Genomic DNA, 72,089 nt, shown 5'->3' with positions numbered 1-72,089 from the left:
TCCTGAGATGAGGGTAACAGAACCAAGACTCAGGCGGTGCTTGTGTTAAATACCAGAGCTGTGCAATAGAATAACTCTTACTGCTAGAATCTATCCTGAGATGAGGGTGACAGAACCAGGACTCAGGCGGTGCTTGTGTTATATACCAGAGCTGTGCAATAGAATAACTCTTACTGCTACAATGTGTCCTGAGATGGGGGTAACAGAACCAGGACTCAGGCGGTGCTTGTGTTATATACCAGAGCTGTGCAATAGAATAACTCTTACTGCTACAATCTATCCTGAGATGAGGGTAACAGAACCAGGACTCAGGCGGTGCTTGTGTTATACACCAGAGCTGTGCAATAGAATAACTCTTACTGCTACAATCTATCCTGAGATGGGGGTAACAGAACCAGGACTCAGGCGGTGCTTGTGTTATATACCAGATCTGTGCAATAGAATAACTCTTACTGCTACAATGTGTCCTGAGTTGAGGGTAACAGAATCCGGACTCAGGCGGTGCTTGTGTTATATACCAGAGCTGTGCAATAGAATAACTCTAACTGCTACAATCTATCCTGAGATGGGGGTAACAGAACCAGTACTCAGGCGGTGCTTGTGTTATATACCAGAGCTGTGCAATAGAATAACTCTTACTGCTACAATGTATCCTGAGGTGGTGGTAACAGAACCAGGACTGAGGTGGAGCTTGTGTTATATACCAGAGCTGTGCAATAGAATAACTCTTACTGCTACAATCTATCCTGAGATGGGGGTAACAGAACCAGGACTCAGGCGGTGCTTGTGTTATACACCAGAGCTGTGCAATAGAATAACTCTTACTGCTACAATCTATCCTGAGATGGGGGTAACAGAACCAGGAATCAGACGGTGCTTGTGTTATATACCAGAGCTGTGCAATAGAATAACTCTTATTGCTACAATCTATCCTGAGATGAGGGTAACAGAACCAGGACTCAGGCGGTGCTTGTGTTATATACCAGATCTGTGCAATAGAATAACTCTTACTGCTACAAAGTGTCCTGAGATGAGGGTAACAGAACCAGGACTCAGGCGGTGCTTGTGTTATATACCAGAGCTGTGCAATAGAATAACTCTTACTGCTACAATGTGTCCTGAGATGAGGGTAACAGTAGCAGGACTCAGGCGGTGCTTGTGTTATATACCAGATCTGTGCAATAGAATAACTCTTACTGCTACAATGTGTCCTGAGTTGAGGGTAACAGAATCCGGACTCAGGCGGTGCTTGTGTTATATACCAGAGCTGTGCAATAGAATAACTCTAACTGCTACAATCTATCCTGAGATGGGGGTAACAGAACCAGGACTCAGGCGGTGCTTGTGTTATATACCAGAGCTGTGCAATAGAATAACTCTTACTGCTACAATGTATCCTGAGGTGGTGGTAACAGAACCAGGACTGAGGTGGAGCTTGTGTTATATACCAGAGCTGTGCAATAGAATAACTCTTACTGCTACAATCTATCCTGAGATGGGGGTAACAGAACCAGGACTTAGGCGGTGCTTGTGTTATATACCAGAGATGTGCAATAGAATAACTTTTACTGCTACATTGTATCCTGAGATGAGGGTAACAGAACCAGGACTCAGGCGGTGCTTGTGTTATACACCAGAGCTGTGCAATAGAATAACTCTTACTGCTACAATGTGTCCTGAGATGAGGGTAACAGAACTAGGACTCAGGCGGTGCTTGTGTTATATACCAGAGCTGTGCAATAGAATAACTCTTACTGCTACAATGTGTCCTGAGATGAGGGTAACAGAACCAGGACTCAGGCGGTGCTTGTGTTATATACCAGAGCTGTGCAATAGAATAACTCTTACTGCTACAATGTGTCCTGAGTTGAGGGTAATAGAATCCGGACTCAGGCGGTGCTTGTGTTATATACCAGAGCTGTGCAATAGAATAACTCTAACTGCTACAATCTATCCTGAGATGGGGGTAACAGAACCAGGACTCAGGCGGTGCTTGTGTTATATACCAGAGCTGTGCAATAGAATAACTCTTACTGCTACAATGTATCCTGAGGTGGTGGTAACAGAACCAGGACTGAGGTGGAGCTTGTGTTATATACCAGAGCTGTGCAATAGAATAACTCTTACTGCTACAATCTATCCTGAGATGGGGGTAACAGAACCAGGACTCAGGCGGTGCTTGTGTTATACACCAGAGCTGTGCAATAGAATAACTCTTACTGCTACAATCTATCCTGAGATGGGGGTAACAGAACCAGGAATCAGACGGTGCTTGTGTTATATACCAGAGCTGTGCAATAGAATAACTCTTATTGCTACAATCTATCCTGAGATGAGGGTAACAGAACCAGGACTCAGGCGGTGCTTGTGTTATATACCAGATCTGTGCAATAGAATAACTCTTACTGCTACAAAGTGTCCTGAGATGAGGGTAACAGAACCAGGACTCAGGCGGTGCTTGTGTTATATACCAGAGCTGTGCAATAGAATAACTCTTACTGCTACAATGTGTCCTGAGATGAGGGTAACAGTAGCAGGACTCAGGCGGTGCTTGTGTTATATACCAGATCTGTGCAATAGAATAACTCTTACTGCTACAATGTGTCCTGAGTTGAGGGTAACAGAATCCGGACTCAGGCGGTGCTTGTGTTATATACCAGAGCTGTGCAATAGAATAACTCTAACTGCTACAATCTATCCTGAGATGGGGGTAACAGAACCAGGACTCAGGCGGTGCTTGTGTTATATACCAGAGCTGTGCAATAGAATAACTCTTACTGCTACAATGTATCCTGAGGTGGTGGTAACAGAACCAGGACTGAGGTGGAGCTTGTGTTATATACCAGAGCTGTGCAATAGAATAACTCTTACTGCTACAATCTATCCTGAGATGGGGGTAACAGAACCAGGACTTAGGCGGTGCTTGTGTTATATACCAGAGATGTGCAATAGAATAACTTTTACTGCTACATTGTATCCTGAGATGAGGGTAACAGAACCAGGACTCAGGCGGTGCTTGTGTTATACACCAGAGCTGTGCAATAGAATAACTCTTACTGCTACAATGTGTCCTGAGATGAGGGTAACAGAACTAGGACTCAGGCGGTGCTTGTGTTATATACCAGAGCTGTGCAATAGAATAACTCTTACTGCTACAATGTGTCCTGAGATGAGGGTAACAGAACCAGGACTCAGGCGGTGCTTGTGTTATATACCAGAGCTGTGCAATAGAATAACTCATACTGCTCCATAGTGTCCTGAGATGGTGGTAACAGAACCAGGACTCAGGCGGTGCTTGTGTTATATACCAGATCTGTGCAATAGAATAACTCTTACTGCTACAATGTGTCCTGAGATGAGGGTAACAGAACCAAGACTCAGGCGGTGCTTGTGTTAAATACCAGAGCTGTGCAATAGAATAGCTCTTACTGCTACAATGTATCCTGAGATGAGGGTAACAGAACCAAGACTCAGGCGGTGCTTGTGTTATATACCAGAGCTGTGCAATAGAATAACTCTTACTGCTACAATGTGTCCTGAGATGAGGGTAACAGAACCAGGACTCAGGCGGTGCTTGTGTTATATACCAGAGCTGTGCAATAGAATAACTCTTACTGCTACAATGTATCCTGAGGTGGGGGTAACAGAACCAGGACTCATGCGATGCTTGTGTTATATACCAGAGCTGTGCAATAGAATAACTCTTACTGCTACAATGTATCCTGAGGTGGGGGTAACAGAACCAGGACTCATGCGGTGCTTGTGTTATATACCAGACCTGTGCAAAGGAATAACTCTTACTGCTACAATGTATCCTAAGGTGGGGGTAACAGAACCAGGACTCATGCAATGCTTGTGTTATATACCAGAGCTGTGCAATAGAATAACTCTTACTGCTACAATGTGTCCTGAGATGAGGGTAACAGAACCAAGACTCAGGCGGTGCATGTGTTATATACCAGAGCTGTGCAATAGAATAACTCTTACTGCTACAATCTATCCTGAGATGGGGGTAACAGAACCAGAACTGAGGCGGAGCTTGTGTTATATACCAGATCTGTGCAATAGAATAACTCTTACTGCTACAATCTATCCTGAAATGGGGGTAACAGAACCAGGACTCAGGCGGTGCTTGTGTTATATACCAGAGCTGTGCAATAGAATAACTCTTACTGCTACAATCTATCCTGAGATGAGGGTAACAGAACCAGGACTCAGGCGGTGCTTGTGTTATATACCAGAGCTGTGCAATAGAATAACTCTTACTGCTACAATGTATCCTGAGGTGGTGGTAACAGAAACAGGACTGAGGCGGAGCTTGTGTTATATACCAGAGCTGTGCAATAGAATAACTCTTACTGCTACAATGTGTCCTGAGATGGGGGTAACAGAACCAGGACTCAGGCGGTGCTTGTGTTATATACCAGAGCTGTGCAATAGAATAACTCTTACTGCTACAATCTATCCTGAGATGAGGGTAACAGAACCAGGACTCAGGCGGTGCTTGTGTTATACACCAGAGCTGTGCAATAGAATAACTCTTACTGCTACAATCTATCCTGAGATGGGGGTAACAGAACCAGGAATCAGACGGTGCTTGTGTTATATACCAGAGCTGTGCAATAGAATAACTCTTATTGCTACAATCTATCCTGAGATGAGGGTAACAGAACCAGGACTCAGGCGGTGCTTGTGTTATATACCAGATCTGTGCAATAGAATAACTCTTACTGCTACAATGTGTCCTGAGATGAGGGTAAAAGAACCAGGACTCAGGCGGTGCTTGTGTTATAAACCAGAGCTGTGCAATAGAATAACTCTTACTGCTACAATGTTTCCTGAAATGGGGTTAACAGAACCAGGACTCAGGCGATGCTTGTGTTATATACCAGACCTGTGCAATAGAATAACTCTTACTGCTACAATGTGTCCTGAGATGAGGGTAACAGTACCAGGACTCAGGCGGTGCTTGTGTTATATACCAGATCTGTGCAATAGAATAACTTTTACTGCTACAATGTGTCCTGAGTTGAGGGTAACAGAATCCGGACTCAGGCGGTGCTTGTGTTATATACCAGAGCTGTGCAATAGAATACCTCTTACTGCTACAATCTATCCTGAGATGGGGGTAACAGAACCAGGACTCAGGCGGTGCTTGTATTATATACCAGAGCTGTGCAATAGAATAACTCTTACTGCTACAATGTATCCTGAGGTGGTGTTAACAGAACCAGGACTGAGGTGGAGCTTGTGTTATATACCAGAGCTGTGCAATAGAATAACTCTTACTGCTACAATCTATCCTGAGATGGGGGTAACAGAACCATAACTCAGGCGGTGCTTGTGTTATATACCAGTGATGTGCAATAGAATAACTCTTACTGCTACATTGTGTCCTGAGATGAGGGTAACATAACCAGGACCCGGGCGGTGCTTGTGTTATACACCAGAGCTGTGCAATAGAATAACTCTCACTGCTACAATGTGTCCTTAGATTAGGGTAACAGAACCAGGACTCAGGCGGTGCTTGTGTTATATACCAGATTTGTGCAATAGAATAACTCTTACTGCTACAATGTGTCCTGAGATGAGGGTAACAGAACCAAGACTCAGGCGGTGCTTGTGTTAAATACCAGAGCTGTGCAATAGAATAACTCTTACTGCTACAATGTATCCTGAGATGAGGGTAACAGAACCAAGACTCAGGCGGTGCTTGTGTTATATACCAGAGCTGTGCAATAGAATAACTCTTACTGCTACAATGTGTCCTGAGATGAGGGTAACAGAACCAGGACTCAGGCGGTGCTTGTGTTATGTACCAGAGCTGTGCAATAGAATAACTCTTACTGCTACAATGTATCCTGAGGTGGGGGTAACAGAACCAGGACTCATGCGATGCTTGTGTTATATACCAGAGCTGTGCAATAGAATAACTCTAACTGCTACAATGTGTCCTGCGATGAGGGTAACAGAACCAAGACTCAGGCGGTGCTTGTGTTATTCTATTGCACAGCTCTGGTATATAACTCTTACTGCTACAATGTGTCCTGAGATGGGGGTAACAGAACCAGGACTGAGGTGGTGCTTGTGTTATACACCAGAGCTGTGCAATAGAATAACTCAAATTGCTACAATCTATCCTGAGATGGGGGTAACAGAACCAGGACTCAGGCGGTGCTTGTGTTATATACCAGAGCTGTGCAATAGAATAACTCTTACTGCTACAATGTGTCCTGAGATGGGGGTAACAGAACCAGGACTGAGGCGGAGCTTGTGTTATATACCAGAGCTGTGCAATAGAATAACTCTTACTGCTACAATGTGTACTGAGATGAGGGTAACAGAACCAGGACTCAGGCGGTGCTTGTGTTATATACCAGAGCTGTGCAATAGAATAACTCTTACTGCTACAATGTGTCCTGAGATGAGGGTAACAGAACCAGGACTCAGGCGGTGCTTGTGTTATATACCAGAGCTGTGCAATAGAATAACTCTTACTGCTACAATGTGTCCTGAGATGAGGGTAAAAGAACCAGGACTCAGGCGGTGCTTTAGTTATACACCAGATCTGTGCAATAGAATAACTCTTATTGTTACAATCTGTCCTGAGATGAGGGTAACAGAACCAGGACTCAGGCGGTGCTTGTGTTATATACCAGATCTGTGCAATAGAAAAACTCTTACTGCTACAATCTATCCTGAGATGGGGGTAACAGAACCAGGACTCAGGCGGTGCTTGTGTTATATACCAGAGCTGTGCAATAGAATAACTCTTATTGTTACAATATATCCTGAGATGGGGGTAACAGAACCAGGACTCAGGCGGTGCTTTTGTTATACACCAGAGCTGTGCAATAGAATAACTCTTATTGTTACAATCTATCCTGAGATGGGGGTAACAGAACCAGGACTCAGGCGGTGCTTGTGTTATATACCAGAGCTGTGCAATAGAATAACTCTTACTGCTACAATGTGTCCTGAGATGGGGGTAACAGAACCAGGACTCAGGCGGTGCTTGTGTTATATACCAGAGCTGTGCAATAGAATAACTCTTATTGTTACAATCTATCCTGAGATGGGGGTAAGAGAACCAGGACTCAGGCGGTGCTTTTGTTATACACCAGAGCTGTGCAATAGAATAACTCTTATTGTTACAATCTATCCTGAGATGAGGGTAACAGAACCAGGACTCAGGCGGTGCTTTAGTTATACACCAGATCTGTGCAATAGAATAACTCTTATTGTTACAATCTCTCCTGAGATGAGGGTAACAGAACCAGGACTCAGGCGGTGCTTGTGTTATATACCAGAGCTGTGCAATAGAATAACTCTTATTGTTACAATCTATCCTGAGATGGGGGTAACAGAACCAGGACTCAGGCGGTGCTTTTGTTATACACCAGAGCTGTGCAATAGAATAACTCTAACTGCTACAATCTATCCTGAGATGGGGGTAACAGAACCAGGACTCAGGCGGTGCTTGTGTTATATACCAGAGCTGTGCAATAGAATAACTCTTACTGCTACAATGTATCCTGAGGTGGTGGTAACAGAACCAGGACTGAGGTGGAGCTTGTGTTATATACCAGAGCTGTGCAATAGAATAACTCTTACTGCTACAATCTATCCTGAGATGGGGGTAACAGAACCAGGACTTAGGCGGTGCTTGTGTTATATACCAGAGATGTGCAATAGAATAACTTTTACTGCTACATTGTATCCTGAGATGAGGGTAACAGAACCAGGACTCAGGCGGTGCTTGTGTTATACACCAGAGCTGTGCAATAGAATAACTCTTACTGCTACAATGTATCCTGAGATGGGGGTAACAGAACTAGGACTCAGGCGGTGCTTGTGTTATATACCAGAGCTGTGCAACAGAATAACTCTTACTGCTACAATGTGTCCTGAGATGAGGGTAACAGAACCAGGACTCAGGCGGTGCTTGTGTTATATACCAGAGCTGTGCAATAGAATAACTCTTACTGCTACAATGTGTCCTGAGATGGGGGTAACAGAACCAGGACTCAGGCGGTGCTTGTGTTATATACCAGAGCTGTGCAATAGAATAACTCTTACTGCTACAATCTATCCTGAGATGAGGGTAACAGAACCAGGACTCAGGCGGTGCTTGTGTTATACACCAGAGCTGTGCAATAGAATAACTCTTACTGCTACAATCTATCCTGAGATGGGGGTAACAGAACCAGGAATCAGACGGTGCTTGTGTTATATACCAGAGCTGTGCAATAGAATAACTCTTATTGCTACAATCTATCCTGAGATGAGGGTAACAGAACCAGGACTCAGGCGGTGCTTGTGTTATATACCAGATCTGTGCAATAGAATAACTCTTACTGCTACAATGTGTCCTGAGATGAGGGTAAAAGAACCAGGACTCAGGCGGTGCTTGTGTTATAAACCAGAGCTGTGCAATAGAATAACTCTTACTGCTACAATGTTTCCTGAAATGGGGTTAACAGAACCAGGACTCAGGCGATGCTTGTGTTATATACCAGACCTGTGCAATAGAATAACTCTTACTGCTACAATGTGTCCTGAGATGAGGGTAACAGTACCAGGACTCAGGCGGTGCTTGTGTTATATACCAGATCTGTGCAATAGAATAACTTTTACTGCTACAATGTGTCCTGAGTTGAGGGTAACAGAATCCGGACTCAGGCGGTGCTTGTGTTATATACCAGAGCTGTGCAATAGAATACCTCTTACTGCTACAATCTATCCTGAGATGGGGGTAACAGAACCAGGACTCAGGCGGTGCTTGTATTATATACCAGAGCTGTGCAATAGAATAACTCTTACTGCTACAATGTATCCTGAGGTGGTGTTAACAGAACCAGGACTGAGGTGGAGCTTGTGTTATATACCAGAGCTGTGCAATAGAATAACTCTTACTGCTACAATCTATCCTGAGATGGGGGTAACAGAACCATAACTCAGGCGGTGCTTGTGTTATATACCAGTGATGTGCAATAGAATAACTCTTACTGCTACATTGTGTCCTGAGATGAGGGTAACATAACCAGGACCCGGGCGGTGCTTGTGTTATACACCAGAGCTGTGCAATAGAATAACTCTCACTGCTACAATGTGTCCTTAGATTAGGGTAACAGAACCAGGACTCAGGCGGTGCTTGTGTTATATACCAGATTTGTGCAATAGAATAACTCTTACTGCTACAATGTGTCCTGAGATGAGGGTAACAGAACCAAGACTCAGGCGGTGCTTGTGTTAAATACCAGAGCTGTGCAATAGAATAACTCTTACTGCTACAATGTATCCTGAGATGAGGGTAACAGAACCAAGACTCAGGCGGTGCTTGTGTTATATACCAGAGCTGTGCAATAGAATAACTCTTACTGCTACAATGTGTCCTGAGATGAGGGTAACAGAACCAGGACTCAGGCGGTGCTTGTGTTATGTACCAGAGCTGTGCAATAGAATAACTCTTACTGCTACAATGTATCCTGAGGTGGGGGTAACAGAACCAGGACTCATGCGATGCTTGTGTTATATACCAGAGCTGTGCAATAGAATAACTCTAACTGCTACAATGTGTCCTGCGATGAGGGTAACAGAACCAAGACTCAGGCGGTGCTTGTGTTATTCTATTGCACAGCTCTGGTATATAACTCTTACTGCTACAATGTGTCCTGAGATGGGGGTAACAGAACCAGGACTGAGGTGGTGCTTGTGTTATACACCAGAGCTGTGCAATAGAATAACTCAAATTGCTACAATCTATCCTGAGATGGGGGTAACAGAACCAGGACTCAGGCGGTGCTTGTGTTATATACCAGAGCTGTGCAATAGAATAACTCTTACTGCTACAATGTGTCCTGAGATGGGGGTAACAGAACCAGGACTGAGGCGGAGCTTGTGTTATATACCAGAGCTGTGCAATAGAATAACTCTTACTGCTACAATGTGTACTGAGATGAGGGTAACAGAACCAGGACTCAGGCGGTGCTTGTGTTATATACCAGAGCTGTGCAATAGAATAACTCTTACTGCTACAATGTGTCCTGAGATGAGGGTAACAGAACCAGGACTCAGGCGGTGCTTGTGTTATATACCAGAGCTGTGCAATAGAATAACTCTTACTGCTACAATGTGTCCTGAGATGAGGGTAAAAGAACCAGGACTCAGGCGGTGCTTTAGTTATACACCAGATCTGTGCAATAGAATAACTCTTATTGTTACAATCTGTCCTGAGATGAGGGTAACAGAACCAGGACTCAGGCGGTGCTTGTGTTATATACCAGATCTGTGCAATAGAAAAACTCTTACTGCTACAATCTATCCTGAGATGGGGGTAACAGAACCAGGACTCAGGCGGTGCTTGTGTTATATACCAGAGCTGTGCAATAGAATAACTCTTATTGTTACAATCTATCCTGAGATGGGGGTAACAGAACCAGGACTCAGGCGGTGCTTTTGTTATACACCAGAGCTGTGCAATAGAATAACTCTTATTGTTACAATCTATCCTGAGATGGGGGTAACAGAACCAGGACTCAGGCGGTGCTTGTGTTATATACCAGAGCTGTGCAATAGAATAACTCTTACTGCTACAATGTGTCCTGAGATGGGGGTAACAGAACCAGGACTCAGGCGGTGCTTGTGTTATATACCAGAGCTGTGCAATAGAATAACTCTTATTGTTACAATCTATCCTGAGATGGGGGTAAGAGAACCAGGACTCAGGCGGTGCTTTTGTTATACACCAGAGCTGTGCAATAGAATAACTCTTATTGTTACAATCTATCCTGAGATGAGGGTAACAGAACCAGGACTCAGGCGGTGCTTTAGTTATACACCAGATCTGTGCAATAGAATAACTCTTATTGTTACAATCTCTCCTGAGATGAGGGTAACAGAACCAGGACTCAGGCGGTGCTTGTGTTATATACCAGAGCTGTGCAATAGAATAACTCTTATTGTTACAATCTATCCTGAGATGGGGGTAACAGAACCAGGACTCAGGCGGTGCTTTTGTTATACACCAGAGCTGTGCAATAGAATAACTCTAACTGCTACAATCTATCCTGAGATGGGGGTAACAGAACCAGGACTCAGGCGGTGCTTGTGTTATATACCAGAGCTGTGCAATAGAATAACTCTTACTGCTACAATGTATCCTGAGGTGGTGGTAACAGAACCAGGACTGAGGTGGAGCTTGTGTTATATACCAGAGCTGTGCAATAGAATAACTCTTACTGCTACAATCTATCCTGAGATGGGGGTAACAGAACCAGGACTTAGGCGGTGCTTGTGTTATATACCAGAGATGTGCAATAGAATAACTTTTACTGCTACATTGTATCCTGAGATGAGGGTAACAGAACCAGGACTCAGGCGGTGCTTGTGTTATACACCAGAGCTGTGCAATAGAATAACTCTTACTGCTACAATGTATCCTGAGATGGGGGTAACAGAACTAGGACTCAGGCGGTGCTTGTGTTATATACCAGAGCTGTGCAACAGAATAACTCTTACTGCTACAATGTGTCCTGAGATGAGGGTAACAGAACCAGGACTCAGGCGGTGCTTGTGTTATATACCAGAGCTGTGCAATAGAATAACTCATACTGCTCCATAGTGTCCTGAGATGGTGGTAACAGAACCAGGACTCAGGCGGTGCTTGTGTTATATACCAGATCTGTGCAATAGAATAACTCTTACTGCTACAATGTGTCCTGAGATGAGGGTAACAGAACCAAGACTCAGGCGGTGCTTGTGTTAAATACCAGAGCTGTGCAATAGAATAGCTCTTACTGCTACAATGTATCCTGAGATGAGGGTAACAGAACCAAGACTCAGGCGGTGCTTGTGTTATATACCAGAGCTGTGCAATAGAATAACTCTTACTGCTACAATGTGTCCTGAGATGAGGGTAACAGAACCAGGACTCAGGCGGTGCTTGTGTTATATACCAGAGCTGTGCAATAGAATAACTCTTACTGCTACAATGTATCCTGAGGTGGGGGTAACAGAACCAGGACTCATGCGATGCTTGTGTTATATACCAGAGCTGTGCAATAGAATAACTCTTACTGCTACAATGTATCCTGAGGTGGGGGTAACAGAACCAGGACTCATGCGGTGCTTGTGTTATATACCAGAGCTGTGCAAAGGAATAACTCTTACTGCTACAATGTATCCTAAGGTGGGGGTAACAGAACCAGGACTCATGCAATGCTTGTGTTATATACCAGAGCTGTGCAATAGAATAACTCTTACTGCTACAATGTGTCCTGAGATGAGGGTAACAGAACCAAGACTCAGGCGGTGCTTGTGTTATATACCAGAGCTGTGCAATAGAATAACTCTTACTGCTACAATGTATCCTGAGGTGGTGGTAACAGAAACAGGACTGAGGCGGAGCTTGTGTTATATACCAGAGCTGTGCAATAGAATAACTCTTACTGCTACAATGTGTCCTGAGATGGGGGTAACAGAACCAGGACTCAGGCGGTGCTTGTGTTATATACCAGAGCTGTGCAATAGAATAACTCTTACTGCTACAATCTATCCTGAGATGAGGGTAACAGAACCAGGACTCAGGCGGTGCTTGTGTTATACACCAGAGCTGTGCAATAGAATAACTCTTACTGCTACAATCTATCCTGAGATGGGGGTAACAGAACCAGGAATCAGACGGTGCTTGTGTTATATACCAGAGCTGTGCAATAGAATAACTCTTATTGCTACAATCTATCCTGAGATGAGGGTAACAGAACCAGGACTCAGGCGGTGCTTGTGTTATATACCAGATCTGTGCAATAGAATAACTCTTACTGCTACAATGTGTCCTGAGATGAGGGTAAAAGAACCAGGACTCAGGCGGTGCTTGTGTTATAAACCAGAGCTGTGCAATAGAATAACTCTTACTGCTACAATGTTTCCTGAAATGGGGTTAACAGAACCAGGACTCAGGCGATGCTTGTGTTATATACCAGACCTGTGCAATAGAATAACTCTTACTGCTACAATGTGTCCTGAGATGAGGGTAACAGTACCAGGACTCAGGCGGTGCTTGTGTTATATACCAGATCTGTGCAATAGAATAACTTTTACTGCTACAATGTGTCCTGAGTTGAGGGTAACAGAATCCGGACTCAGGCGGTGCTTGTGTTATATACCAGAGCTGTGCAATAGAATACCTCTTACTGCTACAATCTATCCTGAGATGGGGGTAACAGAACCAGGACTCAGGCGGTGCTTGTATTATATACCAGAGCTGTGCAATAGAATAACTCTTACTGCTACAATGTATCCTGAGGTGGTGTTAACAGAACCAGGACTGAGGTGGAGCTTGTGTTATATACCAGAGCTGTGCAATAGAATAACTCTTACTGCTACAATCTATCCTGAGATGGGGGTAACAGAACCATAACTCAGGCGGTGCTTGTGTTATATACCAGTGATGTGCAATAGAATAACTCTTACTGCTACATTGTGTCCTGAGATGAGGGTAACATAACCAGGACCCGGGCGGTGCTTGTGTTATACACCAGAGCTGTGCAATAGAATAACTCTCACTGCTACAATGTGTCCTTAGTTTAGGGTAACAGAACCAGGACTCAGGCGGTGCTTGTGTTATATACCAGATTTGTGCAATAGAATAACTCTTACTGCTACAATGTGTCCTGAGATGAGGGTAACAGAACCAAGACTCAGGCGGTGCTTGTGTTAAATACCAGAGCTGTGCAATAGAATAACTCTTACTGCTACAATGTATCCTGAGATGAGGGTAACAGAACCAAGACTCAGGCGGTGCTTGTGTTATATACCAGAGCTGTGCAATAGAATAACTCTTACTGCTACAATGTGTCCTGAGATGAGGGTAACAGAACCAGGACTCAGGCGGTGCTTGTGTTATGTACCAGAGCTGTGCAATAGAATAACTCTTACTGCTACAATGTATCCTGAGGTGGGGGTAACAGACCCAGGACTCATGCGATGCTTGTGTTATATACCAGAGCTGTGCAATAGAATAACTCTAACTGCTACAATGTGTCCTGCGATGAGGGTAACAGAACCAAGACTCAGGCGGTGCTTGTGTTATTCTATTGCACAGCTCTGGTATATAACTCTTACTGCTACAATGTGTCCTGAGATGGGGGTAACAGAACCAGGACTGAGGTGGTGCTTGTGTTATACACCAGAGCTGTGCAATAGAATAACTCAAATTGCTACAATCTATCCTGAGATGGGGGTAACAGAACCAGGACTCAGGCGGTGCTTGTGTTATATACCAGAGCTGTGCAATAGAATAACTCTTACTGCTACAATGTGTCCTGAGATGGGGGTAACAGAACCAGGACTGAGGCGGAGCTTGTGTTATATACCAGAGCTGTGCAATAGAATAACTCTTACTGCTACAATGTGTACTGAGATGAGGGTAACAGAACCAGGACTCAGGCGGTGCTTGTGTTATATACCAGAGCTGTGCAATAGAATAACTCTTATTGTTACAATCTATCCTGAGATGGGGGTAAGAGAACCAGGACTCAGGCGGTGCTTTTGTTATACACCAGAGCTGTGCAATAGAATAACTCTTATTGTTACAATCTATCCTGAGATGAGGGTAACAGAACCAGGACTCAGGCGGTGCTTTAGTTATACACCAGATCTGTGCAATAGAATAACTCTTATTGTTACAATCTCTCCTGAGATGAGGGTAACAGAACTAGGACTCAGGCGGTGCTTGTGTTATATACCAGATCTGTGCAATAGAATAACTCTTACTGCTACAATGTGTCCTGAGATGGGGGTAACAGAACCAGGACTCAGGCGGTGCTTGTGTTATATACTAGATCTGTGCAATAGAATAACTCTTACTGCTACAATGTGTCCTGAGATGGGGGTAACAGAACCAGGACTCAGGCGGTGCTTGTGTTATATACCAGAGCTGTGCAATAGAATAACTCTTACTGCTACAATGTGTCCTGAGATGGGGGTAACAGAACCAGGACTCAGGCGGTGCTTGTGTTATATACCAGAGCTGTGCAATAGAATAACTCTTATTGTTACAATCTATCCTGAGATGGGGGTAACAGAACCAGGACTCAGGCGGTGCTTTTGTTATACACCAGAGCTGTGCAATAGAATAACTCTTATTGTTACAATCTATCCTGAGATGAGGGTAACAGAACCAGGACTCAGGCGGTGCTTTAGTTATACACCAGATCTGTGCAATAGAATAACTCTTATTGTTACAATCTATCCTGAGATGAGGGTAACAGAACCAGGACTCAGGCGGTGCTTGTGTTATATACCAGATCTGTGCAATAGAAAAACTCTTACTGCTACAATCTATCCTGAGATGGGGGTAACAGAACCAGGACTCAGGCGGTGCTTGTGTTAAATACCAGAGCTGTGCAATAGAATAACTCTTACTGCTACAATGTATCCTGAGATGAGGGTAACAGAACCAAGACTCAGGCGGTGCTTGTGTTATATACCAGAGCTGTGCAATAGAATAACTCTTACTGCTACAATGTGTCCTGAGATGAGGGTAACAGAACCAGGACTCAGGCGGTGCTTGTGTTATGTACCAGAGCTGTGCAATAGAATAACTCTTACTGCTACAATGTATCCTGAGGTGGGGGTAACAGACCCAGGACTCATGCGATGCTTGTGTTATATACCAGAGCTGTGCAATAGAATAACTCTAACTGCTACAATGTGTCCTGCGATGAGGGTAACAGAACCAAGACTCAGGCGGTGCTTGTGTTATTCTATTGCACAGCTCTGGTATATAACTCTTACTGCTACAATGTGTCCTGAGATGGGGGTAACAGAACCAGGACTGAGGTGGTGCTTGTGTTATACACCAGAGCTGTGCAATAGAATAACTCAAATTGCTACAATCTATCCTGAGATGGGGGTAACAGAACCAGGACTCAGGCGGTGCTTGTGTTATATACCAGAGCTGTGCAATAGAATAACTCTTACTGCTACAATGTGTCCTGAGATGGGGGTAACAGAACCAGGACTGAGGCGGAGCTTGTGTTATATACCAGAGCTGTGCAATAGAATAACTCTTACTGCTACAATGTGTACTGAGATGAGGGTAACAGAACCAGGACTCAGGCGGTGCTTGTGTTATATACCAGAGCTGTGCAATAGAATAACTCTTACTGCTACAATGTGTCCTGAGATGAGGGTAACAGAACCAGGACTCAGGCGGTGCTTGTGTTATATACCAGAGCTGTGCAATAGAATAACTCTTACTGCTACAATGTGTCCTGAGATGGGGGTAACAGAACCAGGACTCAGGCGGTGCTTGTGTTATGTACCAGAGCTGTGCAATAGAATAACTCTTACTGCTACAATGTGTCCTGAGATGGGGGTAACAGAACCAGGACTCAGGCGGTGCTTGTGTTATATACCAGAGCTGTGCAATAGAATAACTCTTATTGTTACAATCTATCCTGAGATGGGGGTAACAGAACCAGGACTCAGGCGGTGCTTTTGTTATACACCAGAGCTGTGCAATAGAATAACTCTTATTGTTACAATCTATCCTGAGATGGGGGTAACAGAACCAGGACTCAGGCGGTGCTTGTGTTATATACCAGAGCTGTGCAATAGAATAACTCTTACTGCTACAATGTGTCCTGAGATGGGGGTAACAGAACCAGGACTCAGGCGGTGCTTGTGTTATATACCAGAGCTGTGCAATAGAATAACTCTTATTGTTACAATCTATCCTGAGATGGGGGTAAGAGAACCAGGACTCAGGCGGTGCTTTTGTTATACACCAGAGCTGTGCAATAGAATAACTCTTATTGTTACAATCTATCCTGAGATGAGGGTAACAGAACCAGGACTCAGGCGGTGCTTTAGTTATACACCAGATCTGTGCAATAGAATAACTCTTATTGTTACAATCTCTCCTGAGATGAGGGTAACAGAACTAGGACTCAGGCGGTGCTTGTGTTATATACCAGATCTGTGCAATAGAATAACTCTTACTGCTACAATGTGTCCTGAGATGGGGGTAACAGAACCAGGACTCAGGCGGTGCTTGTGTTATATACTAGATCTGTGCAATAGAATAACTCTTACTGCTACAATGTGTCCTGAGATGGGGGTAACAGAACCAGGACTCAGGCGGTGCTTGTGTTATATACCAGAGCTGTGCAATAGAATAACTCTTACTGCTACAATGTGTCCTGAGATGGGGGTAACAGAACCAGGACTCAGGCGGTGCTTGTGTTATATACCAGAGCTGTGCAATAGAATAACTCTTATTGTTACAATCTATCCTGAGATGGGGGTAACAGAACCAGGACTCAGGCGGTGCTTTTGTTATACACCAGTGCTGTGCAATAGAATAACTCTTATTGTTACAATCTATCCTGAGATGAGGGTAACAGAACCAGGACTCAGGCGGTGCTTTAGTTATACACCAGATCTGTGCAATAGAATAACTCTTATTGTTACAATCTATCCTGAGATGAGGGTAACAGAACCAGGACTCAGGCGGTGCTTGTGTTATATACCAGATCTGTGCAATAGAAAAACTCTTACTGCTACAATCTATCCTGAGATGGGGGTAACAGAACCAGGACTCAGGCGGTGCTTGAGTTATATACCAGAGCTGTGCAATAGAATAACTCTTACTGCTACAATGTGTCCTGAGATGGGGGTAACAGAACCAGGACTCAGGCGGTGCTTGTGTTATATACCAGAGCTGTGCAATAGAATAACTCTTACTGCTACAATCTATCCTGAGATGGGGGTAACAGAACAAGGACTCAGGCGGTGCTTGTGTTATATACCAGAGCTGTGCAATAGAATAACTCTTATTGTTACAATGTATCCTGAGATGGGGGTAACAGAACCAGGATTCAGGCGGTGCTTGTGTTATATACCAGAGCTGTGCAATAGAATAACTCTTACTGCTACAATGTGTCCTGAGATGGGGGTAACAGAACCAGGACTCAGGCGGTGCTTTTGTTATACACCAGAGCTGTGCAATAGAATAACTCTTATTGTTACAATCTATCCTGAGATGAGGGTAACAGAACCAGGACTCAGGCGGTGCTTTAGTTATACACCAGATCTGTGCAATAGAATAACTCTTATTGTTACAATCTATCCTGAGATGAGGGTAACAGAACCAGGACTCAGGCGGTGCTTGTGTTATATACCAGATCTGTGCAATAGAAAAACTCTTACTGCTACAATCTATCCTGAGATGGGGGTAACAGAACCAGGACTCAGGCGGTGCTTGTGTTATATACCAGAGCTGTGCAATAGAATAACTCTTACTGCTACAATGTGTCCTGAGATGGGGGTAACAGAACCAGGACTCAGGCGGTGCTTGTGTTATATACCAGAGCTGTGCAATAGAATAACTCTTACTGCTACAATCTATCCTGAGATGGGGGTAACAGAACAAGGACTCAGGCGGTGCTTGTGTTATATACCAGAGCTGTGCAATAGAATAACTCTTATTGTTACAATGTATCCTGAGATGGGGGTAACAGAACCAGGATTCAGGCGGTGCTTGTGTTATATACCAGAGCTGTGCAATAGAATAACTCTTACTGCTACAATGTGTCCTGAGATGGGGGTAACAGAACCAGGACTCAGGCGGTGCTTGTGTTATATACCAGAGCTGTGCAATAGAATAACTCTTACTGCTACAATGTGTCCTGAGATGGGGGTAACAGAACCAGGACTCAGTCGGTGCTTGTGTTATATACCAGAGCTGTGCAATAGAATAACTCTTATTTTTACAATGTATCCTGAGATGGGGGTAACAGAACCAGGACTGAGGCGGTGCTTGTGTTATATACCAGAGCTGTGCAATAGAATAACTCTTACTGCTACAATGTGTCCTGAGATGGGGGTAACAGAACCAGGACTCAGGCGGTGCTTGTGTTATACACCAGAGCTGTGCAATAGAATAACTCTTACTGCTACAATGTATCCTGAGATGGGGGTAACAGAACCAGGACTCAGGCGGTGCTTGTGTTATACACCAGAGCTGTGCAATAGAATAACTCTTACTGCTACAATGTGTCCTGAGATGGGGGTAACAGAACCAGGACTCAGGCGGTGCTTGTGTTATACACCAGAGCTGTGCAATAGAATAACTCTTACTGCTACAATGTGTCCTGAGATGAGGGTAACAGAACCAGGACTCAGGCGGTGCTTGTGTTATATACCAGAGCTGTGCAATAGAATAACTCTTACTGCTACAATGTGTCCTGAGATGAGGGTAACAGAACCAGGACTCAGGCGGTGCTTGTGTTATATACCAGAGCTGTGCAATAGAATAACTCTTACTGCTACAATGTGTCCTGAGATGGGGGTAACAGAACCAGGACTCAGGCGGTGCTTTTGTTATACACCAGAGCTGTGCAATAGAATAACTCTTATTGTTACAATCTATCCTGAGATGAGGGTAACAGAACCAGGACTCAGGCGGTGCTTTAGTTATACACCAGATCTGTGCAATAGAATAACTCTTATTGTTACAATCTATCCTGAGATGAGGGTAACAGAACCAGGACTCAGGCGGTGCTTGTGTTATATACCAGATCTGTGCAATAGAATAACTCTTACTGCTACAATGTGTCCTGAGATGAGGGTAACAGAACCAGGACTCAGGCGATGCTTGTGTTATACACCAGAGCTGTGCAATAGAATAACTCTTACTGCTACAATGTGTCCTGAGATGAGGGTAACAGAACCAGGACTCAGGCGGTGCTTGTGTTATACACCAGAGCTGTACAATAGAATAACACTTACTGCTACAATGTGTACTGAGATGAGGGTAACAGAACCAGGACTCAGGCGGTGCTTGTGTTATATACCAGAGCTGTGCAATAGAATAACTCTTACTGCTACAATGTGTCCAGAGATGAGGGTAACAGAACCAGGACTCAGGCGGTGCTTGTGTTATATACCAGAGCTGTGCAATAGAATAACTCTTACTGCTACAATGTGTCCTGAGATGGGGGTAACAGAACCAGGACTCAGGCGGTGCTTGTGTTATATACCAGAGGTGTGCAATAGAATAACTCTTACTGCTACAATCTATCCTGAGATGGGGGTAACAGAACCAGAACTGAGGCGGAGCTTGTGTTATATACCAGATCTGTGCAATAGAATAACTCTTACTGCTACAATGTGTACTGAGATGAGGGTAACAGAACCAGGACTCAGGCGATGCTTGTGTTATACACCAGAGCTGTGCAATAGAATAACTCTTACTGCTACAATGTGTCCTGAGATGAGGGTAACAGAACCAGGACTCAGGCGGTGCTTGTGTTATACACCAGAGCTGTACAATAGAATAACTCTTACTGCTACAATGTGTACTGAGATGAGGGTAACAGAACCAGGACTCAGGCGGTGCTTGTGTTATATACCAGAGCTGTGCAATAGAATAACTCTTACTGCTACAATGTGTCCTGAGATGAGGGTAACAGAACCAGGACTCAGGCGGTGCTTGTGTTATATACCAGAGCTGTGCAATAGAATAACTCTTACTGCTACAATGTGTCCTGAGATGGGGGTAACAGAACCAGGACTCAGGCGGTGCTTGTGTTATATATCAGAGCTGTGCAATAGAATAACTCTTACTGCTACAATGTGTCCTGAGATGAGGGTAACAGAACCAGGACTCAGGCGGTGCTTGTGTTATATACCAGAGCTGTGCAATAGAATAACTCTTACTGCTACAGTCTATCCTGAGATGGGGGTAACAGAACCAGGACTCAGGCGGTGCTTGTGTTATATACCAGATCTGTGCAATAGAATAACTCTTACTGCTACAATCTATCCTGAGATGGGGGTAACAGAACCAGGACTCAGGCGGTGCTTGTGTTATATACCAGAGCTGTGCAATAGAATAACTATTACTGCTACAATGTGTCCTGAGATGAGGGTAACAGTACCAGGACTCAGGCGGTGCTTGTGTTATATACCAGAGCTGTGCAATAGAATAACTCTTACTGCTACAATGTGTCCTGAGATGGGGGTAACAGTACCAGGACTCAGGCGGTGCTTGTGTTATACACCAGAGCTGTGCAATAGAATAACTCTTATTGTTACAATCTATCCTGAGATGAGGGTAACAGAACCAGGACTCAGGCGGTGCTTGTGTTATACACCAGAGCTGTGCAATAGAATAACTCTTACTGCTACAATGTGTCCTGAGATGAGGGTAACAGAACCAGGACTCAGGCGATGCTTGTGTTATACACCAGAGCTGTACAATAGAATAACTCTTATTGTTACAATGTATCCTGAGATGGGGGTAACAGAACCAGGATTCAGGCGGTGCTTGTGTTATATACCAGAGCTGTGCAATAGAATAACTCTTACTGCTACAATGTGTCCTGAGATGGGGGTAACAGAACCAGGACTCAGGCGGTGCTTGTGTTATATACCAGAGCTGTGCAATAGAATAACTCTTACTGCTACAATGTGTCCTGAGATGGGGGTAACAGAACCAGGACTCAGTCGGTGCTTGTGTTATATACCAGAGCTGTGCAATAGAATAACTCTTATTGTTACAATGTATCCTGAGATGGGGGTAACAGAACCAGGACTGAGGCGGAGCTTGTGTTATATACCAGAGCTGTACAATAGAATAACTCTTACTGCTACAATGTGTACTGAGATGAGGGTAACAGAACCAGGACTCAGGCGGTGCTTGTGTTATACACCAGAGCTGTGCAATAGAATAACTCTTACTGCTACAATGTATCCTGAGATGGGGGTAACAGAACCAGGACTCAGGCGGTGCTTGTGTTATACACCAGAGCTGTGCAATAGAATAACTCTTACTGCTACAATGTGTCCTGAGATGGGGGTAACAGAACCAGGACTCAGGCGGTGCTTGTGTTATACACCAGAGCTGTGCAATAGAATAACTCTTACTGCTACAATGTGTCCTGAGATGAGGGTAACAGAACCAGGACTCAGGCGGTGCTTGTGTTATATACCAGAGCTGTGCAATAGAATAACTCTTACTGCTACAATGTGTCCTGAGATGGGGGTAACAGAACCAGGACTCAGGCGGTGCTTGTGTTATATACCAGAGCTGTGCAATAGAATAACTCTTACTGCTACAGTCTATCCTGAGATGAGGGTAACAGAACCAGGACTCAGGCGATGCTTGTGTTATACACCAGAGCTGTGCAATAGAATAACTCTTACTGCTACAATGTGTCCTGAGATGAGGGTAACAGAACCAGGACTCAGGCGATGCTTGTGTTATATACCAGAGCTGTGCAATAGAATAACTCTTACTGCTACAGTCTATCCTGAGATGAGGGTAACAGAACCAGGACTCAGGCGATGCTTGTGTTATACACCAGAGCTGTGCAATAGAATAACTCTTACTGCTACAATGTGTCCTGAGATGAGGGTAACAGAACCAGGACTCAGGCGATGCTTGTGTTATACACCAGAGCTGTGCAATAGAATAACTCTTACTGCTACAATGTGTCCTGAGATGAGGGTAACAGAACCAGGACTCAGGCGGTGCTTGTGTTATACACCAGAGCTGTACAATAGAATAACTCTTACTGCTACAATGTGTACTGAGATGAGGGTAACAGAACCAGGACTCAGGCGGTGCTTTAGTTATACACCAGATCTGTGCAATAGAATAACTCTTATTGTTACAATCTATCCTGAGATGAGGGTAACAGAACCAGGACTCAGGCGGTGCTTGTGTTATATACCAGATCTGTGCAATAGAAAAACTCTTACTGCTACAATCTATCCTGAGATGGGGGTAACAGAACCAGGACTCAGGCGGTGCTTGTGTTATATACCAGAGCTGTGCAATAGAATAACTCTTACTGCTACAATGTGTCCTGAGATGGGGGTAACAGAACCAGGACTCAGGCGGTGCTTGTGTTATATACCAGAGCTGTGCAATAGAATAACTCTTACTGCTACAATCTATCCTGAGATGGGGGTAACAGAACAAGGACTCAGGCGGTGCTTGTGTTATATACCAGAGCTGTGCAATAGAATAACTCTTATTGTTACAATGTATCCTGAGATGGGGGTAACAGAACCAGGATTCAGGCGGTGCTTGTGTTATATACCAGAGCTGTGCAATAGAATAACTCTTACTGCTACAATGTGTCCTGAGATGGGGGTAACAGAACCAGGACTCAGTCGGTGCTTGTGTTATATACCAGAGCTGTGCAATAGAATAACTCTTATTGTTACAATGTATCCTGAGATGGGGGTAACAGAACCAGGACTGAGGCGGTGCTTGTGTTATATACCAGAGCTGTGCAATAGAATAACTCTTACTGCTACAATGTGTCCTGAGATGGGGGTAACAGAACCAGGACTCAGGCGGTGCTTGTGTTATACACCAGAGCTGTGCAATAGAATAACTCTTACTGTTACAATGTATCCTGAGATGGGGGTAACAGAACCAGGACTCAGGCGGTGCTTGTGTTATACACCAGAGCTGTGCAATAGAATAACTCTTACTGCTACAATGTGTCCTGAGATGGGGGTAACAGAACCAGGACTCAGGCGGTGCTTGTGTTATACACCAGAGCTGTGCAATAGAATAACTCTTACTGCTACAATGTGTCCTGAGATGAGGGTAACAGAACCAGGACTCAGGCGGTGCTTGTGTTATATACCAGAGCTGTGCAATAGAATAACTCTTACTGCTACAATGTGTCCTGAGATGGGGGTAACAGAACCAGGACTCAGGCGGTGCTTGTGTTATATACCAGAGCTGTGCAATAGAATAACTCTTACTGCTACAGTCTATCCTGAGATGAGGGTAACAGAACCAGGACTCAGGCGATGCTTGTGTTATACACCAGAGCTGTGCAATAGAATAACTCTTACTGCTACAATGTGTCCTGAGATGAGGGTAACAGAACCAGGACTCAGGCGATGCTTGTGTTATATACCAGAGCTGTGCAATAGAATAACTCTTACTGCTACAGTCTATCCTGAGATGAGGGTAACAGAACCAGGACTCAGGCGATGCTTGTGTTATACACCAGAGCTGTGCAATAGAATAACTCTTACTGCTACAATGTGTCCTGAGATGAGGGTAACAGAACCAGGACTCAGGCGATGCTTGTGTTATACACCAGAGCTGTGCAATAGAATAACTCTTACTGCTACAATGTGTCCTGAGATGAGGGTAACAGAACCAGGACTCAGGCGGTGCTTGTGTTATACACCAGAGCTGTACAATACAATAACTCTTACTGCTACAATGTGTACTGAGATGAGGGTAACAGAACCAGGACTCAGGCGGTGCTTGTGTTATATACCAGAGCTGTGCAATAGAATAACTCTTACTGCTACAATGTGTCCTGAGATGAGGGTAACAGAACCAGGACTCAGGCGGTGCTTGTGTTATATACCAGAGCGGTGCAATAGAATAACTCTTACTGCTACAATGTGTCCTGAGATGGGGGTAACAGAACCAGGACTCAGACGGTGCTTGTGTTATATACCAGAGGTGTGCAATAGAATAACTCTTACTGCTACAATCTATCCTGAGATGGGGGTAACAGAACCAGAACTGAGGCGGAGCTTGTGTTATATACCAGATCTGTGCAATAGAATAACTCTTACTGCTACAATGTGTACTGAGATGAGGGTAACAGAACCAGGACTCAGGCGATGCTTGTGTTATACACCAGAGCTGTGCAATAGAATAACTCTTACTGCTACAATGTATCCTGAGATGGGGGTAACAGAACCAGGACTCAGGCGGTGCTTGTGTTATACACCAGAGCTGTGCAATAGAATAACTCTTACTGCTACAATGTGTCCTGAGATGAGGGTAACAGAACCAGGACTCAGGCGGTGCTTGTGTTATATACCAGAGCTGTGCAATAGAATAACTCTTATTGTTACAATCTATCCTGAGATGAGGGTAACAGAACCAGGACTCAGGCGGTGCTTGTGTTATACACCAGAGCTGTGCAATAGAATAACTCTTACTGCTACAATGTGTCCTGAGATGAGGGTAACAGAACCAGGACTCAGGCGATGCTTGTGTTATACACCAGAGCTGTGCAATAGAATAACTCTTACTGCTACAATGTGTCCTGAGATGAGGGTAACAGAACCAGGACTCAGGCGGTGCTTGTGTTATACACCAGAGCTGTACAATAGAATAACTCTTACTGCTACAATGTGTACTGAGATGAGGGTAACAGAACCAGGACTCAGGCGGTGCTTGTGTTATATACCAGAGCTGTGCAATAGAATAACTCTTACTGCTACAATGTGTCCTGAGATGAGGGTAACAGAACCAGGACTCAGGCGGTGCTTGTGTTATATACCAGAGCTGTGCAATAGAATAACTCTTACTGCTACAATGTGTCCTGAGATGGGGGTAACAGAACCAGGACTCAGGCGGTGCTTGTGTTATATACCAGAGGTGTGCAATAGAATAACTCTTACTGCTACAATCTATCCTGAGATGGGGATAACAGAACCAGAACTGAGGCGGAGCTTGTGTTATATACCAGATCTGTGCAATAGAATAACTCTTACTGCTACAATGTGTACTGAGATGAGGGTAACAGAACCAGGACTCAGGCGATGCTTGTGTTATATACCAGAGCTGTGCAATAGAATAACTCTTACTGCTACAATCTATCCTGAGATGGGGGTAACAGAACCAGAACTGAGGCGGAGCTTGTGTTATATACCAGATCTGTGCAATAGAATAACTCTTACTGCTACAATGTGTACTGAGATGAGGGTAACAGAACCAGGACTCAGGCGGTGCTTGTGTTATATACCAGAGCTGTGCAATAGAATAACTCTTACTGCTACAATGTGTCCTGAGATGGGGGTAACAGAACCAGGACTCAGGCGGTGCTTGTGTTATATACCAGAGCTGTGCAATAGAATAACTCTTACTGCTACAATGTGTCCTGAGATGAGGGTAACAGAACCAGGACTGAGGCGGAGCTTGTGTTATATACCAGAGCTGTGCAATAGAATAACTCTTACTGCTACAATGTGTCCTGAGATGAGGGTAACAGAACCAGGACTGAGGCGGAGCTTGTGTTATATACCAGAGCTGTGCAATAGAATAACTCTTATTGTTACAATCTATCCTGAGATGGGGGTAACAGAACCAGGACTCAGGCGGTGCTTTTGTTATATACCAGAGCTGTGCAATAGAATAACTCTTACTGCTACAATGTGTCCTGAGATGAGGGTAACAGAACCAGGACTGAGGCGGAGCTTGTGTTATACACCAGAGCTGTGCAATAGAATAACTCTTACTGCTACAATGTGTCCTGAGATGGGGGTAACAGAACCAGGACTCAGGCGATGCTTGTGTTATATACCAGAGCTGTACAATAGAATAACTCTTACTGCTACAATGTGTACTGAGATGAGGGTAACAGAACCAGGACTCAGGCGGTGCTTGTGTTATATACCAGAGCTGTGCAATAGAATAACTCTTACTGCTACAATGTGTCCTGAGATGGGGGTAACAGAACCAGGACTCAGGCGGTGCTTGTGTTATATACCAGAGCTGTGCAATAGAATAACTCTTACTGCTACAATGTGTCCTGAGATGGGGGTAACAGAACCAGGACTCAGGCGGTGCTTGTGTTATACACCAGAGCTGTGCAATAAACATCATTTTGGTTGCTTCATAAAGCTCCGGTGAAGCTGCTGTGTAACATGCACATCTGTCATGATGATATCTGTAGCCCCTTAGAAGCCAAAGTGATCTCTAGCTGAGCCCATTTGGGATAGTGTAACTAGGAATGTGTGAGACACATGCTGTAGCGAAATTTTGAGGTTCTTTTCCTGCAGTCTGGACCACTATGTTACAATACATTCCACTTACCTACTAGGCTGCTGTGCAGATGACTGAGGTGGGAGGCACACTCTTCTACCTCCTGCACAGTCTCCGCACATGCTGTACCCGTCAAGAAGCACCCTAATGCCAGGACTGTCCCCCTATTTGCCTAGGCTGACCCCAATAAACCCAAGCTGGCTAGACCAGGGCACCATCCTGTCCTCCCATCCATTCCAGCACATCACTGGGCGCACAATACCACGTTACCCTTTTCCTAAAAGGGCAGTGTGATGAAATGACAGGTGACCCATGTTGGTAACGGTTACTGCTCAAAGGGTGGGCAATCTGGGGCATCCCAATTGCACTAGTACCCCTCTGCAATGTGCCCCCGGATGATCCATGGGCTGATGTCCTACAGTGACCTACAGGTCCATGCTTCTCAGCTGGCTTTGGTGGATGTGAATGCATCCAACTGTTTAATGGTACTGGAGACGCCCTGTACGGAACGTTACTTAGAGGCGTAAAGTACACACCGAGCACATTCATACACTGTCACGCAACCTTTAATCCGACCACATGTCTCTCCCGGGTCCTCACGATACAGGACATGTTAGTCGCAGCAGGAGATGTAAACACCGTGTACACTCTGAGATGTTATCTGATCCCCATCAAAGCGTCTTTCCTTCTTTCTGCTTCTTCCCAAGGGGTCGCTGCCCCCGACCCGGCTTCATCTCTCTGCTCAGCGCCGTTATGTACACTACGTCGCTGGGAATTTCTCTAATCAAAGGGGGTAAATCATTTGACGGGCCTTACAGCCACGGGTGGGGCTGGGACAGGGAGGACACGGGCTCGTGGAGCTGGCGCAGGATGAAAGTGCCTGCGCTGATCACAGATTCACTCACGAGCTGCCAAGTGTGTGACAGAACAGGCACCGGATGGACAGGAGGGTGACGGGCCGACAAGAGCTGCCTGGCAGTGTTACGCCATCGCTCCCATACAGGGGGCAGCACGGAGAGAGGGCCTCAATCACGGAAGGGTTGTATAGATGACATTGTGCAGGGAGACGTCACTGATTATATATAGAATACAGTCACCAAACTCTGGGCCTGCTGTAATTCAGATCTGACTGCAGCAGCAAATTTGTTAGCAGTTGGGCAAAACCATGTGCACTGCAGGTGGGGCAGATGTAACATATGCGGAGAGAGTTAGATTTGGGTGTGGTGTGTTCAAACTGAAATCTAAATTGCAGTGTAAAAATAAAGCAGCCAGTATTTACCCTGCACAGAAACAATATAGCCCACCCAAATCTAACTCTCTCTGCACATGTTACATCTGCCCCCCGGTATCCGTTCAGATGGTCGACCATGTTATGGTCGACAGTCATTAGGTCGACCACTATTGGTCGACATTGACATGGTCGACACGTGAAACTGGTCGACACATGAAAAGGTCGACACATGAAAAGGTCGACATGAGGTTTAAAAAAAAAATATTTTGGGAAAGTTTTCCATACTTTACGATCCACGTGGACTACGATGGGAACAGTAATCTGTGCCGAGCGAAGCGGTAGCGGAGCCAAGGCACCATGCCCGAAGCATGGCGAGCGAAGCAGTCACTTAACGCAAAAAACGACACCAAAAAAGTTAAAAAAAACTCATGTCGACCTTTTCATGTGTCGACCTTTCACGTGTCGACCATTTTCATGTGTCGACCATGTGACCATGTCGACCATGTCAATGTCGAGCAATAGTGGTCGACCTAATGACTGTCGACCATAACATGGTCGACCATTCATACCGGAACCCCCCCCCCCTGCAGTGCACATGGGCCCTCATTCCGAGTTGTTCGCTCGCAAGGCGATTTTAGCAGAGTTACACACGCTAAGCCGCCGCCTACTGGGAGTGAATCTTAGCTTCTTAAAATTGCGAACGATGTATTCGCAATATTGCGATTACAAACTACTTAGCAGTTTCAGAGTAGCTTCAGACTTACTCGGCATCTGCGATCAGTTCAGTGCTTGTCGTTCCTGGTTTGACGTCACAAACACACCCAGCGTTCGCCCAGACACTCCTCCGTTTCTCCAGCCACTCCTGCGTTTTTTCCGGAAACGGTAGCGTTTTCATCCACACGCCCATAAAACGCTGTGTTTCCGCCCAGTAACACCCATTTCCTGTCAATCACATTACGTTCGCCGGAGCGAAGAAAAAGCCGTGAGTAAAAAAACTATCTTCATAGCAAAATTACTTGGCGCAGTCGCAGTGCGAACATTGCGCATGCGTACTAAGCAGAAAAACGCTGCGATGCGAAGAAAATTACCGAACGAACGACTCGGAATGAGGGCCATGGTTTTGCCCATCTGCTAAAGAATTTGCTGCTGCTATCAGATCTGAATTACCACCCCTGTGACTATATAGCAGCATGAGGCTGTTGGGTCAGTTCTCTTTTACCCCTTTAACACCAAGCCTCTGACCTGGGATATTGCTGGGACAAGCCGGAATGACCCGGATCCTGGCTCGGTGTGAAAGGTTCGGACTGGGTCGTGCATCCCAGGTCTGTTCCGGGTTCACAATCCGGGTAGCGAACAGGATTATTCCCGGGTCTGACCCAGGTCAGCTGCATTGAGAAAGGCAGACCACGGTCATGTCTAAAAGGCTCCTGATTGGCTGGCTCAGGACGCTTGGAGAGGACATCCATTACAGTAGAGCACGTACAGCCGATTTCCACTCAATTTTGCACCAGAGCAAATATTCCATGCAGGTGCTTCTACAGCCACTAATGGTTGGTGCAAATAAATAAAATAAAAGCTTGGGAAACTCTGTTACAATGAACACTGAGGTGATGACATCAGAACTGATCGCTTATAGGCAAAACATGAGCTCTCAACATTTATATTAAAAGGCACAAGGACGACCTGACTTTAGCTTTAAAAATACTGCGGCTCCTTCAAATCTAGCGGCTATATTGCTGAACTCTCACGTCTGCCGACTCCCGGTTGTGGCTAACCGTAAGCCTAGGTCCCCCAGCCTAAACCTAACCCTCCGTCTACCGCAGCCTAACCCTCCCACCCTGCAGCCTAAACCTAACCCTCCGTCCACCGCAGCCTAAACCTAACCCTCCGTCCACCGCAGACTAACCCTAAACCCCCCACCCTGCAGCCTAAACCTAACCCTCCGTCCACCGCAGCCTAACTCTAACACTCCCACCCTGCAGCCTAAACCTAACCCTCCGTCCACCGCAGCCTAACCCTCCCACCCTGCAGCCTAAACCTAACCCTCCGTCCGACGCAGCCTAACTCTAACACTCCCACCCTGCAGCCTAAACCTAACCCTCCGTCCACCGCAGCCTAACCCTAAAACCCCACCCTGCAGCCTAAACCTAACCCTCCGTCTACCGCAGCCTAACTCTAACACTCCCACCCTGCAGCCTAAACCTAACCCTCCGCCCACCGCAGCCTAACCCTCCCACCCTGCAGCCTAAACCTAACCCTCCGTCCACCGCAGCCTAACCCTCCCACCCTGCAGCCTAAACCTAACCCTCCGCCCACCGCAGCCTAAACCTAACCCTCCCACCCTGCAGCCTAAACCTAACCCTCCGCCCACCGCAGCCTAACCCTCCCACCCTGCAGCCTAAACCTAACCCTCCGTCCACCGCAGCCTAACCCTCCCACCCTGCAGCCTAAACCTAACCCTCCGTCCACCGCAGCCTAACCCTCCCACCCTGCAGCCTAAACCTAACCCTCCGTCCACCACAGCCTATCCCTAACCCTTCCACCCTGCAGTCTAAACCTAACCCTCCGTCCACCGCAGCCTAACCCTAAACCCCCCACCCTGCAGCCTAAACCTAACCCTCCGTCCACCGCAGCCTAACTCTAACACTCCCATCCTGCAGCCTAAACCTAACCCTCCGTCCACCGCAGCCTAACCCTCCCACCCTGCAGCCTAAACCTAACCCTCCGTCCACCGCAGCCTAACCCTCCCACCCTGCAGCCTAAACCTAACCCTCCGTCCACCGCAGCCTAACCCTAACCCTCCCACCCTGCAGCCTAAACCTAACCCTCCGTCCACCGCAGCCTAACCCTAAACCCCCCACCCTGCAGCTTAAACCTAACCCTCCGTCCACCGCAGCCTAACCCTCCCACCCTGCAGCCTAAACCTAACCCTCCGTCCACCGCAGCCTAACTCTAACACTACCCAGTGGTGCCTAACCCTCCTCGGCAGTCCTTCGTTTGGGATCCCGACATTCAGGATTCCGGCATCGGCATTGCGACCCATGACGGGGGTCCCAATGACAGCTTTCTGAGCAGTGCCGGGATCCCGAACGCCTCCCCTCACCCTCTTCATCACATCCTTCTAGTTCAGCGTCAGTAGGGTTATAGAAATCTCCTTTTAGGATCGGGGTCCTGAGATTTCCAGGTTTATTCCCTGAACACCAGCGAGTTTATCTAGACTAAGCCGAGTCTCCTGACGCCAGGATCTGATGCGCAACAGTCACCAAACACACACCAAGACTGGAACAAGTAGTAATAGTTTCATTGTACTGGATACACTGCACATAGAATATTTCTGGCACTGTAAGGAACTAGGATATACAATGTGATATACAGTATAATGTATATTTCATAAACCAGTTTCTGGGTAAAATGTAATGAGACCCCTCCCCCCATGCCCCGGATTCCGTCCTGACCACATCTGGATGGTTCGGGTTTAGCATCTGCTTCTTGGTCGGATATTATCACTCTGCTGCGCTTGCAGTGCATCAACAGAACTCTGCAATGTGAAGATTACCGCCAACTCCTGCCACCGCCACAGCCTGACCGTCGCGGGCAGCGTCTACCGTCTGCACGGTCTTATTGGACAGCGAAACCTCTCCGAGAATCTGTAAAGGAAGATATTATGGAGTACATCAAATAGGCCGTCTCAGTCCTTACACATACGGACGCACAGGTGTACACTAGGGAAGGAGGTTGTAGCGCCAGCTGAATAAAGTCGCAGGCAGGAGACCGCCAGTAGGCGCTGCTGCCGACGCATCTGAATCAGGGCCATTTATATCTGCCCCACTGCAGTGCAACATGGTTTCACCAAGGTACAAAGTTACTTTCTATCTATTCCCAATAAGGTTATGCTATAACCCACAGGAACCAATCAGATACTAACGTTCGTCACTCTATAACAACTTAGACTTACATCTAAAATCTCATATGTTGCCATGGGTTACAGCACAAGTCGGAACCTCTGGCTGGTATATAATTTATTGGTATTTGGTATGAACTTTAGTGACCGCTTATTGGGTGGGAAAGGCAGGTACAGTAAGTAGCTGCAGGTCCTGTGAGTTATTGGGTGGGAAAGGCAGGTAGAGTAAGTAGCTGCAGGTCCTGTGAGTTATTGGGTGGGAAAGGCAGGTAGAGTAAGTAGCTGCAGGTCCTGTGAGTTATTGGGTGGGACAGGCAGGTACAGTAAGCAGCTGCAGGTCCTGTGAGTTATTGGGTGGGACAAGCAGGTACAGTAAGTAGCTGCAGGTCCTGTGAGTTATTGGGTAGGACAGGTAGGTACAGTAAGTAGCTGCAGGTCCTGTGAGTTATTGGGTGGGACAGGCAGGTACAGTAAGTAGCTGCAGGTCCTGTGAGTTATTGTGTGGGACAGGCAGGTACAGTAAGTAGCTGCAGGTCCTGTGAGTTATTAGGTGGGACAGGCAGGTACAGTAAGTAGCTGCAGGTCCTGTGAGTTATTGGGTGGGACAGGCAGGTACAGTAAGTAGCTGCAGGTCCTGTGAGTTATTTGGTGGGAAAGGCAGGTAGAGTAAGTAGCTGCAGGTCCTGTGAGTTATTGGGTGGGAAAGGCAGGTACAGTAAGTAGCTGCAGGTCCTGTGAGTTATTTGGTGGGAAAGGCAGGTAGAGTAAGTAGCTGCAGGTCCTGTGAGTTATTGGGTGGGAAAGGCAGGTACAGTAAGTAGCTGCAGGTCCTGTGAGTTATTGGGTGGGAAAGGCAGGTAGAGTAAGTAGCTGCAGGTCCTGTGAGTTATTGGGTGGGACAGGCAGGTACAGTAAGCAGCTGCAGGTCCTGTGAGTTATTGGGTGGGAAAGGCAGGTAGAGTAAGCAGCTGCAGGTCCTGTGAGTTATTGGGTGGGACAGGCAGGTACAGTAAGCAGCTGCAGGTCCTGTGAGTTATTGGGCGGGACAGGCAGGTACAGTAAGTAGCTGCAGGTCCTGTGAGTTATTGGGTGGGGCAGGCAGGTACAGTAAGTAGCTGCAGGTCCTGTGAGTTATTGGGTGGGACAGGCAGGTACAGTAAGTAGCTGCAGGTCCTGTGAGTTATTGGGTGGGAAAGGCAGGTAGAGTAAGTAGCTGCAGGTCCTGTGAGTTATTGGGTGGGACAGGCAGGTACAGTAAGTAGCTGCAGGTCCTGCGAGTTATTGGGTGGGACAGGCAGGTACTGTAAGTAGCTGCAGGTCCTGTGTGTTATTGGGTGGGCGGAAGGATGCAGCCCTATGGTGATTGACCGCATAGCCAGCGACACGGCGTTGCGGGGGCACAGTGAGCAAAACGAGCATGTCAGGAGCGTTTTCAGGGCAGCTGCGTGACATCACGCGCAGCCGTTTCGAAAAACATGTCTCTGGACCATCTGCCAGCGCAGCCACGGGTCAACCTCAAATCAATGCGTCCGCAATTAAATTGGGGTGGTGCCACAAACATGCTGGGCAGCCTTGCCCTGTACTGGGAGGCTCCCAGCATGTGAGCAGATGGACGCAGATCTTACTGCGAGAAGCAAGGGCTGCGCTCATCACTGAATGGGTGTAGTATGACTCGCCGGCTGTCGGGATCCCGACCGCTGGTATGCAGACAGCGGGGTGATCGCAAAAGAGCCCCTTGCGGGCTCGCTGCTCTCGCCATGCTGCGGGCACGGCGCGCTACGCTATTGGCTATGCGCGCCACACTATTTATTCTCCCTACAGCGGTGTCGTGGACCCCCCAAGAGGGAGAACAGCTGTAGGTTTCCCGGCGGTCTGGATTCCGGCGCCGGAAAGCTGAGCGTCGGGATCCCTACAGCCGGTACTGTATATCGAGTGCCACCCCTCTGAATAACCCCCTCAGGGACATCTGCTGCCTGTATCACCACTGAGTAATACTGCATAGGGACATCTGCTGTCTGTATCACCACTGAGTAATGCTGCACAGGGACATCTGCTGTCTGTATCACCACTGAGTAATACTGCATAGGGACATCTGCTGTCTGTATCACCACTGAGTAATGCTGCATAGGGACATCTGCTGTCTGTATCACCACTGAGTAACGCTGCACAGGGACATCTGCTGTCTGTATCACCACTGAGTAACACTGCACAGGGACATCTGCTGTCTGTATCACCACTGAGTAACGCTGCACAGGGACATCTGCCTTCTGTATCACCACTGAGTAACGCTGCACAGGGACATCTGCTGTCTGTATCACCACTGAGTAACGCTGCACAGGGACATCTGCTGTCTGTATCACCACTGAGTAACGCTGCACAGGGACATCTGCTGTCTGTATCACCACTGAATAACGCTGCACAGGGACATCTGCTGTCTGTATCACCACTGAGTAACGCTGCACAGGGACATCTGCTGCCTGTATCACCACTGAGTAATGCTGCACAGGGACATCTGCTGTCTGTATCACCACTGAGTAACGCTGCATAGGGACATCTGCTGTCTGTATCACCAGTTCACCACTGAATAACGCTGCACAGGGACATCTGCTGTCTGTATCACCACTGAGTAATACTGCACAGGGACATCTGCTGTCTGTATCACCACTGAGTAATGCTGCACAGGGACATCTGCTGTCTGTATCACCACTGAGTAATGCTGCACAGGGACATCTGATGTCTGTATCACCACTGAGTAACGCTGCACAGGGACATTTGCTGTCTGTATCACCACTGAGTAACGCTGCACAGGGACATCTGCTGTCTGTATCACCACTGAGTAACGCTGCACAGGGACATCTGCTGTCTGTATCACCACTGAGTAACGCTGCACAGGGACATCTGCTGTCTGTATCACCACTGAGTAACACTGCACAGGGACATCTGCTGCCTGTATCACCACTGAGTAATGCTGTATAGGAACATCTGCTGTCTGTATCACCACTGAGTAACGCTGCACAGGGACATCTGCTGTCTGTATCACCACTGAGTAACGCTGCACAGGGACATCTGCTGCCTGTATCACCACTGAGTAACGCTGCACAGGGACATCTGCTGCCTGTATCACCACTGAGTAATGCTGCACAGGGACATCTGCTGTCTGTATCACCACTGAGTAATACTGCACAGGGACATCTGCTGTCTGTATCACCACTGAGTAACGCTGCACAGGGACATCTGCTGCCTGTATCACCACTGAGTAATGCTGCACAGGGACATCTGCTGTCTGTGTCACCACTGAGTAATACTGCAGGGACATCTGCTGCCTGTATCACCACTGAGTAACGCTGCACAGGGACATCTGCTGTCTGTATCACCACTGAGTAATACTGCAGGGACATCTGCTGCCTGTATCACCACTGAGTAACGCTGCACAGGGACATCTGCTGTCTGTATCACCACTGAGTAACGCTGCACAGGGACATCTGCTGTCTGTATCACCACTGAGTAATACTGCACAGGGACATCTGCTGTCTGTATCACCACTGAGTAACGCTGCACAGGGACATCTGCTGTCTGTATCACCACTGAGTAATACTGCACAGGGACATCTGCTGTCTGTATCACCACTGAGTAACGCTGCACAGGGACATCTGCTGTCTGTATCACCACTGAGTAACGCTGCACAGGGACATCTGCTGTCTGTATCACCACTGAGTAATGCTGCACAGGGACATCTGCTGTCTGTATCACCACTGAGTAACGCTGCACAGGGACATCTGCTGTCTGTATCACCACTGAGTAACGCTGCACAGGGACATCTGCTGCCTGTGTCACCACTGAGTAACGCTGCACAGGGACATCTGCTGTCTGTATCACCACTGAGTAACGCTGCACAGGGACATCTGCTGTCTGTATCACCACTGAGTAACGCTGCACAGGGACATCTGCTGCCTGTGTCACCACTGAGTAACGCTGCACAGGGACATCTGCTGTCTGTATCACCACTGAGTAATGCTGCACAGGGACATCTGCTGCCTGTGTCACCACTGAGTAATGCTGCACAGGGACATCTGCTGTCTGTATCACCACTGAGTAATACTGCACAGGGACATCTGCTGTCTGTATCACCACTGAGTAACGCTGCACAGGGACATCTGCTGTCTGTATCACCACTGAGTAACGCTGCACAGGGACACCTGCTGTCTGTGTCACCACTGAGTAATACTGCAGGGACATCTGCTGCCTGTATCACCACTGAGTAACGCTGCACAGGGACATCTGCTGTCTGTATCACCACTGAGTAATACTGCAGGGACATCTGCTGCCTGTATCACCACTGAGTAACGCTGCACAGGGACATCTGCTGTCTGTATCACCACTGAGTAATACTGCAGGGACATCTGCTGCCTGTATCACCACTGAGTAACGCTGCACAGGGACATCTGCTGTCTGTATCACCACTGAGTAATACTGCAGGGACATCTGCTGCCTGTATCACCACTGAGTAACGCTGCACAGGGACATCTGCTGTCTGTATCACCACTGAGTAACGCTGCACGGGGACATCTGCTGTCTGTATCACCACTGAGTAATACTGCACAGGGACATCTGCTGTCTGTATCACCACTGAGTAACGCTGCACAGGGACATCTGCTGTCTGTATCACCACTGAGTAATACTGCACAGGGACATCTGCTGTCTGTATCACCACTGAGTAACGCTGCACAGGGACATCTGCTGTCTGTATCACCACTGAGTAACGCTGCACAGGGACATCTGCTGTCTGTATCACCACTGAGTAATGCTGCACAGGGACATCTGCTGTCTGTATCACCACTGAGTCACGCTGCACAGGGACATCTGCTGTCTGTATCACCACTGAGTAACGCTGCACAGGGACATCTGCTGCCTGTGTCACCACTGAGTAACGCTGCACAGGGACATCTGCTGTCTGTATCACCACTGAGTAACGCTGCACAGGGACATCTGCTGTCTGTATCACCACTGAGTAACGCTGCACAGGGACATCTGCTGTCTGTATCACCACTGAATAACGCTGCACAGGGACATCTGCTGTCTGTATCACCACTGAGTAACGCTGCACAGGGACATCTGCTGTCTGTATCACCACTGAGTAACGCTGCACAGGGACATCTGCTGTCTGTATCACCACTGAGTAACGCTGCACAGGGACATCTGCTGTCTGTATCACCACTGAGTAATGCTGCACAGGGACATCTGCTGCCTGTGTCACCACTGAGTAATGCTGCACAGGGACATCTGCTGTCTGTATCACCACTGAGTAATACTGCACAGGGACATCTGCTGTCTGTATCACCACTGAGTAACGCTGCACAGGGACATCTGCTGTCTGTGTCACCACTGAGTAATACTGCAGGGACATCTGCTGCCTGTATCACCACTGAGTAACGCTGCACAGGGACATCTGCTGTCTGTATCACCACTGAGTAATACTGCAGGGACATCTGCTGCCTGTATCACCACTGAGTAACGCTGCACAGGGACATCTGCTGTCTGTATCACCACTGAGTAATACTGCAGGGACATCTGCTGCCTGTATCACCACTGAGTAACGCTGCACAGGGACATCTGCTGTCTGTATCACCACTGAGTAACACTGCAGGGACATCTGCTGCCTGTATCACCACTGAGTAACGCTGCACAGGGACATCTGCTGTCTGTATCACCACTGAGTAACGCTGCACGGGGACATCTGCTGTCTGTATCACCACTGAGTAATACTGCACAGGGACATCTGCTGTCTGTATCACCACTGAGTAACGCTGCACAGGGACATCTGCTGTCTGTATCACCACTGAGTAACACTGCACAGGGACATCTGCTGTCTGTATCACCACTGAGTAACGCTGCACAGGGACATCTGCTGTCTGTATCACCACTGAGTAACGCTGCACTGGGACATCTGCTGTCTGTATCACCACTGAGTAATGCTGCACAGGGACATCTGCTGTCTGTATCACCACTGAGTAACGCTGCACAGGGACATCTGCTGTCTGTATCACCACTGAGTAACGCTGCACAGGGACATCTGCTGCCTGTGTCACCACTGAGTAACGCTGCACAGGGACATCTGCTGTCTGTATCACCACTGAGTAACGCTGCACAGGGACATCTGCTGTCTGTATCACCACTGAGTAACGCTGCACAGGGACATCTGCTGTCTGTATCACCACTGAATAACGCTGCACAGGGACATCTGCTGTCTGTATCACCACTGAGTAACGCTGCACAGGGACATCTGCTGTCTGTATCACCACTGAGTAACGCTGCACAGGGACATCTGCTGTCTGTATCACCACTGAGTAACGCTGCACAGGGACATCTGCTGTCTGTATCACCACTGAGTAATGCTGCACAGGGACATCTGCTGCCTGTGTCACCACTGAGTAATGCTGCACAGGGACATCTGCTGTCTGTATCACCACTGAGTAATACTGCACAGGGACATCTGCTGTCTGTATCACCACTGAGTAACGCTGCACAGGGACATCTGCTGTCTGTATCACCACTGAGTAACGCTGCACAGGGACATCTGCTGTCTGTATCACCACTGAGTAACGCTGCACAGGGACATCTGCTGTCTGTATCACCACTGAGTAACGCTGCACAGGGACATCTGCTGTCTGTATCACCACTGAGTAACGCTGCACAGGGACATCTGCTGTCTGTATCACCACTGAGTAACGCTGCACAAGGACATCTGCTGTCTGTATCACCACTGAGTAATGCTGCACAGGGACATCTGCTGTCTGTGTCACCACTGAGTAATGCTGCACAGGGACATCTGCCTTCTGTATCACCACTGAGTAATGCTGCACAGGGACATCTGCTGTCTGTATCACCACTGAGTAATGCTGCACAGGGACATCTGCTGTCTGTATCACCACTGAGTAACGCTGCACAGGGACATCGGCTGCCTGTATCACCACTGAGTAACGCTGCACAGGGACATCTGCTGTCTGTATCACCACTGAGTAACGCTGCACAGGGACATCTGCTGTCTGTATCACCACTGAGTAATGCTGCACAGGGACATCTGCTGTCTGTATCACCACTGAGTAACGCTGCACAGGGACATCTGCTGTCTGTATCACCACGGAGTAATACTGTATAGGGACATCTGCTGTCTGTATCACCACTGAGTAACGCTGCACAGGGACATCTGCTGTCTGTATCACCACTGAGTAATACTGTATAGGGAGAATCTGGAAGGGAAACCAGTGACACCTGTATTGGGTGAATGGACAGAAGTACAGCGAGAATGGGGCCACCTGATAAGAAAAGATGGATTATCCAGGAGTACAGTACCGAGCCTCTGTGGGATGGGTTATGTATGAACCGCGGTAGCTGTGTCTCCGTCTCGGTTATGGGATTATCCAGCACAAACACATTTACTATACACAAATCCAGGTGCGTAAAGCGCCTGTCAACACACAGTATATTCTATACAGGTGACGGACACTCTCCTGGGGGGAAGGAAAGAGGGGAAAGCCTTCCGCTAATCCCAGATTACTTGTGCTCACAGCAACCAGAGCACACAAAACAAGAATATAAATTCAACTAAAAAAGCCCTGAGTTTCCCGTAATAGACACTGATCATGGCAAACACGCCAGCACAGGATAAAATGACAGTACAGGTTGAGTATCCCATATCCATATATTCCGAAATACGGAATATTCCGAAATACGGACTTTTTTGAGTGAGAGTGAGATCGTGAAACCTTTGTTTTTTGATGGCTTAATGTACACAAACTTTGTTTAATACACAAAGTTATTAATAATATTGTATTACATGACCTTCAGGCTGTGTGTATAAGGTGTATATGAAACATAAATGAATTGTGTGAATGTAGACACACTTTGTTTAATGCACAATGTTATAAAAAATATTGGCTAAAATTACCTTCAGGCTGTGTGTATAAGGTGTATATGTAACATAAATGCATTCTGTGCTTAGATTTAGGTCCCATAACCATGGTATCTCATTATGGTATGCAATTATTCCAAAATACGGAAAAATCCCATATCCAAAATACCTCTGGTCCCAAGCATTTTGGATAAGGGAGACTCAACCTGTATTACAAGTTACTAGCCAGTCAGGCAAATTAAGGCGCCATCTACATATTTTACATGCTGCGGGAAGATGTTCAGAGTTGCAACCTGTAGGGATAACGGCGGCCATCTTTCTCCAAGGACTCGTACAGCCCGGATCCGGGTAGCGCTGTATCTATCTGCAGGATGACAACTGCTATTGGGTACAGTGGTGGTCATTCCAAGTTGATCGCTAGCTGCATTCGTTCGCTGTGCAGCAATGAGGAAAAAAACTGCACTTTTGCGCATGCGTATGCGGCGCAATGCCTACACGCGACGTACTATTACAATGAACTATGTAGTTTCACACAAGGTCTAGTGAAGCTTTTCAGTCGCACTGCTGGCCGCAGAGTGATTGACATGAAGTGGGCGTTTCTGGGTGTCAACTGACTGTTTTCAGGGAGTGTTCAAAAAAACGCAGGTGTGCCAGGAAAAACGCAGGCGTGGCTGGGCGGACTCAGGGCGTGTTCGTGACATCAAAACCGGAACTGATCAGTCTGAAGTGATCGCAAGCGCTGAGTAGGTCTGAAGCTACTCTGAAACTGCACAAAATTATTTTGTAGCCGCTCTGCGATCCTTTCGTTCGCACTTCTGCTAAGCTAAAATACACTCCCAGTGGGAGGCCGCATAGCGTTTGCACGGCTGCTAAAAACTGCTAGCGAGCGAACAACTCGGAATGACCACAAGTGTACAGCTCAGCTAGCTATCCATGAATCCTGGCCTGTTAGTGTGCCTTGAGGACTGCGGTTGGGAATCCATGGCATACAGCATTAATAAATGAAGAAATACTGACTGAACAGGCTCCTCAGAGCATAAAAGGAAGCTTATAAGGTAGAAACCACCTGTTCTCTCATATAAAATGTAGGAAATTCATTTTTTTTTAAAGAAAGCAGAAATGCTGCGTTCTACTAATACAGCATTTTCTCCTAGATACCAGCGGTGGAACTATAATGGGAGCAGGCAGTGTGGCAGCACTACACATCCCGCACTCAGTTTAATTACCTCTCCATGTCAGCGCTGCAGAAATCACTAGGAAAATGGAGTGGCGGCCATTTTCCTGGAGACTTGTGCATGCGCAGTACATAAGTCACGGGGAAACGTGTCAGGGTCTACTAGAAACTGCGCCGCGGAGAGAATAGGGGGGCCACACCGAGCCTTCCCACGGGCCCTCCTCTCTTTAATCACCGCTGCTACATACGATGCTGTAGTGATGAGATGATAGTGGTGCTATGTAGAACGCAACTTTCCTTGCTGATACCTAGCTGTCCCATGCAAAGACTGGGAAACCTATGGATGAGAGGGAGCCTGCGGCAATGGTGAAAGCCCTCCTTGACGGTAACGTTGGATAAACTGCAAAACGCCCCAATTCCTCCAAACAGCCATTTCCGCTGGAGTTACGATTTTTCAGGAGCCTTAATCAGCTAATAAAGGTTTTTTTTTATGCATAATATTTGTGGAATGTTTCATCAGAAAAATATATTATAGGACTCAACGATATCAAACATTTGTTTTTGCACAAATCGTGTACGATGTTATTGGTTAATCTGTTGGTGAAGTATTCGGCCACAGAATGTGACTTACCTCCTGCGTGTTAACGTTGATGGCGAGAGCGCTGCACGTTCCGCTCCCGCCCGCCAGGACCACGTCGTCGGCGCAGAACCGGGCTGCGTAGAGGAACTCCCCGTGCAGGACGGAGGCGGGAAACGGAACGTCTTGTATCAGGCTGCGGGTCCTCAGCTCCCACAGCTGCAGAGCGTTCTGCGCCACCCAGGACGCAGTCAGGATGTGGTTGTTCTGCTCACACAGGAAACACAAGACCCCAATTACAGGGAAAGCGATCACAAGAAGCGTGTAATAAGTCAGAGCAGATTGTTCAAAGGTGAAAGAAACTGCAGCAGAACCTGTGAACGCTGCAGATGGAAAACAGTATGGTTCTATGACTGGGAACTGTGTGATGTCTCATCTAATAGTGTAATAGAACCGCAGACTATGCAAACACACACGGACTCATTTAAAGGAAATCCAGGTAAAGGGGCGGAGCTAGTCTAATCTAAAAGAGACTCTCTCCGCTACAATCCATTCTGAATGCAGCGGCGAGGGTAATCTTCCTCGCTAGACGTTCATCGTCTGCAGATCCACTCTGTCAGTCCCTCCATTGGTTACCGGTATTCTACCGTATTCAATATAAAATACTTTTACTCACGCACAAGACTATTAACCATACTACATCTATGTACATCTCTTTGCTTATCTCACCATATCTCTCAACCCGGCGAATTCGCTCTGCACAAGATCTACGACTCTCATCCACACTCGTTACTCGCTCCCACTCACCATTGCAGGACTTTATCCGGGCTGCGCACACTCTGTGGAATACCCTACCACGCACAATAAGACTCTCCTCTAGTCTCCAAACCTTCAAGCGTTCCCAGAAAACTCATCTCTTCAGGCTAGCTTATCACATTCCAGAACCGCTCACTCAACCTACATATGCTTTCCTATCTAATTGCATCCCCTTTATGCAGTCCACACATATTTTCTCGCTCTTCACTACCCCTGGCCAACATTGCTGAGTGACCATATCTTACAGCCCACCAAGAGCCTCTGCAATCTGGCAGGACCATTGGGGGTCATTCCCAGTTGTTCGCTAGCTGCTTTCGTTGGCTGCGCAGCGATCAGGCAAAAAAACGGTACTTCTGCGCATGCAGCGCAATGTGCACGCGCGTCGTACTATTACAAAGAACGATGTAGTTTCACACAATGTCTAGCGAAGCTTTTCAGTCGCACTGCTGGCTGTAGAGTGATTGACATGAAGTGGCCGTTACTGGGTGTCAACTGACCGTTTTCAGGGAGTGTTCGAAAAAACGCAGGCGTGACTGGGCGAACGCAGGGCGTGTTTGTGATGTCAAAAGAGGAACTGAACAGTCTGAAGTGATCGCAAGCGCTGAGTAGGTCTGAAGCTACTCTGAAACTGCACAAAAATATTTTGCCGCCGCTCTGCGATCCTTTCGTTCGCACTTCTGCTAAGCTACAATACACTCCCAGTGGGCGGCGGCATAGCGTTTGCACGGCTGCTAAAAACTGCTAGCGAGCGATCAACTCGGAATGACCACCTTTATGTGATAGATAACATCTATCCTTGTGTATGAATGCCTACAGTACTTCCCTATAGAGTGTAAGCTTGCGAGCAGGGCCTTCCTACCTTTATGTTTGTGTGATATTACACAGTTTTGTTTTATCATTGTTGTTTGCAATTGTAAAGCGCAACAGAATTTGCTGCGCTATATAAGAAACTGTTAATAAATAAAAATATAAATAAGTATTGCAATCAGATGTCAGACCTTAGTGAAATATAATAAACCAGAGCGTAATAACTGGCTACGCCTCTGCGACCCTGATGGTGAGGTCACGATAATGGATATAAACATCCGGCCGCAGACACGATGCAGAGGCAGCGGCACAACCACTACTTAGACTTACCCTAATATCAATCCCAGGGCCACAGATATGAGGGCCGTTGATGACGTGTCGGGCTTCCTTCGCCATCCGCTTGTCCCAGACCTTAGGTCAGAAATAATCCCAGCGTAAGTCACAATGCACAGTAATACAATGTCCTACAGCCCCGCTCCCTGTCTCAGTCTCTATCAGTGGAAGATTATTTCGGAGCCTCGTATACTGTACTTAATGATCATGTGACTCATTACAGAATTTCTGTGGCCATTTAAATAAAGATCAAGGATTTTTCACCGTTACTTCAAGGTCACAGGGGACGTTTACTGATGATGAAAACATGTCACACCCCATCTTCTGCGGCCATTGCATAACCCCCTGATATTGTATAATCGCTGCGTCGCGGTTACGCTGAAAGGTTTAAACAATTCAATATGAATCTTTGGCAGCTCTGGGGAAACTATTACTGTGTACACAGATAATCACCGACATTCAGAGAATGCTTCCAGCGTGTCATTATGTAACCTGAGCTCCGCAATTATGTCACTCTGCAAAGTCATGTTATTGTCTGTACCACTGTGTACTTATGCACTTTGGTATAGGTGTTACCCCTGTGTACGGAGCTGCAGAACCACTGTGGCACCATATAAACACTATGGGGGGTCATTCCGAGTTGATCACTAGCTGCCGTTGTTTGCAGCGCAGCGATCAGGCTAAAAAGCGGCATTTCTGCGCATGCGTATGCACCGCAATGCACACTCGTAAAGTACGGGTGCAAAGGCATTTGTTGTTTTGCACAGGTTCTAGCAAAGTTTTCAGTCGCACTGACGGCCGCAAGAAGATTGACAGGAAGTGGGCGTTTCTGGGTGTCAACTGACCGTTTTCAGGGAGTGTTTGCAAAAACGCAGGCGTGGCTGAAAAAACGCAGGAGTGGCTGGCACAGGTGTATGATGTCAAATCTGGACACGAATAGGCTGAAGTGATCGCAAGCGCTGAGTAGGTTCAGAGCTACTCTGAAACCGCACAAACTGTTTTTGCAGAGCTCGGCTGCACATGCGTTCGCACTTCTGCTAAGCTAAAATACACTCCCTAGGCTGCTAAAACTAGCTAGCGAGCAACTCGGAATGACCCCCTATAATCGCAGCTGCGATCCCGTACACAGATACCGTGCAAAGGCATGCTGCTGCCACAGCTGCCTGGAAATGTACTGAGACGCCCGTCGACGGCCTCGCAGATCCCAGTGACTGCGTACAAACACACAGCGGTGGTCGCAGATCTTTCCATAATCAGCCATCTGCTGTAAGTAACCCTATGGTCACGTAGAAAGGCCGCGGGAGCCGAGACAGTGGCGCCATGTTTTCTGCGTACGGGATCGCAAATGTAGGCAGATACGGGCGACTTTATTACACGATGCAGTGTTTGGATTTTTTCTCAATGTGCAAAACACCGGGACGGCAGTTCCAGATCTGACAGTATGAAATAATGCGGCGTGTTGTGCAATTTGGCCTTTTGTAAATCGCACAGTATACAAACCGCACACAGAACCGCTAAGAGCCGCGCCGTTTGGTGAATGCGCACTTTAGGAAATGCCCTTATAAAATTATAAGGGGTTTATTTTTTAAGTGTGGGGTTCTAAAAACTGGCGCTTCCGATCGTGTTTTCCCCCTGAAATTTAAAGGGCAGTGATTTTACTGGCAAAACACGGCGGAACATCGGAAGTTACCGGGTTATAGAACCCCACGTGTAGGTAGAATTAATGGGGGGGTATTCAATTGTTTGAAAATTCTGTTGGGTGTCTGTTTTTTCCTATATAATACAAAGGGAAAAAAACAGACACCCAACAGACTTTTAAAACAATTGAATTCCTCCCCAATGAATGCTTACTTGGCAATTAATATTTTGGTCCAAGCTTTAGGACATAACTACAAATTGCTTTATCCTTATAGACAGCAGTTTGGTTCCATTATATACACTATACATGGATAGACGAAGACGTTTCATTGCAGCGATGAGCGCCTGCTTCTTCGTCCAGTCTGACCATCCACATGGGACCTACAGAAGGTGGTGGGTACAGATGATGAACGTTCATAATAAAACTTATTACCAGCATACACAAATGCAGTGTGTGACGTCATGTTCTCGCTTCTTCAACTTATGGGCTAAGGTGGCAGCATCTGCAGGGGTAGAGAAGTTTCTACTGTCTTACGGGAGATGGTGTGTGGACTGGGTGCTCCCCGTACTTACTGTAAGAGGTTTCAAGAGGGACAAGATTATGTAAGTGAGACCTAGGGGTGGTGAAGGCTCATGTAGGGGGCAGGTACTTGCTTTTGTGTGTGATTTGCAGGAGACTGCACAGCTCTTCCAGCAAATGGACTTGATTGTCCACCACCTCTGATCAGCGGGCATTGAGTCTTAGAGTATATTTTGGGCTGGGTTCGGCGGAGTAAAGGAGTTACATATTTATTTTGTAAGATCAGTGATGGCAACAGGTGAGGGATACAACATGCAATGTATATAAACTTTGCTTAATCGGGCGCTAATACAATATTAAATATATTTAAGAGGCACCAATTATTTTGTTTTGATTTTAGTTAAAGAGCAGCTCCTACGTGGCAACTGGATGCCCTTTAAACTAGAGATAATAAATTAGGTTTCTATAGAAACACTAAGGAGCGCTAATAATATATTCATAAAAGTGATATTTTATTGTTTTTTTCGAAATTAATTACCACAATATAAACAATTTATCTAGTAATTACAAGGTAACATAAAACCACATTAATAATTGAATATGCAGAATGTATATATATTCAGCTGATTAGCTCATTTTAGAGAAGCAGTACTGCAGTCCAAGGTAAGACGTTATTTATTAAGGAAGTCCTCCAATTTGGTATAGTTAAATATGGAATGAAAAAAGCGTCCCAATGCTTTTTTGGATAGAGGATGCTTTATATTTGTTGTAAAGTTCCTCGTTTAAGAGGCACTGATCTCACCCGTGGTGACTGATTCCCGTTGGTGGCAATTTGCAGCATGAACTACGAGCGACTGGAAGTAAACCTCCTTATCATGTCAGGAGGAAGCGCCGCGGGTTCTCAGTAGTCAGTCTGCAGACGGGGCTTCTCAAGCACAGCGGTGGAGCATAAGGATGTACCGTCTCATCAGGCGCCAACAAGGGGGAGACCTCGAGATTAGAGCAGGGTATTGGAGGATAAATGAGAACTCCTTTAGTGGACAAGCAGTGCCCGCAGCCCTCAACGCGTTTCTCCGCCCTAAACGAACGGCGGTTTCATCAGGAGGTGTGAATAAAGCATCCTCTATCCAAAAAAGCATTGGGACGCTTTTTTCATTTCATATTTAACTATACCAAATTGGAGGACTTCCAATAACGTCTTACCTTGGACTGCAGTACTGCTTCTCTAAAATGAGTCAATCAGCTGGATATATATACATTCTGCATATTCAATTATTAATGTGGTTTTATGTTACCTTGTAATTACTAGATAAATTGTTTATATTGTGGTAATTAATTTCGAAAAAAAACAATAAAATATCACTTTTATGAATATATTATTAGCGCTCCTTAGTGTTTCTATAGAAACCTAATTTATTATCAACAGGTGAGGGAGACTGACCGTGTGACACATTTAATGGTGACCTGCAAACTAGCAAAACTAAGAGTAGATATTCCAGGCAGCAGTATCCCCCTAATCTATACACCCTGTATACTGCGCACCTGTCACCCGCGTGAGGCCACCGTGACACAAAGCCGCACAATGACACATGGGCTCTCCTCTAGTTCTGCTGCTAGGAATGGGATGACAATAGTAGACGGGGATTCAGTTAGACATGCCAAAAAAATAAGAATTTACTTACCGATAATTCTATTTCTCGTAGTCCGTAGTGGATGCTGGGAACTCCGTAAGGACCATGGGGAATAGCGGCTCCGCAGGAGACAGGGCACATCTAAAGAAAGCTTTAGGATCACCTGGTGTGCACTGGCTCCTCCCCCTATGACCCTCCTCCAAGCCTCAGTTAGGATACTGTGCCCGGACGAGCGTACACAATAAGGAAGGATTTTGAATCCCGGGTAAGACTCATACCAGCCACACCAATCACACTGTACAACTTGTGATCTGAACCCAGTTAACAGCATGATAATAGAGAAACCTCTATAAAAGATGGCTCACTACAACAATAACCCGAATTTTTTGGTAACAATAATTATGTACCAGTATTGCAGACAATCCGCACTTGGGATGGGCGCCCAGCATCCACTACGGACTACGAGAAATAGAATTATCGGTAAGTAAATTCTTATTTTCTCTGACGTCCTAGTGGATGCTGGGAACTCCGTAAGGACCATGGGGATTATACCAAAGCTCCCAAACGGGCGGGAGAGTGCGGATGACTCTGCAGCACCGAATGAGAGAACTCCAGGTCCTCCTCAGCCAGGGTATCAAATTTGTAGAAGTTTACAAACGTATTTGCTCCTGACGAAGTAACTGCTCGGCAAAGTTGTAAAGCCGAGACCCCTCGGGCAGCTGCCCAAGATGAGCCCACCTTCCTTGTGGAGTGGGCATTTTAAGATTTTTGGCTGTGGCAAGCCTGCCACAGAACGTGCAAGCTGAATTGTACTACAAATCCAACGAGCAATCGTCTGCTTAGAAGCAGGAGCACCCAGTTTGTTGGGTGCATACAGGATAAACAGCGAGTCAGATTTTCTGACTCCAGCCGTCCTGGAAACATATATTTTCAGGGCCCTGACCACGTCAAGCAACTTGGAATCCTCCAAGTCCTTAGTAGCCGCAGGTACCACAATAGGTTGCATCATGTGGAATGCAGAAACCACCTTAGGTAGAAATTGAGGACAAGTCCTCAATTCTGCCCTGTCAGAATGAAATATTAAATAAGGGCTTTTATATGATAAAGCCGCCAGTTCTGACACACGCCTGGCTGAAGCCAGGGCTAACAGCATCGTCACCTTCCATGTGAGATATTTTAAGTCCACAGTGGTGAGTAGTTCAAACCAATGTGACTTTAGGAAACTCAACACAACATTGAGATCCCAAGGTGCCACTGGAGGCACAAAAGGAGGCTGTATATGCAGTACCCCTTTTACAAATGTCTGAACTTCAGGCACTGAAGCCAGTTCCTTTTGGAAGAAAATCGACAGGGCCGAAATTTGAACCTTAATGGGCCCTAATCTTAGGCCCATAGACAGTCCTGTTTGCAGGAAATGGAGGAAACGACCCAGTTGAAATTCCTCTGTAGGGGCCTTCTTGGCCTCCCACCACGCAACATATTTTCGCCAAATGCGGTGATAATGTTTTGCGGTTACGTCCTTCCTGGCCTTGACCAGGGTAGGGATGACTTCATCTGGAATGCCTTTTTCCTTCAGGATCCGGCGTTCAACCGCCAAGCCGTCAAACGCAGCCGCGGTAAGTCTTGGAACAGACAAGGCCCCTGCTGGAGCAGGTCCTTTCTTAGAGGTAGAGGCCACGGTTCGTCCGTGAGCATCTCTTGAAGTTCCGGATACCAAGTCCTTCTTGGCCAATCCGGAACCACGAGTATAGTTCTTACTCCTCTCCTTCTTATGATTCTCAGTACTTTTGGTATGAGAGGCAGAGGAGGGAACACATACACTGACTGGTACACCCACGGTGTTACCAGAGCGTCCACCACTATTGCCTGAGGGTCCCCTGACCTGGCGCAATATCTGTCTAGTTGTTTGTTTAGACGGGACGCCATTATGTCCACCTTTGGTTTTTCCCCAACGGTTTACAATCAGGTGGAAGACTTCTGGGTGAAGTCCCCACTCTCCCGGGTGAAGGTCGTGTCTGCTGAGGAAGTCTGCTTCCCAGTTGTCCACTCCCGGAATGAACACTGCTGACAGTGCTATCACATGATTTTCCGGCCAGCGAAGAATCCTTGCAGCTTCTGCCATTGCCCCCCTGCTTCCCGTGCCGCCCTGTCTGTTTACGTGGGCGACTGACGTGATGTTGTCCGATTGGATCAATACCGCCTGACCCTGAAGCAGGGGTTTCGCTTGACTTAGGGCATTGTAAATGGCCCTTAGTTCCAGAATGTTTATATGAAGAGATGTCTCCAGGCTTGACCATAAGCCCTGGAAATTCCTTCCCTGTGTGACTGCTCCCCAGCCTCGCAGGCTGGCATCCGTGGCCACCAGGACCCAGTCCCGAATGCCGAATCTGCGGCCCTCTAGAAGATGAGCACTCTGCAACCACCACAGGAGGGATACCCTTGTCCCCGGTGACAGGGTTATCCGCTGAAGCATCTGAAGATGCGACCCGGACCATTTGTCCAGTAGGTTCCACTGGAAAGTCTTGCGTGGAATCTGCCGAATGGGATTGCTTCGTAGGAAGCCACCATTTTTACCCAGAACCCTTGTGCATTGATGCACTGAGACTTGGTTCGGTTTTAGGAGGTTCCTGACTAGCTCGGATAACTCCCTGGCTTTCTCCTCCGGGAGAAACACCTTCTTTCTGGACTGTGTCCAGGATCATCCCTAGGAACAGAAGACAAGACGTCGGAACCAGCTGCGATTTTGGAATATTGAGAATCCAATTGTGCTGCCGCAACACTACCTGATATAGTGTTACACCGATCTCCAACTGTTCCCTGGATCTTACCCTTATCAGGGAATCGTCCAAGTAACGGATAACTAAAATTCCCTTCCTTCGAAGGAATATCATCATTACGGTCATTACTTCAGTAAAGACCCGGGGTGCCGTGGACCATCCCTACGGCAGCGTCCGAACTGATAGTGACAGTTCTGTACCATAACCTGAAATACCCTTGGTGAGAAGGGTAAATTTTGACCTGAAGGTAAGCATCCTTGATGTCCCGAGACATCATGTAGTCCCCTTCTTCCAGGTTTGCAATCACTGCTCTGAGTGACTCAATTTTGAATTTGAACCTCTGTATGCAAGTGTTCAAAGATTTTAGATTTTAGATTTTAAAATCGGTCTCCCCGAGCCGTCTGGCTTCGGTACCACAATAGTGTGGAATAATACCCCGTTCCCTGTTGCAGGAGGGGTACCTTGATTATCACCTGCTGGGAATACAGCTTGTGAATGGTTTCCAAACTTGCCTCCCTGTCAGCGGGAGACGTCGGTAAAACAGACCTTTGGAAACGGCGAGGGGGATACGTCTCGAATTCCAATTTGTACCCCTGAAATATTACCAGAAGGATCCAGGGGTCTACTTGCGAGTGAGCCCACTGCGCACTGAAATTCATTGAGAACGGGACCCCACCGTGCCTGAACTTGTAAAGCCCTAGCGTCATACTGAGGGCTTGGCAGAGGCGGAAAAGAGTTTCTGTTCCTTGGAACTGGCTGATCTCTGCAGCCATTTTCCTCTCCCTCTGTCACGAGCAGAAAAGAGGAACCCTTTTGTCCGCTTGCCAACCAGGCCTGCGCCTGATAATACGGCGTCTTATTTTGAGAGGCGACCTGGGGTACATCCCCTCTTTTAAGGCAATACTTCCAAATGCCGTTTGGAATCCGCATCACCTGACCACTTTACTGGTATAATTGGACAACGCACTTATACTTGATGCCAGTCGGCAAATATTCCGCTGTGCATCATGCATATATAGAAATGCATCTTTTAATTGCTCTATAGGCAATAATATACTGTCCTTATCTAGGATATCATAATTCCAGTCAGGGAATCCGACCACGCCAACCCAGCACTGCACATCCAGGCTGAGGCGATTGCTGGTCGCAGTATAACACCAGTATGTGTGTAAATACATTTTAGGATACCCTCCTGCTTTCTATCAGCAGGATCCTTAAGGGCGGCCATCTCCAGAGAGGGTAGAGCCCTTGTACAAGCGTGTGAGCGCCTTATCCCCCCTAGGGGGTGTTTCCCAACGCACCCTAACCTCTGGCGGGAAAAGGTATACTGCCAATAACTTTTTAGAGATTATCAATTGTTATCGGGGGGAAACCCACGCATCATCACACACCTCATTTTATTTCTCAGATTCAGGAAAACTACAGGAAGTTTTTCCTCACCAAACATAATACCCCTTTTTTTGGTGGTATTTATATTATCAGAAGAGTGTAAACTTTTTCCATTGCCTCAATCATGCAATGTGTGGCCCTATTTGAAATCACGGTTGTCTCTTCACCGTCGACACAGGAGTCAGTATCCGTGTCGGCGTCTGTATCTGAGGTAACGGGCGCTTTAGAGCCCCTGTATGAGACGTCTGGACATGCACAAGCTGAGTAGCCGGCTGTCTCATGTCAACCACTGTCTTTTATACAAAGCTGACACTGTCACGCAATTTCAACAGTACATCCACTCAGGTGTCGACCCCCCAGGGGGTGACAACACTATTACAGACACTCTACTCCGTCTCCTCATCATTTTTCTCCTCATACATGTCGACACAAACGTACCGACACAGCACACACACAGGGAATGCTCTGATAGAGGACAGGACCCCACTAGCCCTTTGGGGAGACAGAGGGAGAGTTTGCCAGCACACACCAGAGCGCTATATATATATATATATATAGGGATAACCTTATATAAGTGTTTTTCCCTTTATAGCTGCTGTATTGTTTATACTGCGCCTAATTTGTGCCCCCCTCTCTTTTTTAACCCCTTTCTGTAGTGTAGTGACTGCAGGGGAGAGCCAGGGAGCTTCCCTCCAACTGAGCTGTGAGGGAAAATGGCGCCAGTGTGCTGAGGAGATAGGCTCCGCCCCTTTCTCGGCGTCCTTATCATCCGTTTTCTTGTATGTTTTGGCAGGGGTTAAATGCATCCATATAGCCCAGGAGTTATATGTGATGCATTTATTTTAGCCATAAAAGGTTTTCTATCGATTTATTGCGTCTCAGGGCGCTGCCCCCCCAGCGCCCTGCACCCTCAGTGACCGGAGTGTGAAGTGTGCTGAGAGCAATGGCGCACAGCTGCGGTGCTGTGCGCCTACCTTTATCTGAAGACAGGAAAGTCTTCTGCCGCCGATTTTCCGGACCTCTTCGCTCTTCTGGCTCTGTAAGGGGGCCGGCGGCGCGGCTCCGGTGACCCATCCAGGCTGAACCTGTGATCGTCCCTCTGGAGCTAATGTCCAGTAGCCTAAGAAGCCCAATCCACTCTGCACGCAGGTGAGTTCGCTTCTTCTCCCCTTAGTCCCTCGATGCAGTGAGCCTGTTGCCAGCAGGTCTCACTGAAAATAATAAACCTAAACTAAAACTTTCACAAAGAGCTCAGGAGAGCCCCTAGTGTGCACCCTTCTCGTCGGGCACAGAAAATCTAACTGAGGCTTGGAGGAGGGTCATAGGGGGAGGAGCCAGTGCACACCAGGTGATCCTAAAGCTTTCTTTAGATGTGCCCTGTCTCCTGCGGAGCCGCTATTCCCCATGGTCCTTACGGAGTTCCCAGCATCCACTAGGACGTCAGAGAAATTAGGAAACAACAATGGTTGTTATGGCAAAGCCCGTTTGAAGCACACACCTTAATGGAATCATCCCAGCCTCCGGTCAGGAAAAGATGGTACTCAGAGGGGTGGAACTTCAAAGCGAATATTCTGCGACTGTGACCGCTGGTCAGTGTCAGGTCATCACCGATCAGGATGTCTGGAGCCAGCAAGACATTCAGGACCTGTCACAAAATTCCACCGTACCGTAAAGAACATTCATGAGCGATACCCCAAAGGGGACAGAGAGCAAAGGAAAAGGATGTTTGATCCCTATAGTAAATGGGAGTTCTATGCACAAATGCTTGTAGTAAATGGTCGGCAGTGTACACTGGCAGCGAGCAGTACTCCATCTGCGGCCTCTATGCCTAGATAGACCACGTAATATAAAATTGTGTTGATTTGCAGTCTTCTAGGTAACACAATAATATGTTCAGACTGGTGAATTCATCCACACGATAATGGTTAGCAATGCCTTATTGTGTTTTGTCACTTTATATAATAAGTGTAAAAATAAGAATTTACTTACCGATAATTCTATTTCTCATAGTCCGTAGTGGATGCTGGGGACTCCGAAAGGACCATGGGGAATAGCGGCTCCGCAGGAGACTGGGCACAAAGTAAAAGCTTTAGGACTAGCTGGTGTGCACTGGCTCCTCCCCCTATGACCCTCCTCCAAGCCTCAGTTAGGATACTGTGCCCGGACGAGCGTACACAATAAGGAAGGATTTTGAATCCCGGGTAAGACTCATTACCAGCCACACCAATCACACCGTACAACTTGTGATCTGAACCCAGTTAACAGCATGATAACAGAAGGAGCCTCTGAAAAGATGGCTCACAACAACAATAACCCGATTTTTGTAACAATAACTATGTACAAGTAATGCAGACAATCCGCACTTGGGATGGGCGCCCAGCATCCACTACGGACTATGAGAAATAGAATTATCGGTAAGTAAATTCTTATTTTCTCTAACGTCCTAGTGGATGCTGGGGACTCCGAAAGGACCATGGGGATTATACCAAAGCTCCCAAACGGGCGGGAGAGTGCGGATGACTCTGCAGCACCGAATGAGAGAACTCCAGGTCCTCCTCAGCCAGGGTATCAAATTTGTAGAATTTAGCAAACGTGTTTGCCCCTGACCAAGTAGCTGCTCGGCAAAGTTGTAAAGCCGAGACCCCTCGGGCAGCCGCCCAAGATGAGCCCACTTTCCGTGTGGAATGGGCTTTTACAGATTTTGGCTGTGGCAGGCCTGCCACAGAATGTGCAAGCTGAATTGTACTACAAATCCAACGAGCAATCGTCTGCTTAGAAGCAGGAGCACCCAGCTTGTTGGGTGCATACAGGATAAACAGCGAGTCAGATTTTCTGACTCCAGCCGTCCTGGAAACATATATTTTCAGGGCCCTGACTACGTCCAGCAACTTGGAATCCTCCAAGTCCCTAGTAGCCGCAGGCACCACAATAGGTTGGTTTAAGTGAAATGCTGAAAACACCTTAGGGAGAAATTGAGGACGAGTCCTCAATTCCGCCCTGTCCGAATGGAAAATCAGATAAGGGCTTTTACAGGATAAAACCGCCAATTCTGACACGCGCCTGGCCCAGGCCAGGGCCAACAGCATGACCACTTTCCATGTGAGATATTTTAACTCCACAGATTTAAGTGGTTCAAACCAATGTGACTTTTGGAATCCAAAAAAAAAAGTACATTGAGATCCCAAGTGCCACTGGAGGCACAAAAGGAGGCTGTATATGCAGTACCCCTTTTACAAACGTCTGAACTTCAGGGACTGAAGCTAGTTCTTTTTGGAAGAAAATTGACAGGGCCGAAATTTGAACCTTAATGGACCCCAATTTCAGGCCCATAGACACTCCTGTTTGCAGGAAATGTAGGAATCGACCCAGTCGAATTTCCACCGTCGGGCCTTACTGGCCTCGCACCACGCAACATATTTTCGCCAATTGCGGTGATAATGTTTTTGCGGTTACATCCTTCCTGGCTTTGATCAGGATAGGGATGACTTCATCCGGAATGCCCTTTTTCCTTCAGGATCCGGCGTTCAACCGCCATGCCGTCAAACGCAGCCGCGGTAAGTCTTGGAACAGACAGGGTCCTTGCTGGAGCAGGTCCCTTCTTAGAGGTAGAGGCCACGGATCCTCCGTGAGCATCTCTTGAAGTTCCGGTTACCAAGTCCTTCTTGGCCAATCCGGAGCCACGAATATAGTGCTTACTCCTCACCATCTTATCAATCTCAGTACCTTGGGTATGAGAGGCAGAGGAGGAAACACATACCCTGACTGGTACACCCACGGTGTTACCAGAGCGTCTACAGCTATTGCCTGAGGGTCCCTGGACCTGGCGCAATACCTGTCGAGTTTTTCCCAACGGTTTATAATCCTGTGGAAGACTTCTGGGTGAAGTCCCCACTCTCCCCGGGTGGAGGTCGTGCTGAGGAAGTCTGCTTCCCAGTTGTCCACTCCCGGAATGAATACTGCTGACAGTGCTATCCCATGATTTTCCGCCCAGCGAAGAATCCTTGCAGCTTCTGTCATTGCCCTTCTGCTTCTTGTGCCACCCTGTCTGTTTACGTGGGTGACTGCCGTGATGTTGTCCGACTGGATCAACACCGGCTGTCCTTGAAGCAAAGGTCTTGCTAAGCTTAGAGCATTGTAAATGTCCCTTAGCTTCAGGATATTTATGTGAAGTGATGTCTCCAGGCTTGACCATAAGTCCTGGATATTCCTTCCCTGTGTGACTGCTCCCCAGCCTCGCAGGCTGGCATCCGTGGTTACCAGGACCCAGTCCTGAATGCCGAATCTGCGGCCCTCTAGAAGATGAGCACTCTGCAACCACCACAGGAGGGACACCCTTGTCCTTGGTGACAGGGTTATCCGCTGATGCATCTGAAGATGCGACCCGGACCATTTGTCCAGCAGGTCCCACTGGAAAGTTCTTGCGTGGAATCTGCCGAATGGGATTGCTTCGTAGGAAGCCCCCATTTTACCCAGAACCCTTGTGCATTGATGCACTGAGACTTGGCTCGGTTTGAGGAGGTTCCTGACTAGCTCGGATAACTCCCTGGCTTTCTCCTCCGGGAGAAACACCTTTTTCTGGACTGTGTCCAGGATCATCCCTAGGAACAGAAGACACGTCGACGGAACCAGCTGCGATTTTGGAATATTGAGAATCCAATCGTGCTGCCGCAACACTATCTGAGATAGTGCTACACCGACCTCCAACTGTTCCCTGGATCTTACCCTTATCAGGGAATCGTCCAAGTAAGGGATAACTAAAATTCCCTTCCTTCGAAGGAACATCATCATTTCGGCCATTACCTTGGTAAAGACCCGGGGTGCCGTGGACCATCCCTACGGCAGCGTCTGAACTGATAGTGACAGTTCTGTACCATAAACCTGAGGTACCCTTGGTGAGAGGGGTAAATTTTGACATGAAGGTAAGCATCCTTGATGTCCCGAGACATCATGTAGTCCCCTTCTTCCAGGTTCGCAATCACTGCTCTGAGTGACTCAATCTTGAATTTGAACCTCTGTATGTAAGTGTTCAAAGATTTTAGATTTTAGAATCGGTCTCACCGAGCCGTCTGGCTTCGGTACCACAATAGTGTGGAATAATACCCCGTTCCCTGTTGCAGGAGGGGTACCTTGATTATCACCTGCTGGGAATACAGCTTGTGAATGGCTTCCAAAACTGCCTCCCTGTCAGAGGGAGACGTCGGTAAAGTCGACTTTTGGAAACGGCGAGGGGGAGACGTCTCGAATTCCAATATGTACCCCTGAGATATTACCTGAAGGATCCAGGGGTCTACTTGCGAGTGAGCCCACTGCGCACTGAAATTCATTGAGAACGGGCCCCCACCGTGCCTGAGCTTGTAAAGCCCTAGCGTCATACTGAGGGCTTGGCAGAGGCTGGAAAGGGTTTCTGTTCCTGGGAACTGGCTGATCTCTGCAGCCTTTTTCCTCTCCCTCTGTCACGAGCAGAAAAGAGGAACCTTTTGTCCGCTTGCCAACAAAGGACTGCGCCTGATAATACGGCGTCTTATTTTGAGAGGCGACCTAGGGTACAAACGTGGATTTCCCAGCTGTTGCCGTGGCCACCAGGTCTAAAAGACCGACCCCAAATGTCCCCTTTCAAAGGCAATACTTCCAAATGACGTTTGGAATCCGCATCACCTGACCATTTTACTGGTAGAATTGGACAACGCACTTATACTTGATGCCAGTCGGCAATTATTCCGCTGTGCATCATGCATATATAGAAATGCATCTTTTAAATGCTCTATAGGCAATAATATACTATCCTTATCTAGGATATCAATATTTCCAGTCAGGGAATCCGACCATGCCAACCCAGCACTGCACCTCCAGGCTGAGGCGATAGCTGGTCGCAGTATAACACCAGTATGTGTGTAAATACCTTTTTTTGGATACCCTCCTGCTTTCTATCAGCAGGATCCTTAAGGGCGGCCATCTCATGAGAGGGTAGAGACCTTGTTCTTACAAGCGTGTGAGCGCCTTATCCCCCCTAGGGGGTGTTTCCCAATGCATCCTAACCTCTGGCGGGAAAGGGTATACAGCCAATACTTTTTAAGAAATTATTAATTGTTATCGGGGGGAAACCCACGCATCATCACACATTTTATTTCTCAGATTCAGGAAAACTACAGGTAGTTTTTCCCTCACCGAACATAATACCCCTTTTTTTGGTGGTACTCGTATTATCAGAAATGTATAAAACATTTTCCATTGTCTCAATCATGTAACGTGTGGCCCTACTGGAAATCACGGTTGTCTCTTCACCGTCGACACAGGAGTCAGTATCCGTGTCGGCGTCTGTATCTGCCATCTGCCTGACGGCCTATGAGACGTCTGGACAGGCACAAGCTGAGTAGCCGGCTGTCTCATGTCAACCACTGTTTTTTTTATATAGAGCCGACACTGTCACGTAATTTTCAACAGTACATCCACTCAGGTGTCGACCCCCTAGGGGGTGACATCACTGTTACAGACACTCTGCTCCGCCTCCACATCATTTTCCTCCTCATACATGTCGACACACACGTACCGACACCCAGCACACACACAGGGAATGCTCTGATAGAGGACAGGACCCACTTAGCCCTTTGGGGAGACAGAGGGAGAGTTTGCCAGCACACACCAGAGCGCTATATATGTATAGGGACAACCTTACAATAAGTGTCTATCCCTTATAGCTGCTTATATCTGTTATTTTGCCAAATAAGTGCCCCCCTCTCTTTTTTACCCTGTTTCTGTAGTTGCAGGATGCAGGGGAGATTCTGGGAGCCTTCCTACCAGCGGAGCTGTGTGGGAAAAATGGCGCGGTGTGCTGAGGAGATAGGCCCCGCCCCCTTCACGGCGGGCTCTTCTCCCGCTTTTTACTGGAAAACTGGCAGGGGTTAAATACATCCATATAGCCCAGGAGCTATATGTGATGTATTTTTCGCCAACTAAGGTAAATTCATTGCTTCCCAGGACGCCCCCCCCCAGCGTCCTGCACCCTCAGTGACCGGAGTGTGAAGTGTGCTGAGAGCAATGGCGCACAGCTGCAGTGCTGTGCGCTACCTTATGAAGACAGGAAAGTCTTCTGCCGCCGATTTATGGACCTCTTCTTGCTTCAGCATCTGTAAGGGGGCCGGCGGCGCAGCTCCGGGACCCATCCATGGCTGGGCCTGTGATCGTCCCTCTGGAGCTAATGTCCAGTAGCCTAAGAAACCCAATCCACTCTGCACGCAGGTGAGTTCGTTTCTCTCCCCTAAGTCCCTCGATGCAGTGAGCCTGTTGCCAGCAGGTCTCACTGAAAATAAAAAACCTATTTAAACTTTTACTCTAAGCAGCTCAGTAGAGCCACCTAGATTGCACCCTTCTCGTTCGGGCACAAAATCTAACTGAGGCTTGGAGGAGGGTCATAGGGGGAGGAGCCAGTGCACACCAGCTAGTCCTAAAGCTTTTACTTTGTGCCCAGTCTCCTGCGGAGCCGCTATTCCCCATGGTCCTTTCGGAGTCCCCAGCATCCACTAGGACGTTAGAGAAAATCAATTTGTAAAGGTGGAAGGTTTAAACAATCTATTGCAGGCCTGGCCAACCTGTGGCTCTCCAGCTGTTGTGAAACTACAAGTACCAGCATGCTTTGGTACAGTTTTTCTATTACGGAATGCTAAAACTGTGGCACAGCATGCTGGAATGTGTAGGTTCACAACAGCTGGAAAGTCACAGGTTGGCCAGGTCTGATCTACTGTATCCTTAGGACCCATACGTAAAAGTGGACGTTTTTGGGTGTAGCTGGCCCTAAAAAGGATATACAGATGAAGTCACGCTCGCCTTGGCCTATCTGCTGCGCCTAGGCTTAATCCTATTAAAGGCCAAGATAAAGATGGCTCCATCTGTAGCTATGAAATGTCTTCTGTATAAATTCATATAACATATAATGGAACATTGAGATATTGATAACAGTGTCTCTGTACTATTCAGAAAGCTAAATGAAATGTTTGGTTGCTGAGGGCTATAGCAGGTGTGCACCAGGCTTCTTCTGTCACCTATTGGGTGTTATGTAAGGAGTGTTTTATTAAAGAATGTTCCTTTTAATTGATGCGTTGCAGATGTAATATGCCCTCAGCGAAACATGGCGATCGTACCAGGCACCGAAACAGACAAATCACGGACACGTTACCTCGTTGGTGTGACTGTCGTACAGACGGATGTTTCTATCCCTCCCCGCTGTGGCGAATACACTGCCATCCATACTGAAATCCAGGGCGTGAATTTCATTCTCTTGCTCTAAGAAAGCAGAAAACCGGCGCAGGCGTAAGTCACACAGCGCTACAGATAACCGGCACAGGCGTAATTCACACAGCGCTACAGATAACCGGCACAGAAGTAAGTCACACAGCGCTACAGATAACCGGCACAGGAGTAAGTCACACAGCGCTACAGATAACCGGCACAGGCGTAAGTCACACAGCGCTACAGATAACCTGCACAGGCGTAAGTCACACAGTGCTACAGATAACCGGCACAGGCGTAATTCACACAGCGCTACAGATAACCGGCACAGGAGTAAGTCACACAGCGCTACAGATAACCGGCACAGGCGTAAGTCACACAGCGCTACAGATAACCGGCACAGGCGTAATTCACACAGCGCTACAGATAACCGGCACAGGAGTAATTCACACAGCGCTACAGATAACCGGCACAGGCGTAAGTCACACAGCGCTACAGATAACCGGCACAGGCGTAAGTCACAGAGCGCTACAGATAACCGGCACAGGCGTAAGTCACACAGCGCTACAGATAACCGGCACAGGCGTAAGTCACACAGCGATACAGATAACCGGCACAGGAGTAAGTCAAACAGCGCTACAGATAACCGGCACAGGAGTAAGTCACACAGCGCTACAGATAACCGACACAGGAGTAAGTCACACAGCGCTACAGATAACCGACACAGGTGTAAGTCACACAGCGCTACAGATAACCGGCAGAGGCGTAAGTCACAGAGCGCTACAGATAACCGGCACAGGCGTAAGTCACACAGCGCTACAGATAACCGGCACAGGCGTAAGTCACACAGCGCTACAGATAACCGGCAGAGGAGTAAGTCACACAGCGCTACAGATAACCGGCACAGGTGTAAGTCACACAGCGCTACAGATAACCGGCACAGGTGTAAGTCACACAGCGCTACAGATAACCGGCACAGGCGTAAGTCACACAGCGCTACAGATAACCGGCACAGGAGTAAGTCACACAGCGCTACAGATAACCGGCACAGGTGTAAGTCACACAGTGCTACAGATAACGGGCACAGGAGTAAGTCACACAGCGCTACAGATAACCGGCACAGGAGTAAGTCACACAGCGCTACAGATAACCGGCGCAGGCGTAAGTCACACAGCGCTACAGATAACCAGCACAGGAGTAAGTCACACAGCGCTACAGATAACCGGCGCAGGTGTAAGTCACACAGCGCTACAGATAACCGGCACAGGTGTAAGTCACACAGCGCTACAGATAACAGGCACAGGCGTAAGTCACACAGCGCTACAGATAACCGGCACAGGCGTAAGTCACACAGCGCTACAGATAACCGGCACAGGCGTAAGTCACAGAGCGCTACAGATAACCGGCACAGGAGTAAGTCACACAGCGCTACAGATAACCGGCACAGGAGTAAGTCACACAGCGCTACAGATAACCGGCACAGGCGTAAGTCACACAGCGCTACAGATAACCGGCACAGGTGTAAGTCACACAGCGCTACAGATAACCGGCACAGGTGTAAGTCACACAGCGCTACAGATAACCGGCACAGGCGTAAGTCACACAGCGCTACAGATAACCGGCACAGGCGTAAGTCACACAGCGCTACAGATAACCGGCACAGGAGTAAGTCACACAGCGCTACAGATAACCGGCACAGGAGTAAGTCACACAGCTCTACAGATAACCGGCACAGGCGTAAGTCACACAGCGCTACAGATAACCGGCACAGGAGTAAGTCACACAGCGCTACAGATAACCGGCACAGGTGTAAGTCACACAGCGCTACAGATAACCGGCACAGGCGTAAGTCACACAGCGCTACAGATAACCGGCACAGGCGTAAGTCACACAGCGCTACAGATAACCGGCACAGGAGTAAGTCACACAGCGCTACAGATAACCGGCACAGGCGTAAGTCACACAGCGCTACAGATAACCGGCACAGGCGTAAGTCACACAGCGCTACAGATAACCGACACAGGAGTAAGTCACACAGCGCTACAGATAACCGGCACAGGAGTAGTCACACAGCGCTACAGATAACCGGCACAGGAGTAAGTCACAGAGCGCTACAGATAACCGGCACAGGAGTAAGTCACACAGCGCTACAGATAACCGGCACAGGAGTAAGTCACAACAGCGCTACAGATAACCAGCACAGGCGTAAGTCACACAGCGCTACAGATAACCGGCACAGGTGTAAGTCACACAGCGCTACAGATAACCGGCACAGGAGTAAGTCACACAGCGCTACAGATAACCGACACAGGAGTAAGTTCTCTATAATGCTGAATAAGGGTCTGATACCTGTTAGTGATAACACGTGCAGTTCTGACTGGATGTCATAGAACGAGACCAGCCCGTCGGCTCCGGCTGCCACCAGTATGTTGCTGTTCTTGGGGTGGTAATTGAGGCCAGTCAAGGCTTGCCGCGTGCGATGTCCTGAGAACAGGGTGGTGCTGACTGCGCCACTTTCCACATCCACAATCTGCAGGAAATCAGGAGTAAAGCGGTTTCTTCATTGGACGATTGCACCATCAATCACATCAGTCTCTGCTAAAACTCATACAAAATGACGACATCCGATTTTACGCCTAACCCTAAAATTTCTATTGTCGACTGTTTGCAGGTGACAACATGTTGTGTGTCGACATGTTAAGAATGTTGAAATTTTGATTATCAGCGTGATGACTGCACCTGGAAGTTTTTGTAAGAGGTTCCTCTGAACAGAAGTGTCGTAGCTGTTACGACTGTCGTGTCCTCGCCCTGAGGCTTGCCGCCACGTGGCGCTGCGGACACTGACAAGCCATACGGTCGGTGGGAACGCTGCTTTAACCCTTTCATCTGCGTTTATTTCCAACTTCTCTAAAAGACTGATTAGAAAACTCCTGTCACCCACACAAATCGGAGGCGGCCATTTTATCTGCGTAACCGATTCTCGCCAGCTTTAGCAGCTTTGCACACGCTAAGCCGCCGCCTACTGGGAGTGAATCTTAGCTTATCAAAATTGCGAACGAAAGATTAGCAGAATAGCGAATAGAAATTTCTTAGCAGTTTCTGAGTAGCTCGAGACTTACTCGGCATCTGCGATCAGTTCAGTGCTTGTCGTTCCTGGTTTGACATCACAAACACACCCAGCGTTCGCCCAGACACTCCCCCGTTTCTCCAGCCACTCCCGCGTTTTTCCCGGAAACGGTAGCGTTTTTTCGCACACTCCCATAAAACGGCCAGTTTCCACCCAGAAACACCCAGTTCCTGTCAATCACATTACGATCACCAGAACGAAGAAAAAACCTTGTAATGCCGTGAGTAAAATACCTAACTGCATAGCAAATTTACTTGGCGCAGTCGCACTGCGGACATTGCGCATGCGCATTAGCGACTAATCGCTCCGTTGCGAGAAAAAAATACAGAGCGAACAACTCGGAATGACCCCCTTAGTGCATATACTAATGTGGCATTCCTCTATAAGTAACGCAGACAAAAAAAAATCGGTTTAGCCCACAAACATGGCCACTACTGCTGCGTGTGGTAAGTGGAGACGCGTGGTGATGGTATTAGTTACACCGAACGTCACTACTGCAATGGTTTAATACGGTCCCCGGATCAGAAACAGCCCTGGCCGGACTTTCAGACCTGTCTGTAAAGCTGGGTACACACTACACGATGTGTACCCAGCGCGATATTAGCGGCGACGGACCTGGACGAGGTGCCCGCTTCGGCAAGTGCATTCATATTCGCCGATGTCGGCAGCGATGGAGCGGCTGCGGGGTGAGAAGTGAGGACAGGCTACGTTCCGCAGCGTGGCATCGCTACCGACATTCCCAGTTTGAGCATGTACTGCCGACGGGGGATGTCGACAACGATCTAGTGGGTACACTGTTAAATGTAACATACTATGTAAATAAAACCGGTTTTCCCATTACCTGAATGGCGCCATTGCCAAAGCCAACTGCCAGCTGTTTGCCGCAGGGGGAGAAGCGTGCGCTGTAGATGCTGTGTCTGTCTTTGCTCAGCGGAATACGGTGTCTGACGAATAGCTCGCCAAATCTCCACAATCCTCTTCATCTGACCCCTCAGTCTCTCCGGAGCTCTCAAATTCCTTGGATCTAAGAATGGCTTCTTCCCAGACGTCGGCGAGACATGGCGGACCGCCCCTGCTGCCCTGCGAGATAAAACGCCGGTGACAAATAAACAAATGGAAAATATAATACTGCGTGTGACACGGGGCTGCGGCCGGGACTAACTCGCTGCTTCTGCAGATTGTGAGATGTTGCGGCATTACGTAATAATGTGTTAGCTGATTGTACAGCGCAACGGAATACGCTGGCGCTATATAAGTGAACGTCAATAAATAAATAAGGCGTTCTTCAACGGTCATTTAAAAAATAATAATCTGCAATTGAAAAAAATATTTCCAAATCGGCAGCAAATTTCCCAGTAGACTTTATCGTCCGTTGCATACCTTTCCCAGGTGTGTCGGCAATCCCGGCTCTATCTCATGCCAGTGTGATCCTGTGCCCTGGATGCTGCTCTGAGCACACAGCCTGGGGAGAGCTGCGGAAGTGACAGAGGCACAGCACAGATTGCCCGGGCAACGGCTGATTACACACCGGAGGCTACACAGAGATTACACACAATGGGAACTTCTGTGATTGCCGGGCAGCACTGACTTTACACAGGCACCTTCTAGGGATAACAAGTCACACGGAGGAGCCAATCCGTACTGCACAGGGCTGCACTCAGTACCCCCACTGCTCTGCACTGCACAGGGCTGCACCCAGTAACCCCACTGCTGTATACTGCACAGGGCTGTACTCAGTACCCCCACTGCTGTATACTGCACAGGGCTGCACTCAGTACCCCCACTGCTGTATACTGCACAGGGCTGCACTCAGTACCCCCACTGCTCTGCACTGCACAGGGCTGCACTCAGTACCCCCACTGCTGTATACTGCACAGGGCTGCACTCAGTACCCCCACTGCTGTATACTGCACAGGGCTGCACTCAGTACCCCCACTGCTGTATACTGCACAGGGCTGCACTCAGTACCCCCACTGCTGTATACTGCACAGGGCTGCACTCAGTACCCCCACTGCTCCATACTGCACAGGGCTGCACTCAGTACCCCCACTGCTGTATACTGCACAGGGCTGTACTCAGTACCCCCACTGCTGTATACTGCACAGGGCTGCACTCAGTACCCCCCACTGCTCTGCACTGCACAGGGCTGCACTCAGTACCCCCACTGCTGTATACTGCACAGGGCTGTACTCAGTACCCCCACTGATGTATACTGCACAGGGCTGCACTCAGTACCCCCACTGCTGTATACTGCACAGGGCTGCAATCAGTACCCCCACTGCTGTATACTGCACAGGGCTGCACTCAGTACCCCCACTGCTGTATACTGCACAGGGCTGCACTCAGTACCCCCACTGCTGTATACTGCACAGGGCTGCACTCAGTACCCCCCCCCCCCCCCCCCCCCCCCCCCCCCCCCAGCCTGCTGGCTGCAGAGCATTGCACCAGTGCTTTTCACACACAGCTATCAGGGGTTGCTATAGCTACTGGAATGCACATTCAGTCACTCAGGATTAACCCACAGGCTGCTGAAGGGTCCCCTGAGGGACTGGTCCTGCAAGCAGATTCAGTATTGCTGACCCAGGGAATGTAAACAGATGGGTGCCTAGTATTAACCCCTGCTCTCCCGGGAAGGGGGGGGGGGGGGGGGGCAGCAGATAGCTTTGTCAGTCCTTATTAACTCTTACACTACTTTCAAGTGCAAACTGACTGACTAGTGAGAAAGGCCTGATTTATCTATATTGTACTAACTCCTATGTCATCTGGGTCACACCGCATTAACCCATTCACTGCACAGAACTGCAAATAGACTGTCACTAAGCAGCCCGGCCAGTCCGTATTAACCCCTTCATTACCAGACAGAGAAAGGACTGGTCTTTAGGCACCCATGCACTGTATGGGACTGCAAGCAGCCTGGTCACTTATGCTGGGTACACACTGACCAATACAGTATAACTGCCGATATATCGTCAGCCCATCGGCGGCTGTATACCCCAGACATGTCTGACTGTGAATGACGTCGTTCACAGACATATCGCGTCAGCCCTTGTAAATTCAGAAACTGTCCCATCAAAAGTAACAGAGATTGCCCTGGCGACTGTATATAGTAAAAAGTAAGAATTGTAAATAAAATAATGGATTTTATCATAATTATTTAAAGACTTTCTAGGTCAGATTTCAATCTATGGACAAATATATTGGTTAAAAGATTTCAAGTGCTTTATTTTAATGACAGCTCACCGCTGACCATATGCCAACGCTGCTGTGTGATTGGATCCCATAGCCCACTAAGCCCCCTTCCTTATTGGCCAGCAGCCCGCCAGACCAGCCAGCAGGGACGACCGTCAATTGCACCCATCGATGGTTAACTCACCGATGGCCATCCCTAAACGCAATATTATGCTGCTGCGATATAAATAAATGATAATAAATATTATCATACAGTAATCAATACTCTGTATATTTCAATAGTTATAGATTATATAGCATGCATGTCTAAAATAATAAGAATTTACTTACCGATAATTCTATTTCTCGGAGTCCGTAGTGGATGCTGGGGTTCCTGAAAGGACCATGGGGAATAGCGGCTCCGCAGGAGACAGGGCACAAAAAGTAAAGCTTTAGGATCAGGTGGTGTGCACTGGCTCCTCCCCCTATGACCCTCCTCCAAGCCTCAGTTAGGTACTGTGCCCGGACGAGCGTACACAATAAGGAAGGATTTATGAATCCCGGGTAAGACTCATACCAGCCACACCAATCACACTGTACAACCTGTGATCTGAACCCAGTTAACAGTATGATAACAGCGGAGCCTCTGAAAAGATGGCTCACAACAATAATAACCCGATTTTTGTAACTATGTACAAGTAATGCAGATAATCCGCACTTGGGATGGGCGCCCAGCATCCACTACGGACTCCGAGAAATAGAATTATCGGTAAGTAAATTCTTATTTTCTCTATCGTCCTAGTGGATGCTGGGGTTCCTGAAAGGACCATGGGGATTATACCAAAGCTCCCAAACGGGCGGGAGAGTGCGGATGACTCTGCAGCACCGAATGAGAGAACTCCAGGTCCTCCTTAGCCAGGGTATCAAATTTGTAGGATTTTACAAACGTGTTTGCCCCTGACTAAATAGCCGCTCGGCAAAGTTGTAAAGCCGAGACCCCTCGGGCAGCCGCCCAAGATGAGCCCACCTTCCTTGTGGAATGGGCATTTACATATTTTGGCTGTGGCAGGCCTGCCACAGAATGTGCAAGCTGAATTGTATTACACATCCAACTAGCAAAAGTCTGCTTAAAAGCAAGAGCACCCAGTTTGTTGGGTGCATACAGGATAACAGCAAGTCAGTTTTCCTGACTCCAGCCGTCCTGGAACCTATATTTTCAGGGCCCTGACCACATCTAGCAACTTGGAGTCCTCCAAGTCCCTAGTAGGCGCAAGACACCACAATAAGCTGGTTCAGGTGAAACACTGACACCACCTTAGGGAGAGAACTGGGGACGAGTCCGCAGCTCTGCCCTGTCCGAATGGACAAACAGATATGGGCTTTTTTGAGAAAAAAACCACCAATTTGACACTCGCCTGGTCCAGGCCAGGTCCAAAAGCATGTTCACTTTTCATGTGAGATGCTTCAAATCCACAGATTTGACTGGTTTTAAACCAATGTGTTTTGAGGAATCCCAGAACTACGTTGAGATCCCACAGTGCCACTGGAGGCACAAAAGGGGGTTGTATATGCAATACTCCCTTGACAAACTTCTGGACTTCAGGAACTGAAGCCAATTCTTTCTGGAAGAAAAATCGACAGGGCCGAAATTTGAACCTTAATGGACCCCAATTTGAGGCCCATAGACACTCCTGTTTGCAAGAAATGCAGGAATCGACCGAGTTGAAATTTCTTCGTGGGGCCTTCCTGGCCTCACACCACGCAACATATTTTCGCCACATGTGGTGATAATGTTGTGCGGTCACCTCCTTTCTGGCTTTGACCAGGGTAGGAATGACCTCTTCCTGAATGCCTTTTCCCTTAGGATCCGGCGTTCCACCGCCATGCCGTCAAACGCAGCTGCGGTAAGTCTTGGAACAGACATGGTACTTGCTGAAACAAGTCCCTTCTTAGCGGCAGAGGCCATAAGTCCTCTGTGAGCATCTCTTGAAGTTCCGGGTACCAAGTCCTTCTTGGCCAATCCGGAGCCATGAGTATAGTTCTTACTCCTCTACGTCTTATAATTCTCAGTACCTTAGGTATGAAAAGCAGAGGATGGAACACATACACCGACTGGTACACCCACGGTGTTACCAGAACGTCCACAGCTATTGTCTGAGGGTCTCTTAACCTGGCGCAATACCTGTCCCGTTTTTTGTTCAGACGGGACGCCATCATGTCCACCTTTGGTAATTCCCAACGGTTTACAATTATGTGGAAAACTTCCCCATGAAGTTCCCACTCTGCCGGGTGGAGGTCGTGCCTACTGAGGAAGTCTGCTTCCCAGTTTCCATTCCAGGAATGAAACACTGCTGACAGTGCTATCACATGATTTTCCGCCCAGCGAAAAGTCCTTGCAGTTTTTGCCACTGCCCTCCTGCTTCTTGTGCCGCCCTGTCTATTTACGTGGGCGACTGCCGTGATGTTTTATCCCACTGGATCAATACCGGCTGACCTTGAAGCAGAGGTCTTGCTAAGCTTAGAGCATTATAAATTTACCCTTAGCTATATTTATGTGGAGAAAAATCTCCAGACTTGATCACACTCCCTGGAAATTTTTTCCTTGTGTGACTGCTCCCCAGCCTCTCGGGCTGGCCTCCGTGGTCACCAACATCCAAAACTGAATGCCGAATCTGCGGCCCTCTAGAAGATGAGCACTCTGTAACCACCACAGGAGAGACACCCTTGTCCTTGGATATAGGGTTATCCGCTGATGCATCTGAAGATGCGATCCGGACCATTTGTCCAGCAGATCCCACTGAAAAGTTCTTGCATGAAATCTGCCGACTGGAATTGCTTCGAAGGAAGTCACCATTTTTTTACCATGGCCCTTGTGCAATGATGCACTGATTTTAGGAGGTTCCTGACTAGCTCGGATAACTCCCTGGCTTTCTCTTCCGGGAGAAACACCTTTTTCTGGACTGTGTCCAGAATCATCCCTAAGCACAGGAGACTTGTTGTCGGGATCAGCTGCGATTTTGGAATCTTTAGAATCCACCCCTGCTGTTGTAACAGTATCCGAGATAGTGCTACTCCGACCTTCAACTGTTCCCTGGACTTTGCCCTTATCAGGAGATCGTCCAAGTAAGGGATAATTAAGACGCCTTTTCTTCGAAGAAGAACCATCATTTCGGCCATTACCTTGGTAAAGACCCGGGGTGCCGTAGACAATCCAAACGGCAGCGTCTGAAACTGATAGTGACAGTTCTGTACCACGAACCTGAGGTACCCTTAGTGATAAGGGCAAATTTGGGACATGGAGGTAAGCATCCCTGATGTCTCGGGACACCAGATAGTCCCCTTCTTCCCGGTTCGTTATCACTGCTCTGAGTGACTCCATCTTGATTTGAACCTTTGTAAGTGTTCAAATTTTTTTAGATTTAGAATAGGTCTCACCTAGCCTTCTGGCTTCAGTACCACAATATAGTGTGGAATAATACCCCTTTTCTTGTTGTAGGAGGGGTAATTTAATTATCACCTGCTGGGAATACAGCTCGTGAATTTTTTTTTTTTTTTTTTCCCATACTGCCTCCTTGTCGGAGGGAGACCTTGGTAAAGCAGCCTTCAGGAGCCTGCGCAGGGGAAACGTCTCGACATTCCAAACTGTACCCCTGGGATACTACTTGTAGGATCCAGGGGTCCTGTACGGTCTCAGCGTCATGCTGAGAGCTTGTCAGAAGCGGTGGAACGCTTCTGTTCCTGGGAATGGGCTGCCTGCTGCAGTCTTCTTCCCTTTCCTCTATCCCTGGGCAGATATGACTCTTATAGGGACGAAAGGACTGAAGCTGAAAAGACGGTGTCTTTTTCTGCAGAGATGTGACTTAGGGTAAAAACGGTGGATTTTCCAGCAGTTGCCGTGGCCACCAGGTCCGATGGACCGACCCCAAATAACTCCTCTTCCTTTATACGGCAATACACCTTTGTGCCGTTTGGAATCTGCATCACCTGACCACTGTCGTGTCCATAAACATCTTCTGGCAGATATGGACATCGCACTTACTCTTGATGCCAGAGTGCAAATATCCCTCTGTGCATCTCGCATATATAGAAATACATCCTTTAAATGCTCTATAGTCAATAAAATACTGTCCCTGTCAAGGGTATCAATATTTTTAGTCAGGGAATCCGACCAAGCCACCCCAGCTCTGCACATCCAGGCTGAGGCGATCGCTGGTCGCAGTATAACACCAGTATGTGTGTATATACTTTTTATGATATTTTTCCAGCCTCCTGTCAGCTGGCTCCTTGAGGACGGCCCTATCTATAGACGGTACCGCCACTTGTTCTGATAAGCGTGTGAGCGCCTTATCCACCCTAAGGGGTGTTTCCCAACGCGCCCTAACTTCTGGCGGGAAAGGGTATACCGCCCATATTTTCTATCGGGGGGAACCCACGCATCATCACACACTTCATTTAATTTATCTGATTCAGGAAAAACTACGGTAGTTTTTTCACATCCCACATAATACCCTCTTTTGTGGTACTTGTAGTATCAGAAATATGTAACACCTCCTTCATTGCCCTTAACGTGTGGCCCTAATAAGGAATACGTTTGTTTATTCACCGTCGACACTGGATTCAGTGTCCCTGTCTGTGTCTGTGTCGACCGACTAAAGTAAACGGGCGTTTTAAAACCCCTGACGGTGTTTTTGAGACGTCTGGACCGGTACTAATTGTTTGTCGGCCGTCTCATGTCGTCAACCGACCTTGGCGCGTGTTGACATTATCACGTAATTCCCTAAATAAGCCATCCATTCCAGTGTCGACTCCCTAGAGAGTGACATCACCATTACAGGCAATTGCTCCGCCTCCTCACCAACATCGTCCTCATACATGTCGACACACACGTACCGACACACAGCACACACACAGGGAATGTTCTGATAGAGGACAGGACCCACTAGCCCTTTGGAGAGACAGAGGGAGAGTTTGCCAGCACACACCAAAAACGCTATAATTATATAGGGACAACCTTATATAAGTGTTTTCCCTTATAGCATCTTTTTTATATATTTCTAACGCCAAATTAGTGCCCCCCCCCCCCCCTCTCTGTTTTAACCCTGTTTCTGTAGTGCAGTGCAGGGGAGAGCCTGGGAGCCTTCCCTCCAGCCTTTCTGTGAGGGAAAATGGCGCTGTGTGCTGAGGAGATAGGCCCCGCCCCTTTTTCGGCGGCCTCGTCTCCCGCTCTTAACGGATTCTGGCAGGGGTTAAATATCTCCATATAGCCCCCGGAGGCTATATGTGAGGTATTTTTAGCCAAAAAAGGTTTTCATTTGCCTCCCAGGGCGCCCCCCTCCCAGCGCCCTGCACCCTCAGTGACTGCCGTGTGAAGTGTGCTGAGAGGAAAATGGCGCACAGCTGCAGTGCTGTGCGCTACCTTAAGAAGACTGAGGAGTCTTCTGCCGCCGATTCTGGACCTCTTCTCGTTTCAGCATCTGCAAGGGGGCCGGCGGCGAGGCTCCGGTGACCATCCAGGCTGTACCTGTGATCGTCCCTCTGGAGCTAATGTCCAGTAGCCAAGAAGCCAATCCATCCTGCACGCAGGTGAGTTCACTTCTTCTCCCCTAAGTCCCTCGTTGCAGTGATCCTGTTGCCAGCAGGACTCACTGTAAAATAAAAAACCTAAGCTAAACTTTTCTAAGCAGCTCTTTAGGAGAGCCACCTAGATTGCACCCTTCTCGGCCGGGCACAAAAATCTAACTGAGGCTTGGAGGAGGGTCATAGGGGGAGGAGCCAGTGCACACCACCTGATCCTAAAGCTTTACTTTTTGTGCCCTGTCTCCTGCGGAGCCGCTATTCCCCATGGTCCTTTCAGGAACCCCAGCATCCACTAGGACGATAGAGAAATATACAGTATGTCTGACTCCAGTAGGTGTGACGCATTGAGGAAGAAATCCACTCAAAAAATGATATTATAGTGCAGACCCTTACACAGGAGGGGAGGAGGGGAGGGGGGGTGACGGGGTTCCAGCACCCAGGACAAACATTTCCGCCAG

The 72,089-nt window shown here is 47.5% G+C and overlaps 1 protein-coding gene across 2 annotated transcripts; it reads right to left on the bottom strand.

The window, feature by feature from the left end:
- Positions 1-31,344: 31,344 nt before the first annotated feature.
- On the bottom strand, positions 31,345-64,525 carry LOC134908833 (uncharacterized). Of its 2 annotated transcripts, XM_063915006.1 has the most exons (8): positions 64,267-64,516; positions 63,728-63,966; positions 62,109-62,289; positions 59,707-59,813; positions 53,035-53,181; positions 43,579-43,659; positions 41,680-41,892; positions 31,345-31,711 (listed from the first exon to the last, which is right to left on the bottom strand). In XM_063915006.1, exons 4-8 carry the CDS (start codon positions 59,776-59,778, stop codon positions 31,592-31,594), a joined length of 633 nt encoding a protein of 210 aa, XP_063771076.1. In that variant the 5' UTR covers positions 59,779-59,813; positions 62,109-62,289; positions 63,728-63,966; positions 64,267-64,516; the 3' UTR covers positions 31,345-31,591. The 2 variants fall into 2 exon arrangements, with proteins under 2 accessions (XP_063771076.1, XP_063771077.1); XM_063915007.1 differs by lacking the exon at positions 43,579-43,659 and having other exon boundaries at positions 64,267-64,525.
- Positions 64,526-72,089: the final 7,564 nt, after the last annotated feature.

The sequence above is a fragment of the Pseudophryne corroboree genome, chromosome 4 (assembly GCF_028390025.1).
Source record: "Pseudophryne corroboree isolate aPseCor3 chromosome 4, aPseCor3.hap2, whole genome shotgun sequence".
Classification (NCBI taxonomy): domain Eukaryota; kingdom Metazoa; phylum Chordata; class Amphibia; order Anura; family Myobatrachidae; genus Pseudophryne; species Pseudophryne corroboree.
Note: the sequence above shows the minus strand (reverse complement) of the source record. Positions and strands in the feature narration are given on the sequence as shown.

Bases quoted from the DNA above. Each gene is read 5' to 3' on its own strand.
- LOC134908833 (XM_063915006.1), bottom strand. From the start codon at position 59,778: ATGGATGGCAGTGTATTCGCCACAGCGGGGAGGGATAGAAACATCCGT. The intron at 53,182-59,706 runs GTAACGTGTCCG...ATTTTGTGACAG, and splicing joins ACGACAGTCACACCAACGAG to GTCCTGAATGTCTTGCTGGC. The intron at 31,712-41,679 runs GTAAGTCACATT...CTTCCTTTACAG, and splicing joins TCAACGTTAACACGCAGGAG to ATTCTCGGAGAGGTTTCGCT.